This window comes from Dreissena polymorpha, chromosome 4, assembly GCF_020536995.1.
Source record: "Dreissena polymorpha isolate Duluth1 chromosome 4, UMN_Dpol_1.0, whole genome shotgun sequence".
NCBI lineage: Eukaryota > Metazoa > Mollusca > Bivalvia > Myida > Dreissenidae > Dreissena > Dreissena polymorpha.
In genome coordinates this window covers 67,890,821-67,952,654 of record NC_068358.1, presented here as the reverse complement: position 1 = coordinate 67,952,654, position 61,834 = coordinate 67,890,821, and the positions used below count along the sequence as shown (strand labels likewise).

The following is a 61,834-nucleotide window of genomic DNA, read 5'->3' as shown; positions in this document are numbered from 1 at the left end:
TCTAGACAGATTGTTAAAAAGGATAACTTTTTTTTCTGTATAAATGAGACAGTTGAAGAAAAAGTGATATGTGTCTTCAATCGCACCGCATTGACAATATGGACTTTGTACTATGTTTTTTGAGTACAAATGTTCATTTAAACTGCTACAGTGCATTCGTAAACGCGCATGTAGAATATTAGATGTCCGCTCCCCATCGTAAAAAATGCTGGGAAATTATTTTCTTATCTTTACTAAGATTTGCTTTGAAAGCAGAGAGAGAAGGAGCCGTTCTCACCGATTCCGGTAAATTGTTCCATAAGTTTATCGTTGATGGTAGGAAAGATCGTGTAAAAAGTTGTGATTTGCATTGGATACTGCGAATGTTGTTAGAGTTACGAAGTGGATAATCAGATCTTTCTCCCACGCTAGAGGGGATAAGTGTGCACAAGTATGGGGGTGCTAGTGAATTGAATTATACATTTTATAGAAGTGGGTAAGTTTATGTTTTGTTCTCCTATTTTTTAATGGTTCGAGAGCAGTTTCATTGTATAGGTTTTGCAAGGATGCCAAACGTGTTGCCCCGCTGATTATCCTTGCTGCTTCCTGTTGAATCTTCTCAAGTTCTATTTCATCTTGTGTATTAATATTATCCCAGACTATATCAGCGTATTCAAGAATCGGTCTAATAAATGTTGTGTAAATCGATAGAAGGGACTTTCAGTCGAGCGTAAACTTGAACGTTCGCATTACATTGAGTCTTTGCCATGCTTTCTTCTTGACTGATTCAATATGGTCATGCCAGGAACATGTATCAGAAAAAGTTAAGCCTAGATGCTTGTGAGACGAAACCTCAGTAATTTGGCAGTCGTTGAAAAAGAGAGGGGGATGGATTGGGCGGTTGATTTTTCTAGATATAACTAAGGATTCGGTTTTGGATGGATTGAAGGTTACCAACCACTTATCAGCCCAGGAATTAATTTTTGCAAGATCAGTGTTAAGATGATTAGCCGCATCAACAGGGTTGTCGACGATGATATATAGCGTGGTGTCGTCTGCAAATAGGCGAATTGGACAGTGAATATCTCGTACAATGTCATTTATATAAATGAGAAAGAGGAGGGGCCCTTATAAAGACCCTTGAGGGACACCAGCGTTTATCGGTAATGGGTCAGATTGGCAGCCAGAGATTACAACACACTGGGTCCTCTCATGTAGGTAGTCTTTTAACCAAGATAGAAGATTTCCCGAGATACCACTAAGTCGGAGCTTGTGGTTTTATCGTTTAAACTAATGCAAAGGCGATGATAATGATTAATTTTACAACTGTATAGAGTTAACAGCACGATAACTCATTAATTACAGGTTAAAGGAGGCATGCTTCATGAACGTTGAAATTCGTATACGAAAAATATGTGCTTGAGCGCATGACATTTTTGCCATTCCCTGTGTATCAAGTAGGGTAGTTGTCAGCCACCTGCGCTTACTGTACCAGATAACACAGGAAAAGTGCGCGTAATTTAACTAACCACTGTGATATTACTGAATTACTGCTGAATAAAAAGGTCAAATGAACAAAATAAATTCTGAATATAAATGTATGCTCTATAAGACAATCAATGTTCTATAATGAGGGTTTTCTGTGCACCATCTGAAATCAAAAAAGAAATTATCAGATTAATTGAATTCTTATCAGATAAATTAATTTTCATTCACTTTATTATACACTGGGTTATTTACATTTACGCTTTGCAGTTCTGTGGTAATAAACGAATGTTCTAGTTGTAAATGCTTATCAAAGTGATATAAAAAAAAACGAATACGTCTTCTCAATTTCATTTTCTAACTATACTCCATTACTTCGGTAATCAAGTCTCTTCAGAAGGGTAAGGTCGCTTTAACAGTTGAGTCGTCGTTATAAATAACTACACATTCGAATGACTTGGCGTGGGTTTTTCCTTCTATAGACCTAAACCTCACACTTAACAAAACGCCGCCTAAAACCCGCAATGTCTGTCTGATCACCGTCAATGTAACTCGAGGCTTCAAGAACAGTTTCATCAGTCGTCTCTAAAATGTGGAAGCATTTAATAATTTTATTTACGATAGGATTTGATGTGTTTTTAGGCACTCACTTTAGAGGAGCGATTATTATGTGGGAGCCAGACGACACTGGACCGGTGGTAGGTCAAGCAAAATACGGGATCGCCGTAAAACATGGATTGTTATTATTATTATTTCCGTGGTATTATTATTCATTATTGTTTATTATTATTTTATTATTATTATTATTATTATTATTATTATTATTATTATTATTATTGTTATTATTATTATTATTTTTTTATTTTTTTTTAAAATTATTATTATGATTATTAGTATTATCATTATTATTATTATGATTATTGCTTAATTGTTAATATTTCGTACGTTTTCATCCTCGTATGCACAGCGGCCAAATTCATTAAACATATACATTGAACGATATGGTTTTGGTCTCGACTGTTGAATAGCCACATGGACGCTCGTCTGAACCCCATCTAAATCGATCATCATGGAGGCGGTAAACTTGAGCCCATCACATAATGCGCGTTGCTTTATGCATGTCTAGTCTACGAAAAACGTCATGTTGTCCAATGCAACAAAGTGGTGTCTCAGAGACGGACAAATTGATTGTTGTTTTTTATAATTGCAAACACCTTTCTCTTACCGTAGCCCCAATAATGACTTAAAATTGAAACAGGAAATGGTAAAACGGCAGATCGTAAAGGGATCCGAACAAAAATATTAAACACGGATCGATAGTGAAGTATGTACAATTTCGTCGATTCATTAGAAAATAACAAAAAACAAGTAACCATTTAAACAAATATACAAGTATATGTTTTCTTGATTTTCATTGGAATCATCTTACTGATCACTCGATGCAAAAGAGTCTTTGTCGATTATAATGTCACGTACAGTTGATATAGAGGTAATGGAACCTGGACTTATTTGTTAGGACCTGCTTGGGCTTATGTAATTACTTGTTGGTACCTATAATGTTGTAACTAATTGTTGATATCCATAAGTGCATACCTACTGGACCAATATGTATTTGTTTACCTGGATAAATATGTGCTACCTTTGCTCGGACTCATATGCATTTGCTTTGGTGTTGTTTGCATTGTGGCACCAATTAAGGCTGTTCTTTAATCCTTGCGAGTTCTCACCAGGATCCCTATAGGCTTGCTTCTGTGACCTTTGGGATTCTTTTAGCTTTAAACTTCAGAACTCTAGGGGGATATTATCTTGAACCAATATGCGACTATTTCTGAGAACAATGTGGGATAATAGTTTTCGACCCAAATGAGCTTACTTGTTGGAACCCATACGAGCTCGATTGCAGGTTTCAAAAATGGTCTTCTGTTTAAGATTGGTATCCTCATGTTTATAAAACTATGCGTAATTAAGCTGTTTTTCTCGCCACAAGCACTAATCCGATTACGACATTTTAAATGCGGAAAGTAAAGGTGGTTTCCCACAAAATATTTTTAATGCGGAAAGTTAAGGTAATTTCCCACATAACAGATTTGAAACAATTCTTCGATGCGTGGATTTCGTAATACGATATATTTTATTGACACAACACAATGGTTTATACAAACCTTTACATATAAAGTGTACCAGAATAATCCGAATGTAAAAAAGCATGCAACGTTAGCATGCCAAACGTGAAAAATCTGTGTTTTGAAGAACGATTTGGACATTTGAGTCATCTGGGTGTACAATTACCTATCTGAAATAAGCGCGAAACCTAAAACGAATATTTCAATAGCGTCATATTATAAATAGCCTCATATTGGCAAGACTCAATGTATGTCGTTAACCGTGTGAAATAATTTCAGAACTATTTATACTACATTAATTTAATAAGATTGCACTACGTTATATAACTAAACGTTGAATCTGAAACATAGGGAATATTACACGGTACGACTGTGGTTTCCGATGCATTGTATCGAACGAGTTGATTTTGTGGCGTTGTATTTCACGTGCTCACAGGACGATATGACCATCGGGACTCCACACAAATGAAATATGTAATTAATTACATACATTATTACGATGAAAAGCAACATTACGAGACACAAACGCAATCAATGATGCATAATACATCTCGACCATTTTAACATTGTATTATCCCACGAGTGCACAATTAAATTGGAAACGCTGACCCATTAAGTGTTATTACACCTCCGACCGACAACACTTCTTAACTTCGAACTTCTCCAAAAGTATCATGTCCCTGACCGACAACACAATTTTAGCCCCACCTACAGTTTATATTGTTATGCTGATGCTCAATAATTAACCATTCGTAACTAACGCACACTTTTTTTCTCGAACTATTAGTTTAGGATTGCTGTTTAAAAAATTGATCTGGACAAGAGATTGTAAAAGATTTGACGAATGAGGGATGATTTCAATAGTTTTTTACGGGGAAACACGCATGTAGTGCAAACAATCAATATGCGTGAAGTAGTACCTTAAATAATTAGAAATAGGAAACGTCGTTATTAACATTGAACTTTAAATAATAGCGTGCATGTTAAAATGCATAATTTTAACACTTACCTTCCACAAATCCACAATATTCCACTGTTATAATTAAAATGTCAATGACATTTAAGCTGCCATTTTGTTGTTTGCAACCGAGAAACCGATCTTAGTGTACTATATATATTTGTGTTTGCGATGTTGCGTGTATCCATACATTTCTCACATCTTTCGCAATATAACTACGTCATTCCTTGAGAATACGCCATGAAAATGGTCGATTTCGTCATTATTACACAAGACAACAATTTTGTTGTAAAATGATAATTTTAGAATGTTTGCTTTTCCCACCCGGTTTATCATACAACTTTTATATTTTATATAAACTTTTTTTACGACAACAGGAAGTGATATCCCTGTTAGTAAAATATTTTGTTCAGTACAATCGTTAAAGCGTTGCAAATCCGATGATATTTTATTAAACGACTAGTTCTAATTCAATGCATTGACACAGTGACAAATCTGTTGTGTGTTATATTCAACCACATTTAACATTCTTGATGTTAGGCAAAAATGTATCGAGGAATTACACTAGTCTGATGTATGTCGAAACTATTTACCTATCGTTAAACAGATGTCGAACACATACTTTTACAGGAACTTCATCGTAGAGTAGTACTAGCATTTAGTAATTGTCTAAAGAACATTTATAGAATTTCATGTCAGCTGAATTTAGCTGAAATTCTTTATGGCAATATTATTTGGCTTATTTGAGTGCATACATTGTGTCACACTGAACAAGATATATATTAATATGAAACATATTATTCACCAGATTAAACTATTTAAATGTTCATTCATTTGATAATCGTTTAACAATTATATGTACTGTAATTATATGTAGTAAGCTTAAAGAAACTCACAACTTGCCTCAAGAAACATGAATTTTGTGTGACCTAGGCAATACCTTCGTGTAATTCTTTGGTGTTATTCTGTGATGTGGTGCGATTTTTCATCGCGCTCCTTAGTGCATTCTTAGCCCAACCAATTTTAAATTGCGAGCAGCTATAAACAGAATCGTAAATGCTAATGAACTGGGACGGTTGCGGTTCTGATTCGTTGCACATTTACAGAAAGCTTAACAAAAACTATTTGACGGATGGTCATACTCTGGAATTAAAACCTTTTTTGTATACACCTATCAAGAACTATTTGTGTCTATTGGCGTGCGAATTTCATCAAAAGATCGTCTTCGAATTTAACAACAAAAATTGCATTCACATTTACTTTATCTTGATGGCATGTTTTGAAATAATTCAAATATGACATGAATATTCGGAAATTATCAAAATTTTACAGAGAACTTCTTGCAACGAAATTCAGGACTGAAAAAAAGTATTTTACGCACACAGTTGCAATATTATGTTGACATGCAACTCTTGTTCTGCATTATGAATACAATTACATATGTTACGCGCACCGTATTGCAATCGTATTGAAAATTTGCAGCTGCCGTTGAGACATTTCACTTGTAAAGTATGCTGCAACCATAGATGACACGGTACGATGATAAAATATTTGCCACTGACGGAGATGGTATAAATGCAAAAGTGTACCTCTAGTTACTTTACTTAATTGATCATGCAGCAATACTTGTATATGTTTGTTTTTGGTCTGCAAGTTTTAGCCGAGGCAGCGTCCTCGTCGAGCTTAGTAACAACGCTGCTTTCTTTAATAATTTAATTTTGTTTCCTTTTTAGTTGACTTGCGAGTCACAGTTTCTTTAAGACGTATACTATTCTGCGAAACGAAGCGTATTTATAGCTTGCTGTTTTGGCAAACATATGTTTAAAATCTAGCTTACGCGAAATATTATGGGCAGGCAAAGTGTCTTAATATCTTGTCTGGAAGTGGTGGTAGGGTGAGGGTAATTGCCATATTAATATCGTCCTACCAGTATCGTACACACGAAGGTCAATCTTTTCTTTGAACGTTCATGAAGACTTGGTTATACCACTTCTTTAAGTACCAGTGTTGCTTATTCTAAGTTACTTGGGCTGCTGTAGATTGATATAAATATGGCGGCTTGTTAATTGATGCGTTTTAGTTTTCCATTTTTTTTGTGTTCGTGTTTCGTAAATATTTGGGACAATAGGTACGTTTCTGAGCAATCCGAATAATGAATGATGCCTTCGTGCGAGTGAGCCATTTCATGTCTTAAAAAAGGATTTCGAACCAGTAACTGAAACTCAAGGGGATGCAAGATAATATTATGCATGCTTAAGATGTGCGTGCATTGTTATTTGGAGTATTCTTCTGCGTTTAAGTTGTGTAGGTTTATGAGATATAACCATAGTTGCTGGCCGTCGTTTGTGACGTTTTGTATGTGATGTTATGATAAACACCCATCTGCATAAATTAAGCCTCACCTGAGACCTAATTTGGTCCTATATGTCATGTCTACGGGGCATATGTTTTTATCCGAACACCACGTAACCTCATTCCTGAATTATTTATACATTATTAATCATATGTCATTACATACTAACTCAACTAACTATTTAACGATTGTGTGCGATATTATTTCGTTTTTCAGATCAAAGTTCATTTCCGGATATCGTGGAGAAGATCGTATTCGTCACATTATTATTGTGACGACACCATCATCAGTAACAGGACACTCATCGGCACCGACTCCATGACTTGTTTCTCAGGCTGTACAGGCAATGTCGGATCATTGCAGTTTTTGTGTACTGATTATAATACTGGCAACGACGACTGGACTACAGGCAGGAATACCATAACGTATACTCCAGGAAGTACAGCCTTTACATTTGGGTATTGAGTATAACATGGTTTTTACCAATGCTATGTTCTGATTAGAGTTCTTAGAGTCCAGTTTGTCTGCTCATGTATTACTTAAGGAAAATTATACACGGATATGCACGTTATGGTCTTACATATGCATGGAAAAATATTTTTTAATGCTATAGGTTTTACCTAGCACTTATTTTCCAAAATGCCTGATCGTTCGACAGTGTCCTTCTTAAAAAACGCGGACCAAAATGAGAAACATATTTTTCTTTTCTTTTAAGGGGATACGTAAATTTGTGGCTAACAATTGTCAAGTACTGTGATTGTGCAGTGTATTAACGAAGGATTCGTGAACCGAATGTCATGGTTTTAAAAACAACTTTTTTATTCTAAATGCATCGACACACACGTATTGTGTACTTCGGGACTGATTTGAAATACATCTGAATTTTAAATATGCACTTGATTTGTGATCGTCGTCTCAGTAGTGCCAAACTCAACGACTATTACTGATAATAATGCCAAAGCGTGTATCCCATGATAAAATGAGTCTCGTTTAAGAAGAAAATAAGAAAAAACGTCGTCAGTATTGTATAGATCTTCCCGCTTCTATTATGCTATCTGTTGAGGAAAAGTTCCAACCGTTCTCAACGGAATATTTACCAGGATCATGGTAAAAATATTCCACAATACGAAGCGGAATTTACCCTTCCGCTGGAAAGCAATTACATAGTTGATATATTAATGCATTTTATTCAGATACACAAGTTGCTGCTGGATTTCGACTCTCGTGTATGGTCGTGATAGCGACTGGCGGTTTCAGGCCACGGTGGACATGAGTGTCCGGAACGACACAGGGATCATTAATCGCTCTCCAACAGTCGAGATGGCGCCCATAGCTGTTCTTCTATCAGGATGCACCTACACTATTCAATTGCCAGGTAACTAAGTGACGTTTTTTGGAAAGATTTACTTGAAATTATAGAAGACATCATATGGCTTTGTTTTCCTCTTTTTTTGGAAGATTAGAGCACATTTCATAAAGTGTTGTACAGTGAGCTAGATAATCTTTCTATGTAAAATACTGTTGAGCTTCTTTAATGCGACTATTTGAAAAATAAACTAACTGTTATCACAGCGTTAGATGCAAGTTAGAAGTTAAGATGTAATCACGCTAAACTCGAAGAGTTACTTAAAAAGTGCAACTTTCTGTCTTATTGAAGCCTCGTTTTATATCAAATTTTGGGCAGAAATGAATAAAGTTTGAACATTTTCTAATACAAATACGTGTTTTCAATAATATCAACGAATGAGTTACAAGATATAATGGGAAAAGAGACATAATTTGAAATGATTTATCAACATTTTTAACTAAGAGCTTAACTACCAACATGTTTAACAAGCTCTCTACTCTCTGTGCAGAAATCAATTAACGGTGCTCTCCCTTTTGCGCAGATGTAGAGACATATCGAATGTCAATTATGATGTCTCTATAACAAGCTAGTCTATTATTATGCCAAATGTTTGTACTCTATTTCTAAAATATTTTAAGTTACAGAAACTTTAGAGTATACATTTTTTTAAATAATAAGGTTATAGTAATATTGACGGTCTTAAGGGGTCACAAGACTTATGATTGAAGTGCGATTTTATTTCTATTTTTCCTGTCAGTTTCATTTTTAAGAAATCACGTTTTTAGACGGTCACAGTGATGCTGATATTGATGATGAATTTCATTATATTGGTAATGATGCTGATGTCGATAATGATTATTTAATGTGGCTGGAGTGTAATGGCAATTATAATTATAGCTAGTGTTTGTGGGGATTTTATGATGATGATAATGATGATGATGATGACGATGATGGCGATGATGGCGATGATGATGATGATGATGATGATGATGATGATGATGATGATGATGATGATGATGATGATTATGATGATGATGATGATGATGATGATGATGATGGTGATGATGATGATGATGATGATGATGATGATGATGATGATGATGATGATGATGATGATGATGATGATGATGATGCTGATGATGATGATGATGATGATGATGACGATGATGATGATGATGGTGTCGGTAATAATACCAATTTTCATGCAATTAAAATGATGGATGTTTTAGTTTAACGGGTTGAAACCAAATTACATTTTATTTCGGCATTGCTTTTATAATTGGGATTGCGCTTCGAATTCGGTATGCCACCACTCCTTTCTTTTAAGAAAAAGAACAGTGTTCTTACTTCTTCACGAAGCAATAGCGCAACTATAAACTATATTGTATTTCTGTTTATTTGTCATAATCAATTGCCTCCAGTAAGACATGTGAACTGAGTATTGAATATTATCAATAGTTATAGTACTTGGTGCTGAGTAAAGCTATGTGACCTTTGAAATGGTTTTTAGAATTCATATTAAAAACTATTAATAACTATTCAAATAACATCTCACATTGTTAACTATTATTAAACATATAATGTTCTTAACATCTATATTTTGTAACATAATGTGCATTATACATCAGTATGTACTTTAGGTTTTCAGATAAACCGACATATAAAGACCAGCATTAACTATGAATAGCCTTAACAAAAGTTCATATACACTTCTATCAGTATTCATAATTATAAAACTTTAAAAACTAAAACAAAAACAGACAAATATTGTAAATGAAATATTATGCAAACATTTTCGACATCAAACACCACGAAGTGTGCATTTGTATTGTTGGGTCGATATGTCTCGAGAAAACTATGTATCCAGATCAAATATAAAACACAAACTTTCTCCACTCTAGTTGCACCATAATGACCAAATCTAGATGAAAATTGGTCACAATATTTATGTTGACAATATCTTGGAAGAGTTCAAAATCTAGGTAATTGGTTCAAATCTGAGTTAAACTTTGTCACAACTTTGAGGGCCAAATTAATGACTCAATCTTGATCAAACATATCAGATTGTTTATCTTCAAAATATCTCGACCGTGATCGAATCTTGGTCATAGTCATCCAAAATCTAGGTCACGGTGCACATTCTTATAAAATACAATTTCCACTTTAGGGGCCACCTTTATTACTACACATTGATGAAACTTGGTCATTATATTTATATTGACGATACGTGACAAATCTGGTTTCTTTTTCGAGGTTTTTATCACTAAATTGGTCTTTAAGATATACGATGTTAGCCGATATACATTGTACATAACACTTATGACGACAAGTTATTCTTTGGTATTACGATTCACTCCACGGGTCTATTTCGCGAGAAGTGGTGTCTAATGAATTTTCCTAATGAAAATTCTTCAGCAGTGATAGGTACATATTGTTATGATAAATTCTTGAAATACATTTACACAAATCATTTTTGCTTTTTAAGTTGGCGATGTAGATGGGGACATCGTCAGGTGCAGATGGGCGTCAGGTGTGCTAAATGAATGCGCTGGAGTTTGCAACGCAGCACCAGGCGCGACAATAAATCAGGTATTTCGTACTTTGTTCAAGTAACCATTCATGGATTCTCTTTATAGCTACATGTTAACAACAAGAACATGTATGCTCTAACGTCTACTGTACATTCATATTCCATATTGATTCGCTTGTTTGATTTAGGCCCAGTGCTCCATTACTTACACGGCCTCCACTATCGGCTATTACGCAGTAGCCGTCCAGATAGAAGACTTCAGAAGCCAGATCAGCACTATCCCTCTCAGCAGCATACCTATCCAGTTCTTGGTGCACGTGATTTCATGTACGAGCTGCACGTGTCACAGCGCCCCGGAGTTCGTCAGTCCAACACCCAAATCGGACGAATGTTACGCTATCAAAGTGGGGGATCAGTTTCAAGTTCCAATCACAGCAAGGAGTAAATACATGTACGAGCTTGTTTTTGTATAACTGACTTTGAAACAATTAAAGGGGCATTTTCACAGATTTTGGCATGTTTTGAAGTTTGTCATTAAATGCTTTATATTGATTAATGTAAGCATGGGATATAAAAAAGCTCAAGTAAAAAATCAAGAATAAAATAAAAAAAATAAAAAAGGTAACCCTCAGCAGGGCTAGAACAACTAACCCCTAGAGTCCTGGAGTAAAAAGTCTACGACTTAGACCACTCGGTCATCCTTCCGGATACAATGACGGATGTATTTTATACTTTATATAAGCAATCCTCGTAGTTTCACAAAATATAACGACAACAACAGAACTCTCCAAATTATTCATTCGTTTCGCGTTGCAACGCTTTATAATTTTCGGATTTTTAAATCGTCAGAAGATGCATATTATGGCTACTTTAGAGCATGGTCAATGTTCAGTATTACTGTTTCCTCACAAATATCATAACTAAAACGAAAATTTGCGAATCTGAAACAACTTTTTTCAATTTTGTCAATTTACCCAAACATGAAAAGGCCCCTTTAATCATTCATAATAATTTATTTAAATATTAAATAAACCGTTAAAACAAATATTATTCTTTCTACAGCCTGCGAAGTGTGACGACGATAACCCCTATCGGGATGAGACGGTCCACGGCTACGCAGTCCACTGATGGTACGTGGAACTTAATGTCTGTGACCGTCACATGGACGCCAGTGGCGTCTGACGGCGGACGGGACCACAGCCTCTGCTTCTACGCAACGGACAACAACATCGGGTACGGGGTTATTGCTGTACCGAAATCAACATTAAAAATTGCTTATGTATTCTCAATATTTGATGTGTTTGTGTGATTGGAGGTATCGCTAATTAAAGCATTTTTATATGTTGTAGAATAAGCAGCGTTGCACAGTGCATTCGAATAGCTGTGTCCGGTAAGTTTATATGGAACCTTCTCGGAAAAACATGCATTTATGGAATAAATCAATTAAATAATTATATGAAATATTATCACAATACGGATAACATTAATTGAAAGATGTTATATATGTAATGGATATCAAGATATATCGGTCAATAAGTATGTAGATTACTGGTATTCGACAAGTACAAATAATGCTTCAAGCCATTTAAACAGTTTCCTCAAATCCAAGCATTAAAAATATGTGAGGGCTACCATGGAATGCAAGTTTGATGAAAAAAACCACAACTAAATCGCCGTTGGTAAATGTGTGAACTTCAAATTAAGGCCCATACTTGTTTTACTACCAATATAATATCGCGATTTGATTATTCGTTTGCAGTACCAGGACCCATTCCTTTACGAGTCGAACGCGTAGCGCTTACAAATCTGTGGGTTATTGTCATTGATAAGTCGGTAAGTTGATATTCGGATCATTGCACTTTGTCCTGTTTTCCTGTAATTTTCTTGATTTCTGATTACTAGTATTCATATGCAACAGAGTGATATATCGGTTTAATTTTTTAATTTTTAAGTTTAAAAGACCAAACGCATCGGCTTTCATAGAGGTCTTCAATACATCGACTGACACTTTGATCGAGAGCGTTGATGTCGCGACATCCAGTGACGTCGTGTATGACGTTTACAACAGACGTATCAACGTAACCCTTAGGTACCCATACGATATTGACACAGACTACCACGTGATTCTGCCACCAGGTAAACATCAATGCTATTCCGGGACATAATAGTAATAATTCCTTACTAAACAGCTTATCTATAAATATTGCATGTTCGTCCGTTGAGATTTCACAGTTTATGTAATCGCATGCAACCAATGAACTTCAGAACTTGAATAAAAAAGTACCATGATATGTCTTTTATTTCAATAAAAATTACATAAATCTCTTTCCTTGTTGGATCTTACTTTTGCAGTAAGAAATTACAAAAGTTTTGGTACTTATTGTTTTTTAACATAACACTGTATGTTATTGGTCTTTTTTTTATCCAAGAAGCATGTTTCAAATTGTGTCGCGCAACTGCACACGTATTCACAACTATGTTAACTTGTGCACCACTATGTTTGTATTGTTTTTTAATAAATCGCGCAACTTAAAATTACTGCTGCTACAGTGTTGAAACGCAATGAACAAATTAATCACCATGACATCTTTGTATCATAAATTTAGCGAATTTATGTTATTGTCTTTTTTACTTAATTTATCCGACGACAGAAGGTTTACAATGCGATTCTTGCCGAGCCGTGTATGCCTTTCTGTTACGAGTCGGATAAATTCCAGTACACAAAGACGCTTACATAATATTGTATTTCTCATGCAATATTTTTTTAAACCTTTGGTGAATAAACAACAACACAATATTAGCGTTCAATTGTTGAAATCTATATCCAAAACATATTTAATTAACAGAATCTAACCTTGCGTAGTAATGTCAAAATTATAAGTGATATAACCCGGTTACGCCCCACGTAATTGTCTTCAACAATGCCATGCAAAAGCAGAGTAACATGAAAACATATCGCTCTATGCCTCGATTATAATTTAACCAGCATTTCAAATGTTACACACTCAAGCATACCACAGAAGGTTTTATTCAGATTGAATGTCTTGTATCACCAAATAAAAAGATCAAAAACAAAGTTGAGTTCCATTTTCAACTTACAAGATGTGTACTCCCTATGCCAAATATGATGCAGTATTTCTCTCCGCCGAAATGGTTGTTTGTGTCTATTCAAAACTCTTCTTAAACTTTTTGTTTGACACGCTTTTTAATAACGTGCATATATACGTATTTTCATGGAATAAAATCACCATGTTTAATTTCGTTTAGTTTTGTTTACAATATGCATTTTTTTTAACAGTTGATGTATGCAGGCAAGTATTTGTTTAGAGACTTACTTTGTTCAACTATCAAAAGGACGACATATACATCAATGAAATAAACCTTTAAATTATACGTCAATTTCCATTGAATTTTAAAATAACAACGCACCGCAATAATACGTTTTAACAGTCCTTTTAGTAACTGACACTGTTTTCAATGCCACAATTTTTCAACAAAACATATGATTTTTAACATCGCATTATTCGAATGCATTCTTTAAATCTACACTTGAATCTCATCGGTTCATTCGAGACATATAGTCCAACTATTTTATTCTCATTTATTGTAAGAACCAATCATAAACACACAAATAAGTCATATTTAAATGCAACTGCATTTAAAATTGCCCAGCCAATCGCATCAGGAGGCAAGCGCTTGCAGTTGGGCGATTTGTTTTGCATTCAGTAAAAAACATCAGTATGAACTCTGTATTGGATGAATAACTAACGGTTATTATTCTTGTATGATATATTACTTTAAAATGTATATATTCAATGCAAATATGTATTGAAAAGAAAGAAAAAAATGACTGGTGATACAGTTTAGCGTTTATAATCGTCTACCAGATGTAAATTCATGTGACCTTTAAAAGGAAAAGAAAGATAAAAAGTAGTACATATAGTAGCATTGTTAAGGCTGGTACACATATACAACAAAAAAGTTTATCCGAAGCCCAAAGTTCCTTCTATAACAAAATTAAGCTGTATAACAAAATCTCGACATAAGCCGAGACAAAGTGGAATGTAAGAAAATCCGTGTCCTGCGGTCACATGTCTCGTTTTTAAATAATAATATTCAATAATATGCCTCAGGTCTCGTGGAAGGTTACGTCAGCTGCGGAGCTCTGTCGGTTGCCATTAACAACACATCGTTTTGGAAAATAGAATTAGGTATTAACAAAGCGTAATGCTAAGTTAAACTGAACCTTACCCGTTTGATTGTTAATAAAATAAGAGCATCAAATAATGTATTTGTCGTACTTATATATATATATATATATATATATATATATTGGTTTTTTTTGTTTTTAGTTTTTATATTGTTCTTTCTTAAATTAAGTGTCTCATATAATGAAAGATGTTATAGTGTTCTTGTGACAACAATAACTGTTTAAGACTGTGGAGCGTTTTCATTCGCTTAGTTTTCGTTTATTGACCAATCGCATTTTGTTATTTTGCTGAAATGCAGTTGCAACGTCAAACGACGTCACGAAATGTAAACAACATTCGGGATTTATCATTATGTTTGCGTAAATCTTTATTTAATTTGCTCATTTAAAAGCATGTGATAAAAAAGATCTGACACTCGTTGTCATATCATACCATATGTTATTAAACTCGTCCAGGAAATAGTTAGTAAGCTCGCCAAAGCCTCGCTTACTAACAAATTCCTGAACTCGTTTAATAAAACACGGTATGATATGACAACTTGTGTCAGATCCTATATATATATATATATATATATATATATATATATATATATATATTTATTTTTTTTCTGTCTTAAATTAAGTGTCTCATATGATGAAAGATGTTTTAGTGTTCTTGTGACAACAATAACTGTTTCAGACTGTGGACCGTTAACGCTTGGTAATGGGTCGGTGTTGGCACCAAACGGTACTGCATACCCGGCAAGCATCAACTACGCGTGCAATCCTGGGTTTGACTTAATGAGAAACAATACCCGCACCTGTCAGGCTAACAGAACATGGACCGGATATGATCCATTCTGTCAGATAAGGGGTACCATTTGCAATTATTCACGAGTGTTTCATAGAAATTTCTAAATTAAGCAATTTCATTAAAATACGTTAAGGTAATATTTTTACTATTTTTGATTCACAAAGACAAAATACAATTACTCTTTTTTTTTAACTTACTAGTAATTTTTTTAAACAGTTTTTGTGTATTTTAGATTGCGGTCCTTTTGCTACTCCCTCTAACGGTCATGCATCAACGAGATCCACCGTGTACAACACGACCGTTCTTTTCACCTGTGACACTGGTTACACTATGAACGGATCCGCACCAATGTACTGTAAAGCGTCGGGAACATGGTCTGATGTTTCACCAGTTTGCAATATTGTCAGTAAGTGTTTTATTTCATCCAAATATTTTGATGTACCCACAACGGAGTTCATGTGAACTTATAAAGAATCAACTTGGCATTAAATACACTGGTTTGCAACTATAAACACAACATAACATTCTGTAAAGCTTGTTTGGGAAGCAACACAAAACAAAAAAAAGTTATTAAAACATAATTATAGCATTTTGATACTAAAATATATTAATTTTCAGACTGCGGTTCGCCCTCACCATTATTGGACGGCTTTGTCTCCATCCCCAACGGCACTACGTTCATGGAGCAAGCTTACTATTCGTGTAAACCAGGCTTTGACTTAATTGGCCAGCAATCAAGCATGTGTCAGGCTAACGCCATGTGGACGTCGATCACAAGATCGTGTGTGCCGAAAGGTTCAAATTGTTTGTTTTCCACAAGATACGTTTTCTTTTAATTTCATGTTGTTTGTTTATGTTTACATTAGAATAAATACTTATTCTCAAGTCTAAATTATTATATTTTCATTTTCCCATTATCCAGATTGTGGTCCTCTAAACAGTCCTGCCAATGGAAAAATAAACATAAATGGCACAACCTTTGGCAACAGTGTTTCGTACACATGCACATTTGGTTACGCGCTCATTGGAGACATGTCACGCGTATGCCTTGCCAGCGGACTGTGGAGTGGTAGCGATCCTGTCTGCACCTTTAAAGGTACTAATGTGGTTATATTGTCATCTGATTTATGTTGTTCTAAAGTTTAAAATGGGAATATATGTACAAGTATAACATAACGTTGAGTGTATTTACAGATTGCGGCTCACCATCTGCACCGGCCAATGGCTCAGTGTTCGTGCCGGTGACACTTTATGGATCCTACGCCTTGTATGAATGCGTCCGCGGCTACCATATTGACGGTATAAGCACAAGAAAATGTGAAGCTGATGGAAAGTGGACCTTGCCTATTCCGAAATGTATATTAACAGGTACTAATCTTAATTCCAGAGTGTAATTTGAGTCATAAATAAATGCTTGTCTATCCATCGTCTAAGGTCATCGGTTATGCGCTTTTAACTGTGCGTGAAAACAAATACACGTGCTTGCTTAACTCAGTTTGTTTTCTGCAAACCTTTGAACCGACAAAAGTAAGTCGGAGTTTCAAAGTGTTCTCTTCAGTTGATTTATTTGATGGCAGCCTGAGAACACAGAAGTTCCCGTGGTCAAACATTTCTAAAACCACTCCATTTGACCATTGAATATATAATATGCTTGAATAATAATAATAATAATAATAATAATATGTGTGTCGTCCTAAGAAACAGGGTCTGCTGTATATCTTTCAGCAAAGTTCTAACGTTTCATATTAATATTTATACATACGGCTTTTGTGTTCAGTGGGCCAGTATTGCCATACTTTTTGCAGCATTCACGGGCCCCTGGGCCAATGCCTCCGAAGATGTGCCATTACGGGCCTAAAGCACACGATAGCCGTATTATAACTTAGTTATTACACACCTTACCTTAAGATTTATTATTGAATATACATAATTACCTGGAAATAATTGCACTGTACAGCATAATTAAACGTCATAATAGTATAAAGCTCAAGTTTATACGATCGTTATAATACTTTCGATTTTCATCTAGTAATATGATAAAATCTAATGTATTATTTTCTTAATCAGCATCATTTTACTGAACTACATGCCAATTTTTAGGTAGGCTTTCCATGCTTTAAAAAAATATACAGTTTTTTCAAAACCACCCCCACGCTCGGTTTTTTCCAGTTTATTTGCACCCCAGGGGTATATGAAAATTCCATCATTCATCCATATTTCCAAATACGGGCATGCAGTTGGTTTGTACAGATGCAGTAAAGGTGTTTAAAGTTTAAACAAGATGAAATAAGTATTCTTTGACAGACATTTATTTTTTAATAACTTGTTATCTATGGAAGAGCGCCATGAAATGTAAGTGGTTTCAGCCCAGTAGAAATTGTGTTGGTTAACAACAAAGTGTCATAAAATTCAAAATAGTATCATTGAAGTTATATTTTGAACTTAGTTTTAATAGATACACTATATACAGCTAAAATACCAAGAAATAGACAGATTACAGTTTACTTTTTGAAATACAAATAAAAATGCAGCATGCATAATTCGTATTTTCAGCAATAAATCACCCAATTTAGCCATAACGTTGTTTAAATTTTAAAAATGGAAAAATGTGCATAAAAATTGCAACATATTTAACAATAAATATAGCTTACATGCTATATTAAATCAAATTACGTTAAAAAAGAAATAAAACGCGTCGCAAAAAGTAGGCGTTAGTTTAAACTTATTTATTACGACATAGTAACATATTCATAAGTCACATGACATTGACATAGGATTGGGCTGAAAGGCGAACCTTATTGGAGCCCTCTCCCGATAGATAATATATTTACGCCTGACATTATGTCATGACGTCGTAGTAAATTGACAATACAAGATGCAAAATGCAACTTACAAATCCAAAAAACATAATACAGAATGCAACGTATATACAAGTCCACTAACATTGGTGGAAAGGAACACACGCAAGTAGGCGTTGTCGGCAGGATTCGAACGTGCGCGGGAAGATCCCAAAATAATTACAAACTATCGCCTTTACCACTCGGCCACGACAACTTCACATAAATATCTGCTTAAATTAGATATACATTAGTAAACAGGTAAAGCGGCTCTTCGATCTTTGAAGAAATCGCGGGAAGTCATTACGGATGCGCTACCTTAATTATTGGCTATATTGTGCCATACTATCCATACCAGAAAAGTATCAAAGTTACTATTCATATTAAAGGATGTAATAAACTGTTTGAAAAACTGACCAAGCAAAGAAAAAATAATGCATACATATTAATCACTTTTTCTGTGGTATATACTATTATGCCCGTATATTGTACTAGGACAGCCGCTCTTTATTACATCATCCATGACAGCTGCTTATTAAACGTGTTAACCGTAAAGCATTTCATTGGACAACATAACAGGAAATGTTGGTCAAAAAGCATCGGGCAGCAATAATTTAAATCGTAGAATAACACGAGCGTCTCGTACCCAGGCTCGCATACTTTAAAATTAAACTTATCTGAAGAGTTATGTTACTTCTATTTCCGCTGTCAGACTGTGGTAACTTGACGTCACCCACCCATGGCTCGGTGGGCTTCAACTCCTCTCTACTGGACAACTGCGCCATATACTCGTGTCATACAGGGTATGAAGTCATTGGTAGTAAGATCGTATGCTGTCAGCAAAATGGTACATGGACGAGTTCAAAATCTACTTGTACTATAAAAGGTACGAGCATTATTTACCTTTGCTGTTGTGATTCGTATTGAAAACGTGTTACTCAGACATGTTTAATAATTCAACAAGCCTTCATTGCACAAAAAAGTATAAACATAGATATAATTATGTTCTACTGATAACCTTATATTGCTATCAAAACCATTCCACAGCAAACGATTTCTGAACTGATACCAGATGTTGACGATACATCAGTATCAACGTTTACTGTTATCATAAGAGCGGGTTGAAATAAAGAATACATATACTTACACATCTACTTGCCTTATCAATGTTCGTGTGTTTAATTCCGCTCATTAAATGTTTCAGACTGTGGACCACTGAACCAACCCGCCAATGGACAGATGACAGTCAATGCCACTACCTATTTGGGGACGACGGTATTCTCCTGCGATCTGGGTTATGATGTAATTGGTAGTGTGATATTGTTGTGTCAGGCTGATGGAACATGGAATGCTTCAGAACCAGTCTGTCAAATCAGAGGTAAACATATCCACACAACATTTGTCAACAGAGACGTGTCTCTCCTTAATTGATCTTAGTGGTGTAAACTCCTGTTTTTGCCTCAATATATTAAATTCTTCGTTCAATGTTATTTATTTTTCAGATTGTGGACCCTTGCTAGCACCAACCAGTGGCATTGTCGCATATGCAAATTCTTCGTTCGGATCCAGTGCTTGGTACCAGTGTAACACAGGATACGATATGGTAGGCAATGGAGTACGTGACTGCCTGAGTAATGCCACATGGAGTGGACAGCCACCTGTTTGTCAAATAAAAGGTATTGAAAACACATGTTAATAAATCTGTAACTTTACACAGAGCTACAACATACGTTGTTTTTTCCTAACTAATTAAGTCCTAACTTTATTTAATATTTATAGATTGCAAAATACCTTCGATTCCACTGAACGGCACTGCTTCTTTTAACAACACAACGTTTGGATCAAATGTCCTTTACAAATGCGATGCAGGATTTGACCTTATTGGTTACAACATGCCAAAATGTTTGGAATTCGGAAACTGGAGTAGTCCACACCCACACTGTCAAATCAAAGGTACAGTATGATTATTAACTGCAGCAATTATATCATTTGTTTATACATTCCTATATTTACAAAGTAATAAAATGCTCGCATGCTTGTACTTTATCGGATAGATAACGGTACACATAAATTAAACGATATTATACAGACTGCGGAAGCGTACCTCCTCCACTGAATGGCGTGTCGACTATCGGACCCACAGTGTTTGGCAGCACAGCAACCTACTCCTGTGACGTTGGCTACGACCTCATCGGAAGCTCGGTTCTTCACTGTGAACCTAACGGAAGATGGAATGCTTCGGTACCCACGTGCGCAATACGTGGTAGGTGTGTTTGCATGAATCCTGTTGGGTACATTTATTTATAATTTTTCAATAGCAAAGTTTAAAACGTTGTTTTGCCTATTTTCAGAATGCTCTCAATTGAGCAACCCGACGGATGGAAATGCATCGTATACAAATATAATTTACAAATCCGTCGCGACGTATACATGCAACATTGGTTTTGATCTGATTGGTGTTTCAACACGTGAATGTCTCAATAACAGATCATGGAGCGCGGAAAAGCCTTTCTGCAAAATTAAAGGTAAGGGAAATCATTTGTGCGAATGTAATAGTAGGTACCTTTAAGTATATTGTAGACGGCATTTATAATATTAAAATTCGCGTCTTTTGTCTCGAACAACTCATATCCGGTAATTACTTTACATTGGTAACACATATACCTCTTCTATACAGACTGCGGCCCCCCACATATATCCAGCAATGGTTACGTGTCAGGCAATCTGACCACGTACGGTGCGTTCAGCCAGTATTCCTGTAATACTGGATATGATCTCGTTGGAGGCAGCATATCCACGTGTACGCAATTTGGCAACTGGAGTGCCCCCGACATATTTTGCCAAATAAAAGGTTGTTTGGGAATAATGATTTTGAATTTGAACAGTCCTGTTCTTTGATTGCGTTTCAATGAATTGTTTTTCATTTCAAATTAATATAATTAAAATTTTGATGTATATGTGATAAGGGGAATAGAACATGGCCTGTATCGCCACCGTCATGCCGCCTCAAAGGTTCATATTTACGCCTCTATTTACAATGTTTAAATGATGTTGTGATTCGTATTGAAAACGTGTTACTCAGACATGTTTAATAATTCAACAAGCCTTCATTGCACAAAAAAGTATAAACATAGATATAATTATGTTCTACTGATAACCTTATATTGCTATCAAAACCATTCCACAGCAAACGATTTCTGAACTGATACCAGATGTTGACGATACATCAGTATCAACGTTTACTGTTATCATAAGAGCGGGTTGAAATAAAGAATACATATACTTACACATCTACTTGCCTTATCAATGTTCGTGTGTTTAATTCCGCTCATTAAATGTTTCAGACTGTGGACCATTGAACCAGCCCGCCAATGGACAGATGACAGTCAATGCCACTACCTATTTGGAGACGACCGTATTCTCCTGCGATCTGGGTTATGATGTAATTGGTAGTGTGATATTGTTGTGTCAGGCTGATGGAACATGGAATGCTTCAGAACCAGTCTGTCAAATCAGAGGTAAACATATCCACACAACATTTGTCACCAGAGACGTGTCTCTCCTTAATTGATCTTAGTGGTGTAAACTCCTGTTTTGGCCTCAATATATTAAATTCTTCGTTCAATGTTATTTATTTTTCAGATTGTGGATCCTTGCTAGCACCAACCAGTGGCATTGTCGCAAATGCAAATTCGTCGTTCGGGTCCAGTGCTTGGTACCAGTGTAACACAGGATACGATATGGTAGGCAATGGAGTACGTGATTGCCTGAGTAATGCCACATGGAGTGGACAGCCACCCGTTTGTCAAATAAAAGGTATTGAAAACATATGTTAATAAATCTGTAACTTTACACAGAGCTACAACATACGTTGTTTCTTCCTAACTAATTAAGACCTATCTTTATTTAATCATGTAATCTTGTAATTGTGACATAATTGAATATAAAGAAATCATAGTTGGAAGAATGCAACTTATAAAACTACATATATCAGATAGCAACGTAATTTTGATTAATCTATATGCACCAAATAATGATGACGTCAATTTCTATAACACACTAGAGAATACTATTATAGACTACGTAGACGAAACATTATTAATTGGAGGTGACTTTAATGCCGACTTAGACTATAGCTGCGACAAATTAAATGGAAGGTATAATTCTAACCATAAAACATCAAATAAAATAAATAATATCATAGTAATTTACGATCTGATTGATATATTCAGAACAAAAAATCCAACTGCAAAGGTTTATACATGGCATTCCAACACTCACCGACCAATTTTTTGCAGACTAGATTATTTTTTAATCTCAAACAACATATTAAATTCCGTGTCGGACTGCCAAATACACCCAGGTTATCGCTCCGATCATTCTATTGTTAAAATGATATTCAATACTAACAAGCAAGAATGAGGTCCCGGGTATTTTAAATTAAACATTTCTTTATTACTAGACGCTGAATATCAGTCAAAAATTAAAAATGAAATAAATTTAGTTGTTTTGTTTAATCAAGAAGCTAACCCAAACACTCTATGGGAATTAATTAAAGGAAGAATAAGGAATGAAACCATCAAATATTCAAGCCATAAAAATAAAATTAAAAATAAACAAGAAAATGAGTTACTTCAAAATATTATAAACATTAAAAATCAGTTAATATCACATTCAAACGATAATTTACTTTTAGAACAAATAAATAATGCAAAACAATTATTAAATGAATTTAATAATACTAAAATAAAAGGTTATATGTAAAGGAGTAAAGCTGTATGGATTTAGGGAGCCGAAAAAAATACAAAATCTTTCGCTAATTTGAAAAAATATCATTCTGAAAAGAAAACAATAAAACGAATAAAAATTGACGAAAACAAAATAGAAGAAAACCCTGAGAAAAGCATACACCATATAAAAGATTTATATCAAAAATTGTATAAAAAGATAAAAATATCGAGGAGAGCAGTCATTCGAAATTTTTTAACAACAATGTAAATATAATAAATAATTCGGATAATATTGAGCATCATACAGAATACGAATGTGAAGAAGCCTTAAAAGATATGACAAGAGGGCCATGATGGCCCTGAATCGCTCACCTGACTCATTAAGATCAGATGAAAACTATGACCTCTATTGTCTACACAATGTTTTTCTATGATTTGACCTAGTGACCTAGTTCCTGACTCTAGATGACCCAAATACAATCCCAATCCAGATTTCATCAAGATAAACATTCTGACCACAGTTCATAAATATTGGATGAAAACTGTGACCTCTATTGTCAACACAAGGTTTTTCTATTTATTTGACCTAGATTTTTACCCCAGATGACCCAAATACAATCCCACCCAGATTTCATCAAGAATTCTGACCAAATTTCATAAAGGTTGGATGAAAACTGTGATCTCTAATGTCTACACAAGGTTTGTCTATTATTTGACCTAGTGACCTAGTTTTTGACCCCAGATGACCCAAATAAAATCCCAACCCAGATTTCATCAAGATAAACATTCTGACCAAATTTCATAAAGATTGGATGAAAACTGTGACCTCTATTGTCTACAGAAGGTTGTTCTATTATTTGACCTAGTGACCTTGTTTTTGACCCCAGATGACCCAAATACAATCCCAAACCGGATTTCATCAAGATAAACATTTTGACCAAATTTCATCAAGATTGGATGCAAACTGTGACCTCTACTGTCTACACAAACAAATTGTTGACGGACGGACGCACGGACACAAGCAGGCACGCACAACGGACGCCGGACATCACACGATCACATAAGCTCACCGTGTCACTTCATGACAGGTGACCTAAAAATATGTGTCGGAGATAAACATGAACAGTTGTGGTTAAAATCCCATAGAAACAAGGGCTGTTTGTAAAACATGCATGCCCCCCTATATGGGCTATAAGTTGTAGTAGCAGCCATTGTGTGAATACGTTTTTTGTCACTGTGAATGGTGGTGGTGGTGGTGATGTGGTGGTGTGTTGAATGTAAGTAGAGTTAGTAGTAGTAGTAGTAGGTAGTAGTAGTAGTAGTAGTAGTATGTGTAGTGTGTCGTATAGTGTTTTAGTAGTAGTAGTAGTAGTAGAAGTAGTAGTAGTAGTAGTCGTAGACAGTCTGTAGTATGTGTATTCAGCCGTGTCGTAGTCGTAGTGTCCTCGTCGTCGTCGTCGTAGTCGTCGTCGTAGTGTGGTCGTGTGTGTCGTGTTGGTCGTACGTCGTAGTCGTCGTGTAGTCGTAGGTCGTCGTAGTCGTAGTGTGGTGAAGTCGTTGTCGTGGCCGTCGTCGTAGCCGTAGTATGGTGGTGGTGGTGGTGGTGGTGGTGGTGGTGGTGGTGGTGGTGGTGGTGGTTGGTTGTTGTGGTGGTGGTGGTGGTGTGTACGTGTCGTCTAGTAATAGTCGTCGTCGTAGAAGTAGTGATGTAGTCGTCGTCGTCGTCGTTCGTCGTCGTCGTCGTCGTCGTCGTCGTAGCTGTCGCCGTCGTAGTCGCCGTCGCCGTCGTAGTCGTAGTCGTCGTAGTAGTAGTAGTAGTAGTAGTAGTAGTAGTAGTAGTAGCCGTAGCAGTAGCAGAAGCAGTAGCAGCATTACAAGACCAATACTTAAGAATTATCAAATGGGAAAAGGTAACCTAGCACTGGCAGTAAATATGGGGCTCATTTACAGGTCAGATTTGGAATCTCTGCTGTAAAATGAGATTTTGAATGAATTAAAGGGAGGCAAATCTGTAATAAAAAGAACATGCATAAACCGTAGTTGTTTCCCTTGTTTGAACCATGCTAAATCCTTACAAGTTTGGAAAGAATTGGATGAAAAATTTGGACTTTATTGCATAAACACCATTTTCTCAATTCAAGGGGAGGTAATTCTGTACTTCATGGACCAATAATGCTCATTTTGTGTAGGGTTCGTGTCCTCATTGATAAAAAGACACTGTGCAAATTTGGAAAGGATCGGACAAAAAATGTGGAAGATTTTTGAAAGTTTTCACAAAATAGGCAAAAACGAATAAACATGCAAAGTTCAACGAGCTCCTGCGGCCATGTTTTTTGACGAATCAAATTTCTTTGAACAACTTTTTCAGGGGAGCCTTCAAAGGTCATCCCTGTGAAATTTTTTGAAAATCTGATGAGCGGTTTCTGACAAGAAGATTTTTTAAGGTTTTTACCATATATGGTCATGGCGGCCATCTTGGTTATGTGATCAAATTTTTTTTAACAATTTTTTTGTCCCATGACCTAGGGATGCTCCACATGAAATTTAGTTGAAATTGGCTCAATGGTTTAGTAGAAGAAGATGTTTACAAATTGTTTACAGACAGACGGACGGACGGACGCCGGACGCTGAGTGATCACAATAGCTCACCCCGAGCTATCGCTCAGGTGAGCTAAAAAACAACAAAAGTCCGGGTTCCGATGGTATAACTGCGGATTTCTATAAAATATTTTGGAGAGATTTTAAGAAATACCTAGTAAATTCACTAAATTATTCTTATGATAATGGCAACTTAACAGAAATTCAAAAACAAAGTATCATAACTTTACTTCCAAAGGGAGACAAAGATCTATTAACTTTAAATAATTGGAGACCAATATCACTACTTAACTGTGATTACAAAATAGCATCAAAAGCAATTGCAAATACATGTAGAATAAAATAAACACCTACCAGCCATTATAGGAACAGAGCAAACTGGCTTTGTGAAAGGAAGGTATATAGGAGAAAATGAAAGATGCCTGTCAGAATCTATTGAAAAAGTGAATATTTACAATGAAAATGGACTAATAGTTTTCTCAGATTTTAAAAAGGCGTTCGACAGTCTGGATCATGCTTTCATGAGGAATAGTTTAGCTAAATTTGGTTTTTACTCCGCAACTATTAATTGGATTAATTTGTTTTACAAAGACGCTAAGTCATGCATAACAAACAATGGTCACTTTTCTGAATATTTTAGCATACAAAAAGGTGTTAGACAAGGCTGCCCGCTGTCTCCTTACATATTTATAATTTGTATAGATTTATTTGCAAATGAAATAAACAAAAATGAAAATATTTCCGGTATAAGAGTGAAAAATACAGAAATTAAACAAACGCTCTTCCCAGACGACGCATGCTTCCTTCTGGATGGATCAAGATTATCATTTGAGACCCTTATTGCAACCCTTGACAATTTTTAAAAAATATCAGGCCTAAGATTAAATAAAAATAAATGCACTGTTCTGCGCATAGGACGTATGCAATTTTCAAGCATTATTTTCTGTACAAAACACAATTTTTCTTGGACATCGGAAAGTGCAAAAACATTAGGTATAACATTTTTGAATAACACGGACGAAATGACCGAGTATAACATTAAACCAAAGATTAAAGAGTTTAAAAATTGTCTCGCAAAATGGCAAAAATGGAAACTAAGTTTAATGGGGAAAATTACAGTTTTAAAAACATTCGCCTTTCCAAAACGTATATATCTATTAACAGTTTGAAATAATCCAGACAATGAAATTATAAAAGATATAAAGAACTCAATGTATTCATTTTTGTGGGATTATAAACCAGATAAAATCGGGAGAAACAAAATGTTCAAAACTACAAAAATGGAGGACTCAAAATGATTGATCTCGAAAATTTTATAGACGCGCTAAAGTCAAGCTGGGTGAAAAGGATGTTATATCAACCAACTACAAAATGGGCAAAAATTTGCAGTGACATGCTTGAAAATAATGGCAATCTCGTTATCTTTAAATGCAACCTAAAATCATCAAACCTAGACTCTTTGGAATTGAAATCTAAATTTCTAACTGAATGCTTAAAAGGATGGTGCCGCGCGAACTATAAAGAAAAACAGACAATCATAGGGAAAGATATACTCTGGAACAATTCAAACATATTACTATTTAATAAAACTTTTTTTACAGAACATGGTTCGATCGAGGTATTACACAAATAGAAATAATCTGTAACTACAGGAACAAACATGTTCATACTTTCACAGAACTTCAAGAATTATTTGATTTGTCCCGTTCTGTTTTTTTAAATACCACACGTTAGTTGGTTGTATACCAAAATGCTGGAAAGAAGAAATGAACAATGAAAAAATGCCATACGTGCTACCTAGTTACCTAATTAATAGAATCACCCCGACAACACAAATGCAAATTTTTAAACGAACTGTTAATAGAGGATACACATATAAAAAAACAACAAACAAGAACACAAATGGGAAATGCTTTTTAATAAACAGTTACATTGGGAATCAATATTTACAAATTATATTCAAATCACAATCGATTCCTCCTCAAGAACGTTCCAGTATAAATATCTGATGAACATTGTTCCCAATAACGAAAATCTGTTTAAATATGGCATTGTAGAATCTAGTCTCTGTGATTTATGTTCAATGTCTGTTGAAACTAATATGCATTTGTTTTGGAATTGTCCCAATGTTCATATTTTTTGGAACAACATTGAGACATATATAGAAACCCAACTTAGCATTTCTACTGATTTCAAATTGTCTTATGAATGTATTTCACTTTGTAATATTTTTATCAACAATAGGAACTTCTCAAACTGTGTCAATTTTATTGTATTACTAGGAAAATATTTTATATTTAAATGCAAATATCAACGATGTCCACCAATTTTTGAAAGATTTTTGGAATATTTTAGATACAAAATAAAAATCGAAGAGATAATCGCAAGCTGGAAGGGTAAAACTGAAAAACATACTCAGAAATGGAATAATTTTGTAATTTAATTCTGTTTTCTTAAATTTCAGGGAAAAATAAGATAAATATGTAAATATATCTACTTCATATGCTTTTCTACTTGTATACGTTTGTGTCCTTTATTGTTCAAAACATACCACCTTTTTCATTTTCATAATCATTTTCATTTTCATGTATTCCATTTGTATATGTATATATATATATATATATAATATATATATATATATATATATATATATATATATATATATATATATATATGTACTTTTTTCTGTGTAAAATGAGTGTATGTGCATATATTATGTAATGAATTAAGTACTAAAACGGAAGAAAAAAAATATGTGTGTCCGTCTGTCTGTCGATGATGCAGTGTGTACACCGATCACAGTTTACAATTTTAACATGTAAACACAATATTTTGTTAGGAAGAGACCAAGTGAATTAAAGAATAAAGACGCTAAACATTCGATAATGTTTTTATTATTTCGATTCGAATAGGTTTGCAAATAATCTATCTAAATGTTTTACGTCGGACCAATTCTTATAACTCGCCACACAAATTTATTAGCGATAACATGTTAAGGCTGGAGAAAGACTGAGTTACATGTATTTTAACTGGTTGGATTTGATCTGCATTTTATTTGTAAACATCTAACTTGTACACATAATAAATTGTTCAAAACGAGTAAAGCAAATGTTTGAACCTCACTTAAAATTTATATAGCACATTAATTATGTCCAAAGAGTTGTTTCACAATATATTTATTTCCGAAAAGTACTAGGCACGTTGATTATGATATTTGATAACAAAAGCTCAATCCAATTCAATATCATCTTTTCAATATAATACAATGCGTTACGTTTATCTTTATAAATCTTCGATTTCTAAAAAAACATTATATTCCAGTATGTTTTCAAAATTGAGGTATCGATCTTTTACTGAGGATGCTTTCTTTACAAACAAGATAATTCATTAGAAATTATTTGCAAAATAACTGACATTATATGTAATTGGTGTGCCTTTAACAATAGGTCTATAAATCCGACCAAAACTAAACGCATCGTAATATCAAATGCTTATAAATGTGCACACTATCTCGCTGACAGTATCAATATTTTTGTTTTCGAGATGGAAATAACTGACCATCATCTCACTGGTAGTCGCATATAAATCATGTCTGTCGCAAACAAGACTCATAAAAAGTAGCAAAGGCTTTTTCAATTTGAACAAATTTTTATAATCTCTGCGTATTAGCATATATGCACAATATGGTGTCCAGCAACGTAATCACACTTGAAAAAGAGTAGAAGTAGTAGTAGTATACCACACGATAGTTGATCAAGTCATGTTTAATCTTTGAATTTACCTTTATAACGTAAATGGATGTTTGAGATTTTCAAAATTAGTACTTGTAGTTGCTTCTATTTCTTTTGAAGACTGTGGACCGCTAAACCCTGCTAATGGACATATGACAGCAAACGCCACAACTTATCTCAGTGTGTCTGTATTCACTTGTGACGAGGGTTATACTCTAATTGGCAGTGATAGTTTGGTTTGCAAGGAAGATGGAACATGGAATGACACAGAACCAACATGTAGAATCAAAGGTAAATTAATTATGAGTACATCAGCATTAAAAACAGCACTTGAAATACAAATCGTTTACTTAGCAAACGCTATTAACATGTTGGCATGAATGACATTTTGAAATGTATATGCATTTAACTTCTTCAGATTGTGGTTCCTTGCCTATACCAGCAAGTGGCACTGTTGCATATGTAAGTTCTACATACGGTTCAATTGCTAGATACCATTGTAACACAGGATACCATATGGTAGGCAATGGAACACGTGGCTGCCTGAGCAATGCCACATGGAGTGGACAGCCCCCCGTTTGTCAAATTAAAGGTATATATACATATATATAACACATGTTTATTTACACTGCCCTTAAGAGCTAGAAGAAACTATCGCCTTCTTTTTTTATTAAGTCTTTTCTGAATGATATATTTACAGATAAACACATACCTCCTTTTCCCCTGAATGGCACTGCCGCTTTCAGCATCAACCCGTTTAGATGAATAATTTATTTAAGCATTAATGTCTCACATGCCACTCTGTTTTTATATTTTATTTGCAGACTGTGGCAGTCACTCTGGATCAGCAGATGATTTATTACTTAAATCCATATCTGGAACAATGATCGCCATTTGGAACTACTTACAATATGGCCGCGCTTATGTGTATTGAACGTTCGATCGGCAAATGCCAGGGAAAATGGTAAAACTATTAGGAAGCGCGATAAATACAGTGGAATAAGGTGTTAAATACAAAATGTAGAGAACGTAAAATAATAAGTATTACCGTTGGACAGAAGAGTGGTATTATTTTCAACTTTATTATTGAGCTGGAGGTGGAATTGTTAGTTAGCTGGAGGTGGTAATGTTAGTAGAAATGAAAATCATAAATATCTTATCATTCATCATCATGCTGAATTATCATCAACATAATTTCTGTGGAAAACTGCTATATGCATAAAACTGGTGCTTATGATTTATGTGTTGTTGTTGTTTGTTTTTGTTTTTAAATATTTTACCAAGATTGGAATTGTACTTGTATACTGGTAAAATGGATTATTGCGCATGATTTGTATTTTTATGACATACATGTATAAAGAAGTGAAACCCCAGCTGCTGGAGCAGTATTGAATTCTCATTATATATAATTCGTTTGTCCTTTATTTAAAGCAACTGACCAATTGCCTTACAGTACAAAACAGCACAATACAAAAAAAACATAAACACATATAAGAATAAAGCTGGGGTCACCGCCTTGGAACGGTCAATGCAAAGCATTGGTGGTTTAAACCGGTTTAAGAGCGCTCAACCTTACACTTGGCCGAGCAATAATCATGATACATATAAGGGTAAAGGAAATTTAACCTCAAAGAATTGCAACTCAAATTAAACAAGAATATAAGGGACTTAAAACGCATTTAATTTAATTACCATTTAATTACTCAATGGTAGGAGAGAGACCAGAGCAGCAATGTTACAACTTTTATGCTCATTTATTAGATCTCAACTATGACTATTTATTCACAATAGTGTATTTTATTTAGCTGGCACAAGAGCCTGATGCCTTTTGAAACATTCTCGATTCTCTTTCCTGGGTAAAACCCTTTTTAATACTTAGTATCTTCGGACAAGATCTTGAATACTATCAGTGCCGATTAGGATCAAATTTTGACCGTCTGATAGCTAAACGGACGCCATATTAAATATGCCAGCACAACATTCTTCATATTAAATAAATATTTGATGATTCTGTAATATTTGCTTAGTAACTGATTTACTATTATGATAATTTTATCTCATTTCTTGCTACTTTTCCACGCAAGTGTCTATCTAGAATTGAAAATACAATTTACTAGAAAATACGTATGCATAGGTGCAATTTGTGTTTGTTTTGCGAATATTTTCAAATGTATTCATACGCTTTTTGTAAAACTCAAATGCAAAAAAAAGAACAAACATACATAAGTTCATTAATGTGCATTAAAATTAGCGCTGTATGTATACCAATCCATATGAATGAACATAAGGCCTAACATGGATAACTTACCTTATATAAATAAGGCATTTTGTATAGTTATTTCTTCAAATATAGTTCAATATAATGTTACATTAAACACAATAAGTGAAGTTGGATAAACACATTGATTTCGGAAAATCTTTCAAACACTATATTTAATATGCAGTTTACATAGTGTATTCATTAATTTTGAAAAATTATAAGGGAAATAGACAATTGCATTTATATACAAATTAATTTTACATAATAACTGGATGTTAAATTATTTATTTATTTTAAATCCTCAAAAAATGCAAATTTGTCCATAAATGTATGAACACAGTTTAACAGTATAGTCAGAATTATAAAACAGACCATTATTGTAAATGAAAATGACATGGAAAAGTGCTTATTGTCCTATAAGTAAAAACAGAGACAATATAAAAATTCAAAACATGAACTGAACATTTTTTTAGAAAATCACAAACATGATGTCAATTCTAATCCATGTTAATTAATGGTGTCTTAAGGTAGCGCATCCGTAATGGGCACCTATCCAAATATAATCGAATCTATTATTTTCTTAATCAGCATCATTTCACTGAACTACATGCAAATTTTTAGGTAGTCTTTCCATGCTTTTTAAAAAAATATACTGATTTTTTTCAAAACCACCCACACACTCGGCTTTTGTCCAGTTTATGTGCACCCCTGTGGTATATGAAAGTTCCATAATTCATCCAGATTTCCAAATATAGGCATGCAGTTGGTGTGTACATATGCAGTAAAGGTGTTTACAGTTTAAACAAGATTAAAAAAGTTTTCTTTTAAAGACATTTATTTTTTATAACGTGTTATCTATGGAAGAGCGCCATGAAATGTAAGTGGTTTCAGCCCAGTAGAAATTGGGTTGGATAAAAACAAAGTGTCATAAAATTCAAAATAGTATCATTGAAGTTATATTTTGAACTTAGTTTTTATAGATACACTATATACAGCAAAAATACCAAGAAGTAGACAGATTTACCGTTTTCTTTCTGAAATAAAAATAAAAATGCAACATGCATGGTTCGTATTTTCAGCAGTAAATCACCCAATTTAGCCATAACGTTGCTTTAATTTTTAAAATTGAAGAATGTGCATAAACATTGCAACCTATTTAACAATAAACATAGCTTATATGCCATATGAAATCAAATTAAGTTAGAAAAGAAATAAAACGCGTCGCAAAAAAGTATACGTCGTCGGCAGGATTCGAACGTGCGCGGGAATATCCCAAAATATTTCTAGTCTATCGCCTTTACCACTAGGCTACGGCACCTAATATTAAGCTCTTCAACCTTCGAAGAAATCGCGGAAAATCATTAGGGGTGCGCTACCTTAATCCAAAATCACATTATACATAGTTTATCGTTAGAGTTTAAGGACACGGCATGACTAAAAAGGGATCTTTTCACGTTTTGGTAAATTGACACAATTGAAAAAAGTTGTTTCAGATTCACAAATTTTCGTTTTAGTTATGATATTTGTGAGGAAAAAGTAATACTGAACATTTACCATGGTCTAATATAGCCATTATATGCATCTTTTGACGATTTAAAACCTGAAAAATTATAAAACGTTGCAACGCGGAACGATTTAATAATTTGGAGAGTTCTGTTGTTGTCGATTAATTTTGTGAAACTACGAAGATTGCTTATATAAGGTATAAAATACGACTCTTGTACAAACTTGGCAGGATGGCCGAGCGGTCTAATTGGTTTTTACTTCAGGACACCGGTGGTCACTGGTTCGAGCCCTGCTGCCGGTTACTTTTTTCCTTTTTTGAATTTTATTCTTGATTTTTTACTGGAGCTTTTTAGATCCAATGTTTACATTTATCAATATGAAGCATTTAATGACAAACTTCAAAACATGCCGAAATCTGTGAAAAGGTCCCTTTAAATCACCTCATGCAATATTGAAATTATTTCACAATTTATCATTGTTATTTATTCTTTGATAATGTATACAATTATCGTGATAAATTTTAAAAAGAATGATATACCTGTAATATCACTGTTTGTACACCAATAACAAAAGAGTTTAGGCTGGCTTAGTACAATAATTATCCCTAATTTTTCAAGTAATTGAATCAATTAATTTAACCTACATTGATTGATAAAATTATATAATTATATCATATATTCTGGTACACCCTGTCATAAAAATGTATATGATTGTATTATATCATGATTTAGCATTTTCACACAGAATACTGTAAAGCTGAAAACAGTTTGAAATTATTTTAGTTATATTGTGCAAATCAACCATTGTATTTTTTACGTTTGTTTTTGAATGTCGTAATACATATAATGTCAATATTTGAACGGTGGTCTTCTTTTTATTTTAAATGATAACGTGGGTTGTCAACGATAAGTGCACAACTCAGTGGTATTTATACACAGTAGTTTTCTCACTGATTGTGGTCTTTTCCGGAGTATGAGCCGCATGAGGTATTTTTTGGGAGATGAATCGATGCTCAGCAATCTTTTATAAGCCAGTACACCTGCAAAATGGGCCATGTAACTTATTAGTGCTCAAACGGGTACTCAAAAAACCCGGATCCGCGGGTCAAAAAAAATACCCGCGGATCCGGGTCAAAGTTTCTGCGAACGATACCGGTTCGGGTCGCAAGCTACGAAGTACAATATTAAATGTTGAACGTGTAGTCAAATCATCTCTTTTAAGCAAGTGAAGTAAAATCACATCCTTTATCAGTTTAAGCAGTGTTGTTATTACACATTGTCATAAATGAATAGAAGTGACGCACCAAAAGCAGAAATGTCAAGTTTAATGTGTTATTCAGATCCCAAAATGGCGACGTTAAAAAACGAAACTTGTATTATAAAATATAGTGACTCCTAAGTAGACAAGGCAGTAAGAGCTTACAGTGAAACTTATTTTGGCTTCTCTCCTCAAAATAAGACAAGCTTTTTTTTTGCTTGACAGGTTGTTTTTGCTATACATGCACTTTGGATCGTTATTCCAAGTAATACTTACGTTTGCTGATTAATTTCAACATCGCTGTGTAAACTTAATAAATAGTTATATGCAGCTCAGTATTTCATTCATAATTAAATAAATTAAAACAATACAAAGTATAATATTCTAAATCATATACTTGACGAACAGTTGAATATTTAAGAACGCTAAAACATGCTACGACAATTACTTAAGTATTATTTTAATTATCTGACCCGACCCGACCCGAATTTTCTCGGGTATTTTTATTTTGACCCGCCGACCCGACCCGAAGAATATTTTTGTCCCGTGTGAGTCATATAACTTATAATTAAGGACAATTAGTGATTACTCATACATGTAGAGGACTACACATTTAAAATGTATGCCTTTATACTTTTTTTCCAACACATTTTATTACAAGACTGGAAACATATACATATATAAATACATATGCAATACATCTAAAGTCATACGTTATCTATATAATTATAGACAGTGACACACAAAGACAAAGCAATAAGCGTAGAAGGTGGAAAGAATCCCGACCTTAACCATACGAGAAAGAAAGACTTACACCTAATACACATAATTTAAAGCTAATGCTTAATGTCTTAATACATTTTTATTTTTTTTATTGAAATATTCTACAAAAGCATTTTCATTTCCTTTATACATTTATACTCTTAAGGGTGTAAATATTAATTTTGTTTAAAAACAAGAAAGTATTATGTCTTTGTTGGCGATTACATAACAAATAATTAAAAGAAAAAAAAAACAGCTTCATGTCAACAGACATTTTACGTTTACAAACGGAAAACATGCTGTAAAAATATAAGACAGTTGCATGTATTTTGTATGTACTTTTGGGATGAATTTATTCATTTTACACTTGTATAAGTTTACCTTAATAAACAAAATAAAATTATTTATGGCTATAGCTGACTTTGTTAAATACCCAAGGAGAAATTTTACTTTTTCATGAAAGAAAACAATTGTCCTGGTAATATCTCATCAATTAATGCTTTTGATATCTGAAATTCCCGGAATAAATGTTCTAAATTTCCATCACTATATTTGCAAAAAGAACAAAATGGATCATCAGTTATTTTAATTGTGTTCAAAAAAGTATTTGTTTCAAGTAATCTATGAATTATTCTGTATTGGAACCACTTAACATCATTTGTAATTAAAAAGGGTAGTTCAAAAATGCAATTCTATTTATTTCATTAATTATTGTAATGAGTTTTATATCCCATTTCGCTTTTACTGAAGGTTGTTCATTGTTTTATTTACAATATTGTATAGTCGATTTGCACCAGATTCCTTTTTAAATATTAGTTGTTATAATGGGAGCAAAATGGGTTTGATCATTTGTTAGGTAGGACAGGGTAAACAATATTTTTTTCAAAAAAGTATCTAGTGCTCTTGTCATCCCTATGTTATTAGTGAAATTTATTTTCAAATTGTTGTTTTGATTCATCACAGTCACAATTCATCAACCGAAATGAAGGTTCCATTTTTTAATACATACAGTGAATTCCAGAGTCAGACCATGACTTAAAGTAAAAACTTGTATTTCCTATCAATATATTTGGATATTACAAAAGTGGATAATACAGCAATAATTCTGATTTAACATCTTATTTACTTCTCTAAAGTAAGAAGCTTTTTAAAACATCTGTCCAAACCGGGTTTGAAATTCTGTTAGATATATTTAAAGCATAATCATAGCTGCAATTAAAATGTTTATAAGTATCGAAGTATAGTTGTGAGATATATATCCAATATCCTGAATTTTTGCCACAAGGTAAGTTTCAATGCTAGGATAAATGCATCCAAATTATCATTTTAAACCTCCATCACTATATTCTTGTACTATGGTTGTAAACTTTACTTGACTATGTTCATCCCAAATAAAAGTCAATTAAAAGATATAATTGCATTTAACATGGTATTGGGTGGATTAGGTAGTTAGATGAATAATTGAATTGAAAAATATCTTCACAATAACAATCTTTCCAATAGGTGTTAAAGTTCTTCTTTTCCAATTTTCAGGATATTTTCCATTTTAACAATTTTTCATTGTAATTTATTTCAAATATTTTTGACAGGTCATCGTCGATATTTATAACAAGCAGTTTAAAGCTGTGTTGCATCCAGTTTAATTTCCATTTTGTTTAATGGTATAAGAACTATTTTTGTGTTTGCCAACATACAACATTTGTTTTAGCCAAATAATATTCAGACCTGAAATATTTGAAAAATCTTGTATAATATTTAGTGTTTCATTTAACGATGTTTCGGTGCCATTTAATAAAATAGTAGTGACGTCCGCAAAGTGGGAAAATTTATGTTCAATTCCATGAATTGTTATACCTTTTATATTATTGTTATCTCTAAATGCAAAAGACAAAGCTTCAGCGCATAGGATAAAAATATAACATAAGATGGGAACTCCTTGTCAGCAGCCCCTTTCAATAGGCAAAAAATCGATAAGCAACCACACTGAGAAACAGCCGATTTAGAATCTTTATATAAAATTTGAAACCAACGCTTTATGTCTGTACCAAAATTAAAGAATGGAAGTGTACTTTGTACAAAAGACCACGAAAATGAATTGAAGGCCTTTTCAAAGTCTATAAGGAGAAGTGAAGTCGGAGATCTCATTTTCTTCAGTATAGTGCATAATTTCATAAATTAACCTTGTATTTTCCTCTATGTATCTCACTTAAATAAAACCAGTCTGGTCTGCTAGCGTATACGAAGATTATTATCCATTAGCCTATTACAGTTCTTGATAAAAGAAACCCAAAATAAACCATACAGGTAATACTCATTTAAATATTAAGAAAATATTATTTTATTTAGCACTGTAGCATGTGTGAGTGTTCACTTTCAAACAAAATACTGACTTTTCCTAAAATCTGCAAATAAATATTGTAAAAAGTTTATTGATAGATCCTTGACTATTCTCGGTTCATGATAAAAACTAAATATTTATATTATCATAACATTTATCAACTACTATCCGTATTGAAAAGACGTGAAAAAACACTTAAAATCCATACAATATACTCGCTCTTAAGTGGTTTTGCTTTGTCTCTGCAATTTTGTATATTTGTTTTCAGGGCGAAAATGTGAAAATGGTTATATTTAATGGCAATATTTTATCAATGGTCAGCTTTGAGACTTAAAGCACAAGCAATATTTACCAATCTTCAATCTTGAAACAACATTATATTGTGTTATGCTCAGATGCACAATCATTTAAATTAATGACTTAATTAACTAGTTGAAGTATATTCATAATGTATAATTCTAAAAATAAATTAGTTAAATCAATTAATAATAATAATAACAATTATTAGACATGACATGATACATTATGACCAACTTTTATTATTGAAAATGTTCCTGGTATTTAAAAAATAAATACACCGAATTTTTAACACACAATAAATAAATGATTTGTATTTATAACCAACCCAGTAATTAATTTGAGTAAAACAATGTTTATATATTACCTCCCATCTCTGATCTTCTTAGCCAGCACTAAAATCGCCTGTATTGCATAAATTCTCCTTTGTCTTTGTTCAAATCTCTTTCTAAAACTGAACAATATGTTATTGTTTCTCATCACGTAATGTGATGGATCCCGTTTCAACTGATTTGGATAATTTTGTAAATTCCTGTTAAAAACTTGTCCGTGATATTGATGCAATATTATTGGAAATGTAAACTATTTGTATAAAAGATGAAAGTGCACAACAAATGAATATTGAATGTGCTCTCTTCATACAAATTTCGGCACAAAGTTTGGCGCTACTTCAACGCACGTCGTATACAACCTCATAACCATAAACGGATCTCTATTTAGGAAGTAAAATAGAAGTACGTGCCAAGATGGCTGTTAGCCACAATAAGACACGAGATCTATCTTGCTGAGGTGCCGGAGACATTCGATGTATCACGATTGTTCGGTAATCTCTTATCGCCGGTTCATGGAAGGGTCACATCTAACGGCACACTGTTGGACGACTGCGCTGCTTACTCGTTTAACACCGGATATGACATCATTGGTCGAATGAACGTCTCCTTCATGAAAGTGGAACATGGGAAAGCAGAAGCACATTATGCCGTGTAAAGGGTAAGGCAATTTATTTCCTTAATGTGGTATATTTTATTTAATTGTACTTGAAAAGCGTTTTGTAATCCTAAATATAAAGCACTAATAGTCAAAGTGTTCGACTGTTTGTCCGTCTGTATGTCAATAATTCGGTCTGTCCACCCATCACAGTCCACCTGTTATTAACGATACTATGTTAAGGCTGGATAATACATTCATTACATGCATTTATATAAATAATTGAAACACATTTTAAAAACAACATATTTATTCTGAAAAATTTCTTTTCAAAATTTCCTGATTTTTCTATAAAAATCAGATATCGTTTTTTTTTTATTTAGAATATTCCTATTTATACACATCTGATGTCAAATACAAACACAAATACATATTATTTATATAGCTCAAATATAATAACATATAAAATTGCGCTTCACAATTACACAAACGGCGTTAAGTTTGAAAATAGTTAAGAGTAAACATTTCTGTAAAAGGGCTTTAAAGAAGTTCTGAATGAACTATTATAATTTATAATTCGTCATATTTATACGACTAGCACACTTATTGTCTGTGATACTGTTCATAACGATGTGTCTTCAGCATTGATAAAAAACAGATTTCCGACCGACAATCCTTATGATAATCAGGTAGATTGTTCCACCATTTTGACCGACGATGGAAAGATATCTATCAATTGTGTTCGTCGACTAGGATGTTGAAATTTATATATATTTGCGACCGTAATCAGTACCGTCTTCAATCCGGTTGAAACATTTTTCTGGAACTGTACCATTGATAAAGTGAAAAAATACAAATAGGACTTATTTATGCAAATATCTCAAGTAATTGAAATACATTTGCAAGTGCATAAAAGACAGTTTTTCTTGCAGTTTGTGCCGATATCTTAAGGTATAAAAATAAATCATTGAATATGTCTGAAATCGGTGACAAAATTTCACGTTGCGTGAAACTTAACCGTGTTAAATAAATGCAGTTAAAAATGGAATCTTTCAACAAGAAAACATGCTTATTAAATAAAGTAATTATGATGTATTTCACATTGCCATTAGCAGCATACAAATCTGTATTTTATGCACAATTTGAAATTCTTAAGTAAACTTGTTTAAAAAAAGTTATTTGAACTAAAGCACCACTTACCGTCGTGTATAAATCCATTAAAGTTTAAAGGTGGAACCCCAAAAAGTCACGTGATCCTGCACCCTGATTATTGATCAAGACAAGTATACTATTGGAGGGATCATGCATAAAATAGGAGGGTGTTTGAGACTTTTTTGAGCTATAACAAAGGTTTTTGTTTTTTACTTTAGTCCTATCTACATTAAATATTTACAGATTGCCAAATGCATCCGATTCCACTGAATGGCACTGCCGCTTTCAGCACCAACATGTTTGGATAAAATGTCATTCACAAATGCAATTCAATGTTTTACATACTTTGAAATACCGCGTAAACATGTTTGGAATTCAGAAACTGCAGTAGTCCACAAACAAGCTGTAATATTAAAGTTGCTGCAATGCTCTACATAGTCATACAAAGATAGAAATTGCCCATTATGTTGTAGATTAAAAAATTAAGATTACATATATTTCTCGAAATTCCATAATTAGCAACGGAGATCATTTTAGAACCTATTTACTCATTATGAAGCCGTCTAAACTGATGAGCTTCGTCGAAGTCACGTTTCATATTTAATTAAAGTCTCTGAGAAAGCGTAATGTTTACAAAATTGAACTAATACGTGTCATTACATCGATTGCTATATTTTTTAAATTGTATACAAAATTTAAACCCAAATTCAATGTTCAAAATGTTATTATGTATTGCTATTTACATAAAAAAACTCGATTTTCCAGATTATGGACAACGCATAAGTCCTAGTAAGTATCAAGTCTCTTACATCAATACGACGTACGCAGAACGCACCCCATATATATGTGGTCATGGGGATGAAATTATCGGTAACGCGACAAGGGTTGGTCAGGCGAATGGAACATGGTCCGGATTACCACCATCATGTCATATCAATTGGTGTCTTTATTGAAGATCATGCCTATTGTTGCAGTCAAGTATATAGTATGATATAAGAACATAACAACGACTCCAACATAACCGTAATTTTGATATCACAATAAATGAGAAATATAGCTGTTAACAGAACATCTGCAATAAATTCATAATTTCTGGGCATTGTCTGATAGTTGTTTAAGATTCTTAATAAAAAGCCATACAAAATAAAGTTTACTGAAACACATATAAATATATATCCGTATCAGATAAATTGAAAAAAAAGAACACACAGATGTATAACAGTCACGTTCCTTAATATCGGACTCATGTGTTTAGTTCGACTTTATACGCTAAACATTCCGCACCACAGATTGTGGCGGTTTGCCTGTGCTACTAAATCGGAAGGTAACCCAACCTGTGACGACATTCGGCTCCTATGCTCAGTTTGTGTGTGACAATCGCTACCACATCGTGCCTTACCGCATGAACACTCGCCAGTGTCTGGCAAACGGAACATGGGGATCCGTGAACCCGAGCTGTAGGCTAACTGATATCTTAAATGCATTTAGTATTATATACAGATTGCTTGTGTTGTTGTAGTTTTTGTGTAATTTCTGCATTTCTGAATGAAGATTAATAAGTAATTATGACATTGACAGATTCTTGAAGGTTTTGCTCTAAACTTTGAATGTTATTTGAATTTGCTAAAGCAAATGCTGATTCTAAAATTGTTACTTCTTTTTACATGTCACATGCTCAACATATGACCGTATATATTTAACATGACTGACTCCACGACAGTGGTGAATTATTCAAGTGCAATAAAGGTTAATTTACTTGGAGATTCCACCATATATTGTCAGGACACTTGCTGATAAACAGCATCGATCATGTATGTCAAATAAAAGGTAAGTAAATGCCTTTCTTGTTTTCTTTGACAACGGCAAGGTTCGTAAAGACAATATAGTATTAGCAAAGTTATGTGTCGGATATTGCTATCCGCCAATCGATTTAGATTTGCAAAATGTCACCGAGCAACTGCAACGTAAACGATATCGCGGTTCAGTTCGGCTTCATGGTATCATACATCTGTCCAGCTCGGTAGACTCTAATGGGTGATGTACCCATGCGATCCGGGGGCGAGAGAAACCAGAGAAACACCATTGCTGTGTTTCTGTTTAAAAGTCTGATGAAATTTTGTACGTTTGTATGTAATGAAAATATCTCTGAAAAAACAAAGTAATGGGATTTTAGTCATATAGATTTTTTTCCCGCCCACCTTTGTATTGTTATAGATTGTGAGTGGCCAGTGCATGTGTTGAACAGTTTGATGGTGTTCAATTCGACGATCTACCTATCACAGGCTCACATCGCCTGTCTCGAGGGGTTCGATCTCGTTGGGAGCAAGTTGGTTGTCTGTACGCAAGATGGCATTGGGAATGAGTCAAACATTACTTGCCGTATAAAAGGTTCATAGTTCATGTTTGTGTATTTGTATTATAATATTTAGCATTTATTTAGGAAAAACGACCAATTAATTCGATGTATTTATCCAACTTTGGTTGTGTAGAATATTAGGTTGCAATGTTTTGTAACATTAAAAAAAACGATTTAATCATTCGTCGACTTGTGTCAGAACATTATTTGTTGTTGAAAAGTAGAAATAATGTATATCAATTCATTACTGAAACTTATAATAAACGATATTTTGAACGGGTATTGAACCATCCTGCATAAGTAAAATAAATCTCTAGACCAATGTATATTAATAATATGAATATTCGGATTTGATCTATAGTTGTTCTGTATTGAAATATGACTGCTTGTATATTTTATTAATGTGTATATGGTTTGTGATTATATAATTTATTTTTATGATAATACAGCGGATATCCGTCATCTCCAACGCACGGTTACGCAGTCAACAACGGCACCACATTCGGGAGTCAAATATATTGGAATATTTACATAAGGTAATGGTGTTTTGGTTAATATTGTCAATTACGCATAAACAAGAAATAGCACATTTTTTCGTTATGGAGTTTCTTCGGGTACAATTTAGGCCAAAACAGTTTTTGTTGACACTGTGTTTATTTTGAACATTCTGTAAGGCCGATGATGAATTGATGTTAACATAATATTGTAGCATTCGGCTTGTGATGGTGCGCCATGTGCGTATTGAAACCTCGCTGTACAATTGTCAATCGTCCACTTTAGTTTTGATTGAGACGGTAAACAACGTCTAAACTGAAGATGCACCGATGTAAAAAAACTAGCTTTAAAAAAATAACGATTGCAATTAATATTTGGCATGACTCATCGCGAAGCCTGTATACTAGTCATTTGGTACTTATTGGCGAACTCGTGTTTTACCGTACTTTGGCGCAACAAAAAACCACTAACATCAGTGAAAGTTGACTTTCGTGAGGTCTTAACTAACAACTACAAACGTAAACCCCATTGAATTTTAAATGTAGTTTCTTGAACTTGTGTCGACACAAGACATGCACAGGGATACGAAGGACTTAATATTTGAATTGTGTATGCATCTCGAGGATTCCTGCGACTTGGTCAATGACGACAAAAACCAGTGAGGATACGAGTTCGCCTATTGATGGCTACTGGAGGTGATATTGTGTTTGTTTGAGTGTCATGTACTCGCGCTCAACAACCGGCCATCATCATACGCATGTATGCTTAAAACAAATATTATAACACACCATACTTAGAAGAAATACAAGTTTCAAAAGATTAAATGAAAAGTATATGTAATTCATTTATTTACCTTTCTTTCTCTCAAATTACAATTACAAACAGAATAAACATATATTATTTCAAGAACAACATTAGATATTATGAAAAGTGAAAGCATGCTATGTAAGAACATTAAACACACAGGAGACGAAGCTGGAGGTTTGTTTGCAGTGTGTGATGAAAGCTTTTCATGATAACCTTCTTTATAAAAAACTTATGCATTTGTGGAATAGACAATCGCATATATTTAAAGACAAGGTTTAATAATAAATGGAGATAACTACATTCCCAAAATAATTACCGGAAAAAAAAACAAAGTACATACTTCAAATATATGTAAAAAGACAAAGTTTAATAATAAATGACAACATCCCAAAATTAATTAAAACAGATTTCGAACTTCAAATGAAGTTAAATAAAGCGTTAGAAAATGACAAATTTCTCACACCAAATGGTAGCAATAGAAAGGCGATGCTAAATAGTATGTCCAGTTGTTTTTTCGCACATTGTGCCTCGTGTCATCTTAATAAGTTTGCATTGGTATTTGATACCCAGTTTGCAACTGAAACACACACAAAAACATCACGAGCTTAATGTGTAAATGTTTTAACTATCATCATTGGGAAACATCATTGAACAATTCATAAGCGGACGCGGGTTTCTACACTCCTACCTACCATTTTTGCCGGTCGGTAGACGCTATTAAGTGTAGTGTTGACAGATGACCTAAAGACGCTTTGTCTAGTTCCTTGCTCTAAAGCAGTCATGTTGAACATGTCAAGTTAAAAACTAAAAGCGCTTTATCATCGGCAATTATGTATTTGCATAAATAACGTGAACAAAATAGTTCAATTGATAATCGTCAAAGAATGCGTTTCAAAATTGATTTGTTTTCGATTTTGTTAAATATTTGTAAATATTGCATGCAGGGATTTATAAACACTTTGTCAAATGTTAAGCATTGGAAAATTATGTTTAAAAAAATGCAGTATACTATTTTTTAAACAACAATTAATTCACCTGCGACTTAAATTGAATTCTTTTTTTGTTCAATGTGTAATCTTTAATAACAACACTTTTATACCGTTTATTGTTGCATATTTATTGAAAAAAGGACATTCAAAATTTAATATCTTAAAGGCAATCTCGATATTCCACCGTGCGCTCTTACTTTCGTGTTTTTTTACTTTACTTGTTGAGTCTAATTGTGCCTTCCTTATCTGTATATTGACTAACAGAAGAACATTCCATATTATGACACATTTTTAACTTTGTGCGCATAGATATAAATTCTCACAAAATGGACAAAATAATCTACACTATAACATTATTCTTTACCTAAGATAGCTGAAAGATAGACCTACCTTTGAATGGAGCCTCAACCATAACGCTGCCTTTGCGAGAAATGCCTTCAAAGTCCAAAGAAGGCCTGCACTGAAAACGAGTCGTACATAAAAATACCAATATGCGATAAATAAGACATATAAATTGTATATAAGACCAGTACTACATACCAGTTGGAAATCATGCCCTGTTGACTACCACTGAAATGACTAACTTGATTTCTTAAATGTAAGATATTAAACAATCGTTCACATAATGCACATGATTTACATCTATTTGTGTTCACCGTTAAGTATCAAGTTGCCGGTGTGTTCGATTGAGCTGTACCTGTTTAAGTTGCCACGAACAAGATAGACGATCACCCCGACGGTGAACAGCAGAAGAACGCCCAATGTGCCTCCCACAGCGCCACCTATCTTGGCTGCGTGGTAAGCTAGTTATGGAGGAGAAAAACACCCACAGTATGAAGATTGCAAGATGGAATTAGGTAACTAGCACACAATTTCTTGTGTAGCATGTATAAAATAGAACAGTAAATGTTTATAACATGTATATGATTTCTAGTTTTGAGTACGAATATTTAGGTCTATAAGTTTCGTCCGATATGTGCAAAGAATTTTGAAGAAACTGACATGATATTATCCGAACGAAACACTACAATTACAAAACATCGTCGATGTAAAAGAATCTTGCATGCAAAACGCATCAGCAAACCTTACACTTTACATGTCGGAGGTCCGCCATTCCAGACGCCTTCTTCAGTACAATACAGCTGTTCGTTTCCAGTAAAAACGTATCCCTCGTTGCAAACAAATCCAATGGTCGAGTCAAACACAGTAGAATACGGAGTCACCTTCGCGCCGTTGATGGGTTCATCCACTTCACCGCAATCTACGAGAAATTGAACAATTTTAGGGAACTGTTATAGTTCGACAAAATTGACCCTACAGTCGTTAACTCATAATCCATAAAGCATGCGCTTGAATTGGTTCATCTTGATATTTCGTGGTGTGTGTGTTCGTACACGTTTACACGAGTTTTATGAGACCATATCAGTGTATATAATAAGGAAGGCTTCAAGCGATTAAAATCGCTCCTAGTACAGAAACTTAAGTATTCTTCGTAAGGGTGTTTAAATTATATGAATGCATACAGGTCAATGCCAGGTTAACATTTTCGAGGTATAACAGTTTTAAAAAATAAAAATCCATTTTGCTTTCGTAGATTCAAAACAGGACGTATGCATTTGAATAATAAAACAAACAATCACACTTCTTCATTAGATGGGTAAAACATATTTGTTTGTTAAGCAATAATCAATATTCGAAGTTGTACATTATTAAGTATTTGTTACGCTTTTCATGTATAATTTGGAAACTGTGTGTTTTATTTACAAAGCGTATAAAACACGCATAATAGCCTGCGTTAAGTGCTTTTGCGTCAACCAGTCCCTGGTTCAAGTCCCGGCAAAGGCTTAAAAAATATTCAACTTTATTGGGTTTTTTAATAATTATTTTAAATTTGTACACATGTTATAGCTTTTTTGTTAAATACCTGAAAAGACGTCTTCAAAACTACGAAAATCTTCAAATAAGTCACTTTAAAGCTGTTTTAACGACATACTATACTAAAGACAAACACTATTTACCATGAGCAGAACACGATGGCATTGAATGATTCCATGTGCCATTGTTAGAGCAAGCTATTAGCTCCGGTCCGTTGGTTACAAGGTGTAACCGTCATTGCACCCAAAGTTTGCATGAGATCCTTACACTGTGGAATTCATATTAAGCGTGCCGTGATCAGGCGCAGTAAGGTTACCACAATCTAAAATGTACATTAAATATGCAAAGTTCAAAAGTATATATGAACTAACATAAAGTGTTTGCTCGGCGATTGATTAAGAAACAAATAAGGATATTAAGTCGAATACAGTTTTTTGGACAAGAAGTCGTACGCATAGATCTTCGGGCAATGGTTAAACTTACTGTCTCATTGCACTTATTTTACTAGCTAAATGAAGGATGCAATAACTGTCAATCAATTACCTAATATATCAACAGCAGGACATCATAGTGAAAAATAATGATAAATGTTTAAAGACAGTCTACAAATGGCAACTTGTAAATATAGTTTTATTGTGTGCAAGAATTAATAACCTGCGATGCTGCAGTCTTGAAATGAACCATTTGCCATACATGTCACCAAGTCTGTACCCGACATGACGTATCCCTCTTGACACGAAAATACGGCTTTCGCTCCAAAAGTGGTGTCATTGAAGAATACCTTGCCGTTTGCAGGATCAAATAGACGCCCACAGTCTGAAATAAGGATATTCGAGGTTAATCTGTTAAATACTCCTACTCCATGCTTCTGAGATTGCATAATCAAAAAAGATTGCATAATCAAATATCACATACATGTATGTGTTTCTTGGAAACAAACTTTTAAAACAGATTTATAAGTAAATAACAGAAATAGTAACATACATTATCAAAACAAATCTGATCAAATATTGTGGAATTGCTAATTTTCACGGAAGTCTGATTATCCTATTAGTGCTACCAAAAAAATATTTGCCGATTTTTAACCTATTTTTAAGTACACCGTAGAGTACATGATCATGAATACAAGAACCTGGTAATAATTCCTTAAATCTCCATCTTTTTTCAAATTTTTAACATAAATTGTGTATAAACTGCGTATTTTTAATATTTTATTTACGTTTTCAATGATGCCATGAAATGAGGTTTTCTATATTTAAATTCTTTAGTTAATTTAAATAACTTTGGAAACTTAAGCCATGTCTGCATGCCAACTACAATCACACACAATTTTAGAATAATAACCCCTTAAACAACATAAGATTTTGAACGTTACAAAATGACATTGACCAAACTGGTCTATATTTACTAACAGATCGACCGAGTCGCGACTCGTCACAAATGCAATCAAATTCTTTGACTTTATGTATATTATATACAGTAAAGCGCGCATTGCAATATCTTTTACCACAACTCACCTTATTTTGGAGCTGTTATTCTATTCTTAGCAACCGTGACCTTAACCATAACTCGGCATGCCAAATATACCGAAATTAACGTTTCGCAAAATGAGTGCACCGCATATTCAAGAATGTGTACCCCGCGTATTAACGCGATAATTTAACAGAAGTAACAAAGCGTTATTCGGTAGACTGACAAAATTTCTCTCGCAAAACTGTCTAGATTTACACCTTATGATACCTTACAAACCTTTAGGGATGCACGAAGGTTTGTCACCAGACCAGGTTCCATTTTGCAAGCAAGTTCTAAGTTGGTTTCCAACAAGATTATATCCTTTATTACACCAGTAGATTTCACTGGAGCCAAAAGTTGTAGCCGAAACTGTGGCGCTCCCTGAATCGGGGACCTCCAGTGGCCCACAATCTGTGTGTAATAAGACACTCTGTTTCTTCATTTTCATTTGTATCTTTTGACAAGTTTTCATAAATTCAACCACATTCCAAATGGAAAAACAATAAACAAAACCTCCATATACCGGAGTATCATAATTATTGATAAAGGATATGCCGAAAATCACTTCAAAAAGTATATACAATAATAAAAAAGGCAACGCGACCATCTTTTTAAATAAACATTAAAATAATCACCACTTTTCGACCAATTCGAAACAAATGCGCTTCGGGGTACCGGAATACATTTTACAATGATGTATACAATATCTGAGGACTTAAATATATTGCCAGTTCTGCCATTTATTGCTTCCTACATTTTTTATACGCGTAAACGATAGTTTCGCACATCGGAAAGCATTACAATCAAAGAACTGACAGTATTGGTGTGACGATGCTTTTGAGAGGATGGGTATAAAAGCATCAAGTTAAGTTTATCTACATTACCACAATCACCACAATTGTGTATGTTGGTACCAAAAAAAATTGGTAAAAAAAATGTGCGAAAAAAATTTGGGTATGAAAACAAATTTGGGTACGAACAAATATTTGGGTACGAAAAAATATTTGGGAACAAAAAAATTGGGACCGAAAAAAATTTGGGTACGAACAAAAAATTGGGGATGAAAAAATAATTGGGTACGAAAAAAAAATTGGGTACGAAAAATTTTAGGTACGGAAAAAAATTGGGGGAACGGGAAAGTAGTACCTGTGGGGAACTTGACCCACACTCGCACATTTTCGGCCCTTTCCGTCAAACATCAGATAAGTTCCTCGAAGGCAATAGTATGAATACACATTTCGGAAGCGGTAATGCGGTCCTACCTACGCGCGTCAAAATGCAAGCGAAATATGTACACAAGTCTGTCAGGAATGATTGAATTAACGAAGAAAATCGTGTATTGATATAAGTTTTTTGAAGAAATGTGCAGAAAATATATTAAACAAGAGCTGTGTTTGTGAAACACAATGCCCCCTGCTGCGCAGCTTTGAAGCCATATATTTTACCTTTGACCTTGAAGGATGACCTTGACCTTTCACCACTCAAAATGTGCAGCTCCATGACATACATGCCGAATATGGAGTTGCTATCTTCAATATTCCAAAATTTGACCTTTGACCTTGACCTTGAAGGATGACCTTGACCTTTCACCAATCAATATGTGCAGCTCTATGAGATACGCATGCACGCCAATATTGAAAAAGTTATGGCCAATGTTAAAGTTTTCGGACAGACAGACAGACGCTTTATATTTGACATTTGACCTTGAAGGATGACCTTCACCTATCACAAATGAAAATGTGCAGCTCCGTGAGATGCACATGTATGCCAAATATCAAGTTGCTATGTTCAATATTAAAAAAGTTATGGCCATTAAAGTTTTCGGACGGACGGACAGACTGACACACTGACTGACTGACAGTTCAACTGATATAGGCCATCCTACCGGGGGCATAAAAAGCAATGGCGATATTTTTCTCAGCCACATAATTGTTAATAGTTTGATATCACAAAATGAAAGTGAAAGTAGAACTGTCAAAAATGACAACCTGTCAACGTGTTGTTTTTGCTGGCACGAGAGGGCGATTACACTCAATGTGTTCACTTTTTGACCATAGGCTTTGTCAATGACCTTTATAGTATGGGTAGCTTTGATATTATTTATTGCTATCATGTAACTGCATGGTTGTGTACATGTTTACAATACACATTTAGCATAAATAATGATATAAATATACGGATTGAGCTTATAATAATCTGAGAACTATAGCCAGGTCAATTAAGGACTTAAAATACAATTTTGTGTCCTGATTTCATGAAGAAATGACCATGCATGTCCTAGATTTCAAATTCAAGGCCCTGGTGTGACACATCGGTAGCATTACCGTTAAACTGTTACCAAGCTTATGAATTTAGTTTTTATTGAACTATCTTAGGAAATCTAAATCAGGCACTGATTTTTCTTGTTTTAATATAGTCATAGATCAGTTGTGGCCTCTAAGTAATGACCAATTTTTGCTTACTTGTCACATCCTTAAAACTTTCCACACGTCTATAATAGCAAATCTGGATTTAGGTGATCTTCAATGGTACATTTAAACTTTAGCTCTGTTACAAGAGTGCTGGTAAAGTCCAGTCACATATTTAAATCTAGGCCATGTCAAAATCAAAGTGTCAAAGACAAATGAAAGATGCGTTCATTAATTATTGTCCAGTTGTTTACTACTGCTGTAAGTTTTTATATAATATGACTGATGAACATCATGTGAGAGAAAATTCACATTATCATTGTATATCAGGTTTAGCAGCCTTTTAGATAACAAAGTATGCTAGTTTTCAATGACGCTTCTGGGAATCAAACCCGTAGGGCTTTTAGGAAGATTCTGACATTTTTGATCCCTCGAGAGCAACCAAACCAAAAATTAAGTCAAATATTGCCGACTCGGTTTTTTGAGTCGGTTCATGAAGGATAATGGAGCTCGATTGGTCATTGTCGGCTCTGGTACTATTTACATGTACCCCGGGTATTCTTAAGTATACTTACATGTACCCTGGGTGCTCTAAGTATACTTACATGTACCCCAGGTACGGTAAATAAACGGAATTGTACTCGGTCCATATTAGACTGTACCCGAGTTGTATTCGCGCCCAAAATCAGATGTCGTAAATCGCGCAACCGATTATCTTAAACACACTTCTCTTCATAAAACACTGCATCAACATGCTTTTTGAGTATGTGTTCCGATAATATAGAGGCCATTCTACAGAAAATTGACATAAATGTGCAGGGCTTAACACTAAGGCACGTCCGAACGACATTCACTGCCTGTACCTTGGTCCGGGCTAGCCAATGTCCCAGGAACATGCCCGACCGGTCGTTGTTATTTTGGGCGGGATTATATGTTCTATATCAATAAACTGCGTTTTAAATAAGCTTTTCAAAGATGCAAAAATCTTGATACAGTACGATCAGATGACAATTAAATCTCAGAGTGAGTTCGGAGACAACGAACGGATCGTATCTCGAAATAGATTCGGAACCCCCTGATTGCTATCAAAAAGAGGCCGACAATTTAGAAAATCCCCGGCGGTTTTCCTGGTAAAACACGTCAGTACCTATTTTTAAACGGAATGCCGCTAGACACGGGTTTTGATTGGTTTCCTCGAAGTGACGTGTTTTCTCAATGAAAATACGTTTGAAACTAAAATCCGGGATCGCCCAGGATCGTCCGGAATGATGAAGGTATAAAACTCGACATTAACACAAAGTAACTATAAAATTAATAGTTATTTATCAATTTTAAATAATTTTTATTTGTTGTCATTATGGAAAAGTTATTCCATCCTTTAGACGATTAATAAATCCATTTAGAGGAAGATAGAGACTTTATTAAGTGTTTTGACAATATTTTTTACGCAATTCAATGAGCAAAACTAATATTAATGGTCGATCCCGGCTTTGGGTAGAAAGTTGACCCAGTACAATTGTTACAACTACCGTAACACGTTATTTATTTTGCTAAGATTCACTTACCATTTCTTTTAAGACGGTAACCCGGCAATCTATGTAAAAAAGGTTTAAACGTTCATGTCGTTGTTTAAGTTTGGCTTTACGGGTGGGCATGGGGGTTCCTCGGATACGAAAAGAAAAGGGAAGGAGGAAAGTAAGAGAAAGTATGAGGAAATAAAAAAACGAGAAATGTTCTCCAGAAATGGCGTGAAGATTACAAATAGTTGTCTTAAATAGATGAATATTGAATTCAATAGCATTATATAGTAAGGCAAGCTAATAAGAATGATTTAATTATAATTGCGCATCTCCAAGCACAAGAAAATACAAGTTGAATGATAAATATAAAGGTTTTTATAATACTTGGGTCAGGGCGCATGAAAGATTGGTCAGGGTCAGGGCAAGTAGGTTCTGCATTTACTAGCCCGAACGGGCTAGTTGAAAAAAAGTTAGTGTTAAGCCCTGATGTGTTTATATAATTATTACAAAAAAATAGTCGACAACAACTGATTTAGGGTTAAATTTCCCGGGTACATTTTAGTATATTTACCGTACCCGGGATACATGTAAGTATACTTAAGAGTAGCCGGGGTACATGTACGTAGTACCCGAGCTGACAATGAACAATCGAGCGATACTGGAAGGTGCAACATCTCTCACGCCCCCTAGCATCGCCTTTAGCAGTATTCAATTCTCAACAGGAAAGTGCTGGAGTCATTGATCCCGAGGGACAAGAAAAAAATTGATTAATGTTTAAAATAAATAATTTGATTAATGACAATTCTATTATTTGAGCCAGGTCACAGGAAAAGCGCAGTCAAATCAGTATCCAATTAAATTATTTGTTATTGTCAGAAAAACGCTTTTAAGCAAACAGCTTTCAAGCGACTGCAGGCTGATCTAGATCCAAACTGGCCACAATCACTTAATGTTTCTTTTACTGTGACACAGTTCATTTAACTTGAAAATGATAAAAAGTACTAACACTAAGAAAGAGTACTTACCAGTAAAGAGTTTGAAATCAATGTTGAATCTCAGGACAGCTTGCTGATCTGCAAATCCCCGATGAAATGTTGATATCGGGTATCATAGTTATTCAATAAGTCGCAAAATGCTCGAATACAATTTATAAAGCACAATGTGACTTATATTGATAACTAAAAATACCAGTAATCAGTATGCCAGTTTTGCCGTGTCAAGCTGTTACGATCCAGAAAGTCCTTCATTCACATCGAGTATATATCCTTCGAATTCCAACTATTGTTGTCATAAATGGAAATTTAGTGAATAAATAATTCATATATCCTAAATGACAGCTTCTAAATAGCGAAACAAGCCAATAAGAAATGCAGTATGCAGTAAGAAAGTTTTAAATCGAGACTCTCATTAAGGCGGCCATTGTTGAATGTTGAAACACGAACGACAACTCTGTTAGGAGAATGTTATCAATGCTCCTACGCAGTGGCGTATGCAAAAGGGAAGTAACTGAAAAATCGAGTTATCTCAATCGGACTGGCTCGGTCTTTTACATAGGCCGCCATTGTGAAATTTTTTAGGGTGATTATCAAACCTTGGACGATGCTGTTCGCATCGTCAAAAAGTAAACCCCATCTCAGTTTTTTCGGGAAAATTAAAATACATTAAATCTAGCAACAATTTGAATTATATAAATAATTAGCATGTTTTTTCAATGTTTAGTTTTCTTTATAAATATTGAAATTTTGGAATGCACATGAAATCTTATATAAACATTATGCATATTTATAAAAGCATGTTAAAGTTTATAGTTATATACAACGTTACATATTACACACATTTCATTGATCATCATATCCAAACACATATTTTAAAAATTTATTTCCGTATATGTAGATTAACCGTTGAAAAAAGTGGGATACAAGGAAGAAAATGACAAAAGAGAAAACGAGTTTCAACGTTCAAAGAAATTTAAAAAAAAAGAATTCTAATAAAAACAATTATACAAAAAGGGAACAATATACCTAAACGGGAACAGTTATGATTATAACTAATAAGAAGGAATGAATTGTAGACAAGGAAAAAATAAAAAAGGCTGTTAAAGGTAACATTTGTTCACAAACTTTTCGAATAAAAAAGCTTTCTACAAATGATGATGCGACTCATCACTTAATAGTTCGGACAAAGAATTACTCCTCATCGAGACAAAACAAATTATTTAAATATTTGACGTTTTACATTACCCCGTATTGTACATATGGGCGTTGGGCTCCACTTCTCGTTCAAGAAGCAGAATGACACGGGTTCTCCAACAAGACGATACCCAGCGTTACAGCTGTACCGCACAAAGGAACCGTATGTTGTGACATTAGTCTCGTTCACCGAGTTGGCCACCGCGACTGGCTTACCGCAATCTTCATAATATCAAACAAATGAAAGAACGACATTGAAGGGAGAATAACACACATTAATTACACTTCGCAATTATATGAATATAGATAACACATACCAGCTTGTTTGCAAAAGGGCAATACTGAACTCCAGTTTCCGTGTTCAGTGCATCTAACTTCTTGTCGTCCAACTAGAAGGAAACCCTTATAACACAGGAATGACATCTTTGATTCGAACGTCGTTGCATTGAATATCACAGATCCATGGCCAATCGCTTGTATGACGCCACAATCTTAATGCAAATTTCGAAAGCATTCACACTTTTTTAAAATTAATAAATACTACGATATTTCACTACTACATTGTTTCAGTTATATTAAACTGTTTTAGCATATAAAATTTATCGTTTCGGAGAAGTTTATAATACATGTATAATCACCTTTGATTATACAAATTGCCACCGTGTTCGACCACTGTCCATTAGATGTACACGATAGTGTGGGCACTCCTCCAAGGTCATACCCGACATTGCACGATGTACTTGCAAGGCTGCCATATGTGCTGGCATTCAATTCCAGAGCACCATTGGGTGGTGAGGACAAACGGCCACAATCTACCAGAAACAAACATACACAAACATTAAATAAAAGGTGAGACTAAAGTTGATGAATACAAATACAGAAATATGTGTATGACTTGAGTTTCTATAAGAAGCACAGAATCCCGTTTACCTTTTATTATTCATTCAGCCGTTCCGTTCCATGTTGACTGTTCGGTGCACATAATGACCTCGTGTCTCGCATCATAGCCTAACGGACACTTAATTACAGCAGTTTGTCCGTAAGCTGTGCCATTGTATGAAACATTTCCCACCGTGCGAAGAGAAATGTCACAGCAGTCTTAATTTAAAAAAATGCATTTTATACTACAGTTACTATAAAATGTTATACGATCAATACCGAAAATATGCATGACTCATACGCATGTACCGTTTACCTTTAATTGTGCAAACTGGAGAGCTGTAACTCCAGTTGCCCGTGAAATCGCATTTGCCAATGGTATTAGACAAGATCTCGTATCCAGTGTTACATTTTACTGCAATTTGACTCCCGAATATGGTGCTGTTGTATACTGCGTATCCATGGATGGTGTCAGTGGTGGTCCGCAGTCTAAGTATATAGCATCATTAATGTGATAACAAATCAGACATATAATCATGTATATACACGCATATTTTCTGTCACATTATACATGTATATAACATTATAATTAACGCTGAATATGAAAATTGTAGATACACATGTATACCCTTTATTTCACATTTAGGCGTTGGGTTGTTCCAAGTTTTGTTTGCTTGGCAGTAAGTGTACATTTCGCCAACAAGCGTGTATCCCGTGTCACACGTGAATACCGCCACGCCTCCAAACTGTCTGTTGTTTCCGTTAGCCTGACCATTAATCGGCAAAACAAGTGGAAAGCAATCTAGACAAAATACAAACAAAGATCTGCTGTGATATTTCATTTGGGTGTACAGTGAGTTTTATCCATATGAAATCAAATTTGAAATAGTGTTTACCGCAATTAAGGTATGAATAAACAAACACAAAACCAAACATTTTAAGCCTTGGTACTTTAAGGATTAGAATGCTGACTCGAAGGCAAACCTGTGATGACGCAGACTGGTTGATCGCCGATCCACATCCCGCTTGCATTGCAATGTCTGGTAGTCGCGCCGTTCAGGTCATATACGTCGCTGTAACTGTAGTTCGCTATTTCGCAAAATGTAGTCTTGAAAAACGTTACAACACCGTGGTCGATATCAGCCAGTGGCTCACAATCAAACCAATCAATTAAACAAACACGCACTTTTTACTGTAAGACTCTTACAAATCATATATGTTGACAACATTTTAAATTATAATGTGGTCCCAATTATAATGTTTGAAGGTTGTAATTCGGAAATAGGACTTTCAATATTTGCATGAGCGATTTTTCAGCAGGTTAAATAGAAAATAATGTAATAGTTTACAAAATTAACGTACATTTGATTGAAGCATGCAGAGCGCATACGCATTTACTGTTTACCTTTAATTGTGCAAACCGGAGAGCTGTAGCTCCAATTGCCCATGTAATCGCATTGGCCAATGGTCTTTGACGAGATGTCGTATCCAGTGTTACATTTTACATCAATTTGACTCCCGAATATCGTGTTGTTGTTGACTGCGTATCCGTGCTTTGGAGTCGATGGCCGACCGCAGTCTTATCATAGAAATATATGGTATGATCACCATATATCAACACATTAATAACATATACAGGTCATCATATTTTAGAGAAGCATATTAATACAATATACAGGCAAACATATTTGTATACAATACACCGATATACTTATGCTTAATATAAATATGTAAAGTACACTTATATCTAGCGATAATTTGTTATTAATTCAGTATGGTTAATATACACGTTTAAAATACATTTCGGTGTTGGATTTATCCATCTTATACCTTCTTGGCAAACAGAAAATCATTTTCTGGTAAATATGAAAACGATTATTTATTAAATTGTATTCATGAATTACAAACGTATATTCACCACAACGAAAATAGGATAAAACATTGTATTAATTCGTCGTATTACCGAACATAAATGTTAATTATTGTTATACAAACGCACAAACGAACTATGAACCTTTTATACGGCAATAAATGTTTGAGTCATTCCAAATGCCATCTTGCGAACAGAAAACCAACTTGCTCCCAACAATATCGAACCCCTCGAGACAGGCGATGTGAGCCTGTGATAGGTAGTTCGTCGAATTGAGCACCGTTAAACTGTTCAGCACATGCACTGGACTCCCACAATCTGTAACAATAAAATGGTGTGCGGTTTAAACTTTATGTTAATATTAACATTAACATATGAACCAAGTGAGTATACGTTTGCAAAGTAATTTTAATAAAAATCGTGTGTTAGATATGTTGAGTTGAATAATAATATAACTAAGCTGGATGATTTACACAGACTTTTTATAACAAATGATGGTGTTTCTCCGGTCCACGTGGCGGCTGCTCCGCATGTCCTGGAAACATCTCCCACTAGAGTGTACCCAGCTAGACATCGGTATGTTACCATGGAGCCGAAATGAACCGAGATATAGTTGACGTTGCCATTGCTTGGCGCAACAGGGACCTGACATTCTGCAATACATTAACGCCGATAGACCTGGTGGCAAAAACCCGCCATAAAACGACAGCATACTGTTTCCTTTACGAACGTAAATGTTAACAAAGAAAACAAGATGATATATATTTTACTTTTACTTGACATACATGAGTGGTTCCATCCCAGTAGCCAGTTTCTTGACAAAATATGGAAGAATCCCCAACTAAAGTGTAACTTTCATAGCATGTAAATATTCCGAATGAAGCATAGGTCGTGCCATTTCCAGAAAAGCGGCCATTAGAAAGTCTTTCAATGGGACCACAATATCAAAATAATTATTGCAAATTACATTACAGAGTTAAAAAAACAATTTGTTTGCAGTAATTTGCATGGTAAGGATATGTTAATATGTCAAAACTAAATAACCTTTTATGGTGCAGGAATGAGACACATATGACCATTGCTCGAATGTTGTGCAAGTCACAGTTTCGGGACCGGCCAGTTCGTAACCCACATCACAAGACACAGAAGCCTGCGCGCCATACAGGGTGGAGTTAAAGACAACGTGTCCGTGTTGTGGAGTCAGGAGTGGTCCGCAGTCTGAAAAACACAGGGTCATTCAAAATATATACGGACTTATGTCGAGCATATGGCGTTTAAGAAGTAATGACATTCTAAAAATCTACATTTGTGTTTTTTCAAGATCAAATAACATTCAAGGTTTACAACTAAAAATTCAATCAAAACAGACACAACAAATTATAAACTTAATGTTCATTCATTGAATGCATTAGAAACATAATCAAACAAATAATTTATATATAATCGAAAATGCATCTGGTATACCAGTTAGCTTGCAGCTCGGATTCACGGATCCCCATGTCCCGTTCGCCAGACATTGGCGATTGTTCATGCCGTCAGGCACGATGTGGTAGCCCTCGTCACACACGAACAGAGCGTAGGAGCCGTATGTCGTCAAAGGGTGGATCACCTTTCCATTCAGTGGCGCAGGCAAACCGCCACAATCTATTGCGAAGGATTGGTTTGCTCATTAAATCGAACTACATGTATATAAATAAATTCGTTTTTAAGGAACTTTATTGTGCATGGAGTTTGTTTTTATTGTAACATCTATATAATTTATTGTATGTCTTATGTAATTCAGAATCAGGCAAAAATACTTATTTTATCTCTTGATATATTCATATAAGTCAAGTCATGTTTGAGTATTTGCGACCTTCGCTTATCATACAACCAATACTAAATGTAACGACTTTCAATAAAGATAACCTTTGATTTGACATGACGGTGGTATTCCGGACCATGTTCCATTCGCCTTACAAACTCTTGTCGCGTTACCAATTATGTCATATCCGGGTTCAGAGCTTTTATACGCGCGTTCCGTGTACGTCGTGTTGACGTACGAAACGTGACAACTGTTGGGGCTAATGAGCGGTCCGCAATCTGGAAAATCGAGTTTACTATTTGAATGACACTAAATATAAACATAATGAAAATTGCCTTGATGTAAATAAAAATAAATGCAATTTAGCATAGAAATCGATGAAGTTGAATGCATTGTTTAACCTTGTCGACATAACTCTTTATTGGGTCACGGACTCTATATACGCTCCGTGATTGGGTGCATTTAATCCAATACATATATAGGACGAAAATTGTTTGTTCAGACGTTTTCGTATTGAGTAAAAAATTAATACTAATAATTTGCCTTGTTTTATACAAGGATTTCTTAAATGTCAGCGATCTTTAGTGGAAATTGTCTTGTCTAAATGATAATTGCTATCTATGTATAAGTATATACAGCATGGAGGCATCTAAACAAACTTCTGTATACCTTTTATTTGGCAAAATATGCCGGGTGCACTCCAGTTGCCGTATTGAGTACACGTGGACATGCTGCCTCCAACCAGATCATATCCAGTGTTGCAGAAATACTGGCTTAACGCACTGTACGTGGTCAGATTGCCTGACACGTAATCATTGCTGGGAATATGTGGGGGACCGCAGTCTGTTATTTATAAAAATCACAAACGTGTTCAGAGATTGGGGAAATAGGATATCAGTATGATCACAATACAACATAGGGAATTTCGTATAGAGATATTTTCTTTCACACTTCATATCAACTATAAGCATACCCTTAATTTTGCAGACAGGCCCTTCATCGCTCCAGGATTTGTTGCCGAGACATTCACGTGTTGAAACACCAATCAGTTCAAAACCAATGTTGCATTCATACGTCGCAATTGATGCAAATGTGATATTGATGTATTTAACCTGTCCATTGGTTGGATGGATTAAATAGGAGCATTCTGAAACACCGATGTAAACATGAATCTTAAATAAAGCTTTACACGAATTCTACGCGCAAAATAGATCGTGCAAACACACCTACCACGTATTGTACACGAGGGTGCCGAAGCATTCCATCTGCCGTTGGCTTCACAGAAAAGAGCAAAGCTTCCAACAAGGTCGAAGCCATCATCACACGTGTAGATAATTAAGCTGCCAACACTGTTGGTCCGATAGTCGTCTCGCCATTTAGAGGAGGAGGTACGCTTCCGCAGTCTGTAAATGGTTCATTAATGTATGTGCATTGTGTAAAGTATTATTTGCAAAGCGCAACTACTTGTGCATTAATATGTGTTGTTATAGAAAAACAAACATAAATATGCATTTTTCATCGTAAATGTTTACTTTTTATTTGACAGTGTGTGTGTGTAGACTACTCCAGTTTCCAAATTCCAAACATTCTGACACGTTGTTTCCAATGAGATCAAAACCAGCATCGCACGTGTACATGACAGATGATCCAAAGGTTGTGGTGTTGAAAGTGGCAGTGTCATTCAGTGGGATAGGAGGTATTTGACAATCTGTAAATATATCATTTAGAAAACACTTAAAGTAAAAATACGGTGACTGTTTTTTCTAGCTTTTAAAGGAGATGGTAAATAGGCATTTTTTAAATACCTTTAATTTGACAAACGGGGGGTTGTCCATTCCATGTGGAATTGCTAAGGCAGCCACGTGTCCCATTGCCTACCATATCGTGTCCTCCGTTACACTGGTACAAAGCTACAGATCCGTATGTAGAACTTGCATAAACAACAGTGCCACTGGCTGGTGCGAGCAAGGATCCACAATCTAAAGAAGTTAATACCCACATGTACATTTCACAATATGATTAATGGAAACCTGTAACTAACGTTATCTAATTAAACATGAATGAATTTCAAACGCTTTGTTCATTACTGATGGTATTCATGTACCTCTTATTCTACATGTTGGTTCTGTGCCATTCCATGTTCCATCTGCCTTGCAAACCAATCTTGCACTTCCAATCAGATCATAACCCTCGTCGCAAGTGAATTCAGACACGCTCAGGAAGGTTGTGGCTCTGATTGTCATATGTCCATTAACAGGGCGGGTTAGTGGTCCACAGTCTTCAAAAGGAAAAGGTCAGCAACTATTCGTTCGGAGTATATCATTCTAAAAAATGGACTTCCCTCTTAGTTTATGAAGGTAACTTCCAAGATTATACTTGGCTTGATCAATTGGCGTTTGTTGACAATAGTTCTTAAACGTAAAGTACATATTCTGCAACAAAAATGCAAGCAACACAATTGATTGTGAAAAAAAATGGGCTGCCAGTATCTTTAATCTTAATCATTTTTGCAGCCAGTTTCTACATAGAAACCTTTTTTTTTTTCAAGTGTGATAATTTTGCTGCACACCATATTGTTAAACGTATAGTTATTTTATGTGAATAAGATAATAACATAATTTTTATTGTAATTTTGTATTAAACGTATAACCAAGTGTGAAAATTGGATTAAACACCAACATGAAAATATCAAGGTCAAATTAAACTTAAAATTTCAACAAAGATGGCGGCCCTCAATTTGTGTTTCTTCGTGAACGCGACCGGTTTGCTGAGAAAAAGCCGCAAAAAGCAGAATGGTTGAGACATGAGGAGCTATACACCGAAATAGCTAAACGCATCGACTCCAGCTACATCAGAGTACTTAAAACGGTACGTACTGTGTGGCGTATCTATGTTGACAGTTTAAGTTACAAAGTTATTTTAATGTCTGGTTCAAACTGAAGGGACGCACAACGCA

At 34.6% G+C, this 61,834-nt stretch overlaps 4 protein-coding genes across 4 annotated transcripts; 1 reads left to right on the top strand and 3 right to left on the bottom strand.

Annotated features, from left to right (window-relative positions):
* Positions 1–1,975: 1,975 nt before the first annotated feature.
* Positions 1,976–30,994, top strand: LOC127880070 (sushi, von Willebrand factor type A, EGF and pentraxin domain-containing protein 1-like). The gene is made up of 27 exons (XM_052427303.1): positions 1,976–2,162; positions 7,115–7,356; positions 8,092–8,273; positions 10,732–10,835; positions 10,965–11,227; positions 11,839–12,009; positions 12,126–12,166; positions 12,536–12,609; positions 12,729–12,912; positions 14,910–14,987; positions 15,666–15,839; positions 16,012–16,185; positions 16,398–16,574; positions 16,702–16,875; positions 16,974–17,147; positions 19,329–19,502; positions 19,821–19,994; positions 20,119–20,292; positions 20,396–20,569; positions 20,706–20,879; positions 20,968–21,141; positions 21,294–21,467; positions 21,961–22,134; positions 22,259–22,432; positions 29,796–29,966; positions 30,094–30,267; positions 30,500–30,994. The coding sequence occupies exons 1-27, from the start codon at positions 2,055–2,057 to the stop codon at positions 30,607–30,609; spliced, it is 4,341 nt and encodes a 1,446-aa protein (XP_052283263.1). The 5' UTR covers positions 1,976–2,054; the 3' UTR covers positions 30,610–30,994.
* A 14,948-nt stretch (positions 30,995–45,942) lies between these two features.
* On the bottom strand, positions 45,943–55,683 carry LOC127878075 (C4b-binding protein beta chain-like). The gene is made up of 8 exons (XM_052424490.1): positions 55,521–55,683; positions 54,964–55,137; positions 54,643–54,816; positions 54,377–54,547; positions 53,162–53,209; positions 48,446–48,619; positions 46,840–47,018; positions 45,943–46,082 (listed from the first exon to the last, which is right to left on the bottom strand). The coding sequence occupies exons 3-7, from the start codon at positions 54,746–54,748 to the stop codon at positions 46,960–46,962; spliced, it is 558 nt and encodes a 185-aa protein (XP_052280450.1). The 5' UTR covers positions 54,749–54,816; positions 54,964–55,137; positions 55,521–55,683; the 3' UTR covers positions 45,943–46,082; positions 46,840–46,959.
* A 915-nt stretch (positions 55,684–56,598) lies between these two features.
* Positions 56,599–60,275, bottom strand: LOC127878489 (sushi, von Willebrand factor type A, EGF and pentraxin domain-containing protein 1-like). The gene is made up of 9 exons (XM_052425016.1): positions 60,109–60,275; positions 59,852–60,025; positions 59,548–59,721; positions 58,983–59,156; positions 58,539–58,718; positions 58,119–58,292; positions 57,554–57,727; positions 57,219–57,392; positions 56,599–56,783 (listed from the first exon to the last, which is right to left on the bottom strand). The coding sequence occupies exons 3-9, from the start codon at positions 59,606–59,608 to the stop codon at positions 56,599–56,601; spliced, it is 1,122 nt and encodes a 373-aa protein (XP_052280976.1). The 5' UTR covers positions 59,609–59,721; positions 59,852–60,025; positions 60,109–60,275.
* Positions 60,148–61,295, bottom strand: LOC127878074 (sushi, von Willebrand factor type A, EGF and pentraxin domain-containing protein 1-like). The gene is made up of 4 exons (XM_052424489.1): positions 60,983–61,295; positions 60,684–60,857; positions 60,411–60,586; positions 60,148–60,281 (listed from the first exon to the last, which is right to left on the bottom strand). The coding sequence occupies exons 1-3, from the start codon at positions 61,119–61,121 to the stop codon at positions 60,414–60,416; spliced, it is 486 nt and encodes a 161-aa protein (XP_052280449.1). The 5' UTR covers positions 61,122–61,295; the 3' UTR covers positions 60,148–60,281; positions 60,411–60,413.
* Positions 61,296–61,834: the final 539 nt, after the last annotated feature.

Excerpts from the sequence above, each read along its gene's own strand:
- LOC127880070 (XM_052427303.1), top strand. The coding sequence starts at position 2,055 with ATGTGGAAGCATTTAATAATTTTATTTACGATAGGATTTGATGTGTTT. Across the intron at positions 16,876-16,973 it reads TCCTGTCTGCACCTTTAAAG|ATTGCGGCTCACCATCTGCA; the intron begins GTACTAATGTGG and ends GTGTATTTACAG. Across the intron at positions 20,880-20,967 it reads ACCCACGTGCGCAATACGTG|AATGCTCTCAATTGAGCAAC; the intron begins GTAGGTGTGTTT and ends GCCTATTTTCAG.
- LOC127878075 (XM_052424490.1), bottom strand. The coding sequence starts at position 54,748 with ATGTCATTCCTGTGTTATAAGGGTTTCCTTCTAGTTGGACGACAAGAA. Across the intron at positions 53,210-54,376 it reads GCCCATATGTACAATACGGG|ATCAGCAAGCTGTCCTGAGA; the intron begins GTAATGTAAAAC and ends GGGGATTTGCAG. Across the intron at positions 48,620-53,161 it reads TGATTTCAAACTCTTTACTG|ATTGTGGGCCACTGGAGGTC; the intron begins GTAAGTACTCTT and ends TATTACACACAG.
- LOC127878489 (XM_052425016.1), bottom strand. The coding sequence starts at position 59,608 with ATGTCCACGTGTACTCAATACGGCAACTGGAGTGCACCCGGCATATTT. Across the intron at positions 58,293-58,538 it reads TCCGAGCTGCAAGCTAACTG|ACTGCGGACCACTCCTGACT; the intron begins GTATACCAGATG and ends TGTGTTTTTCAG. Across the intron at positions 56,784-57,218 it reads CATTTATTGCCGTATAAAAG|ACTGCGGTCGGCCATCGACT; the intron begins GTTCATAGTTCG and ends TTCTATGATAAG.
- LOC127878074 (XM_052424489.1), bottom strand. The coding sequence starts at position 61,121 with ATGACAATCAGAGCCACAACCTTCCTGAGCGTGTCTGAATTCACTTGC. Across the intron at positions 60,858-60,982 it reads ACCAACATGTAGAATAAGAG|ATTGTGGATCCTTGCTCGCA; the intron begins GTACATGAATAC and ends TAACTTCTTTAG. Across the intron at positions 60,587-60,683 it reads CCCCGTTTGTCAAATTAAAG|ATTGTCAAATACCTCCTATC; the intron begins GTATTTAAAAAA and ends ATATATTTACAG.